The 69960-nt window shown below is 35.4% G+C and overlaps 7 protein-coding genes across 16 annotated transcripts in view; 4 read left to right on the top strand and 3 right to left on the bottom strand.

Annotated features, from left to right (window-relative positions):
- The first annotated feature begins 2283 nt into the window (after positions 1-2283).
- LOC145577605 (farnesyl pyrophosphate synthase 1-like) lies at positions 2284-7498 on the top strand. The gene is made up of 12 exons (XM_081635097.1): positions 2284-2957; positions 3044-3068; positions 3176-3291; positions 3642-3728; positions 3826-3942; positions 4227-4315; positions 4746-4797; positions 5965-6060; positions 6416-6460; positions 6536-6625; positions 6734-6805; positions 6898-7498. The coding sequence occupies exons 1-12, from the start codon at positions 2838-2840 to the stop codon at positions 7024-7026; spliced, it is 1038 nt and encodes a 345-aa protein (XP_081491223.1). The 5' UTR covers positions 2284-2837; the 3' UTR covers positions 7027-7498.
- A 3028-nt stretch (positions 7499-10526) lies between these two features.
- LOC145577606 (C2 and GRAM domain-containing protein At1g03370-like) lies at positions 10527-16662 on the top strand. The gene is made up of 9 exons (XM_081635098.1): positions 10527-11432; positions 11795-12940; positions 13322-13504; positions 13606-13889; positions 13986-14102; positions 14324-14586; positions 15314-15482; positions 15578-15847; positions 15976-16662. Exons 1-9 carry the CDS (start codon positions 11084-11086, stop codon positions 16159-16161), a joined length of 2967 nt encoding a protein of 988 aa, XP_081491224.1. The 5' UTR covers positions 10527-11083; the 3' UTR covers positions 16162-16662.
- A 4059-nt stretch (positions 16663-20721) lies between these two features.
- LOC145579645 (myb family transcription factor PHL7-like) lies at positions 20722-27130 on the bottom strand. 5 transcript variants are annotated; one of them, XM_081636882.1, is made up of 8 exons: positions 26982-27130; positions 26398-26553; positions 24198-24274; positions 24030-24072; positions 23767-23812; positions 23450-23519; positions 21144-21639; positions 20722-20996 (listed from the first exon to the last, which is right to left on the bottom strand). In XM_081636882.1, the coding sequence occupies exons 2-7, from the start codon at positions 26522-26524 to the stop codon at positions 21160-21162; spliced, it is 843 nt and encodes a 280-aa protein (XP_081493008.1). In that variant the 5' UTR covers positions 26525-26553; positions 26982-27130; the 3' UTR covers positions 20722-20996; positions 21144-21159. The 5 variants fall into 5 exon arrangements, with proteins under 5 accessions (XP_081493008.1, XP_081493007.1, XP_081493006.1 ...); XM_081636881.1 differs by having other exon boundaries at positions 23767-23815; XM_081636880.1 differs by having other exon boundaries at positions 20722-20991; positions 23767-23824.
- Positions 27131-28692: 1562 nt separating this feature from the next.
- LOC145577607 (putative galacturonosyltransferase 4) lies at positions 28693-32513 on the bottom strand. The gene is made up of 9 exons (XM_081635099.1): positions 32147-32513; positions 32004-32044; positions 31847-31888; positions 31684-31747; positions 31330-31577; positions 30713-30993; positions 30237-30594; positions 29393-29968; positions 28693-29281 (listed from the first exon to the last, which is right to left on the bottom strand). The coding sequence occupies exons 1-9, from the start codon at positions 32256-32258 to the stop codon at positions 29006-29008; spliced, it is 1998 nt and encodes a 665-aa protein (XP_081491225.1). The 5' UTR covers positions 32259-32513; the 3' UTR covers positions 28693-29005.
- A 1517-nt stretch (positions 32514-34030) lies between these two features.
- Positions 34031-37399, top strand: LOC145579646 (glucan endo-1,3-beta-glucosidase 5-like). The gene is made up of 2 exons (XM_081636884.1): positions 34031-34597; positions 36192-37399. The coding sequence occupies exons 1-2, from the start codon at positions 34245-34247 to the stop codon at positions 37297-37299; spliced, it is 1461 nt and encodes a 486-aa protein (XP_081493010.1). The 5' UTR covers positions 34031-34244; the 3' UTR covers positions 37300-37399.
- A 325-nt stretch (positions 37400-37724) lies between these two features.
- LOC145579647 (uncharacterized) lies at positions 37725-52746 on the bottom strand. Of its 5 annotated transcripts, XM_081636886.1 has the most exons (15): positions 52456-52740; positions 51828-51926; positions 50717-50963; positions 49881-49962; positions 49652-49755; positions 49437-49563; positions 49246-49340; positions 48559-48682; positions 44171-44251; positions 41380-41478; positions 41093-41278; positions 40458-40598; positions 40165-40212; positions 39567-39695; positions 37725-38099 (listed from the first exon to the last, which is right to left on the bottom strand). In XM_081636886.1, the coding sequence occupies exons 3-15, from the start codon at positions 50779-50781 to the stop codon at positions 37932-37934; spliced, it is 1449 nt and encodes a 482-aa protein (XP_081493012.1). In that variant the 5' UTR covers positions 50782-50963; positions 51828-51926; positions 52456-52740; the 3' UTR covers positions 37725-37931. The 5 variants fall into 5 exon arrangements, with proteins under 5 accessions (XP_081493012.1, XP_081493014.1, XP_081493013.1 ...); XM_081636888.1 differs by lacking the exon at positions 51828-51926 and having other exon boundaries at positions 49877-49962; positions 52456-52742; XM_081636887.1 differs by lacking the exon at positions 51828-51926 and having other exon boundaries at positions 52472-52740.
- Positions 52747-63215: 10469 nt separating this feature from the next.
- Positions 63216-69960, top strand: part of LOC145577609 (leucine-rich repeat receptor protein kinase HPCA1-like) — a 7433-nt gene continuing 688 nt past the window's right edge. The window contains exons 1-19 of one of the 2 annotated variants that reach the window (XM_081635100.1): positions 63220-64491; positions 64748-64871; positions 64963-65034; positions 65954-66028; positions 66161-66232; positions 66334-66495; positions 66652-66726; positions 66846-66917; positions 67100-67171; positions 67283-67351; positions 67465-67539; positions 67628-67699; positions 67806-67940; positions 68063-68535; positions 68642-68791; positions 68904-69043; positions 69147-69366; positions 69451-69686; positions 69941-69960. The exon at positions 69941-69960 is cut by the window's right edge and continues 688 nt beyond it. In XM_081635100.1, coding sequence (XP_081491226.1) covers positions 64404-64491; positions 64748-64871; positions 64963-65034; positions 65954-66028; positions 66161-66232; positions 66334-66495; positions 66652-66726; positions 66846-66917; positions 67100-67171; positions 67283-67351; positions 67465-67539; positions 67628-67699; positions 67806-67940; positions 68063-68535; positions 68642-68791; positions 68904-69043; positions 69147-69366; positions 69451-69686; positions 69941-69960 — 2402 coding nt within the window. In that variant the 5' untranslated portion in view covers positions 63220-64403. Of the gene's footprint in view, positions 64492-64747; positions 64872-64962; positions 65035-65953; positions 66029-66160; positions 66233-66333; positions 66496-66651; positions 66727-66845; positions 66918-67099; positions 67172-67282; positions 67352-67464; positions 67540-67627; positions 67700-67805; positions 67941-68062; positions 68536-68641; positions 68792-68903; positions 69044-69146; positions 69367-69450; positions 69687-69940 lie in introns of those variants that run through there. The other variant, XM_081635101.1, reaches the window with a different exon arrangement.

A 69960-nucleotide genomic window follows, 5' to 3' on the forward strand; every position in this document is an offset into this window, starting at 1 on the left:
ACAAACAAACACACACGTCAGCAAAAAAAAGCTGAGTAATCATCACTTATCATAACACAAAGAATAATAGAATAATTAATATAATTAACTCACTTAAACAATGTAGGTCGAAACTACATTACATTACACATTGTACTCTGGAAATAACCTTTGTCAAACACAACCTCGAATAATAATACAAACCTTTACTCAATTAACTCATATATCCCATAAGTGTGCCATGCTCTTTGTTTTATACCTAGCCTTGGACATGGGTAATTTGAATAAATAAATCAACAAGTATAAAAACTAGAATACTCTCAATAACTAGAAAACACCTTGAACCAGACCACATACGGGTCAATTCCCACTGTAGAGGACCATAGAAAAATAAATAATAAAGATTGTACCTCATTCTTAACTCATGATTATTACCCTCTTACCAACAAGCCAAGGACTAAGTTATATAACGCCGAGCCTCAAACCAAGAACAAAATAATAATACTCAACCTTTTGATCTCATACATCGATCAAGTAATCTTTCACAAACTAATAATAATAACTCAATAATGGCGCATGTTCCCAAATAATATAACAAGATCAACTCAATTCATAAGCATCTCAACTCTTAGGAAAATAATAGTAGCACCTAAAAATAATTAACTCACAACCCAAAAATAATAATCTGCATTAATAACCCTAAAACCTCGAGAACAATACTCCCTATAGCAACAACATGAAATCCCTAAAAAATAATAACACAATTAATCATATAATAATACAACACACTAATTACACGTATATAAATCTTGATCATACAAATAAGAAATCATAAATTTACACACAATAATACAATATACAATCAATAAAAACAATAATCTATATCAAACAACTCTAAAGATTAAGACTCGTGTGATTACCTTTCGACGAAATACTATCAAATTAAACTACGATATTCAAAGCAAGGAATAGATTGAGTGACGTCGCAATTCCTCGCCTTCATTGTACAAACATCTCGTGGGGTTTCTTTAATTACAATTTAATAAATAAGCTAATGGAGATTGGTGAATGGAACAAAATTTTTAACAACAATGAATCCCACGCACAAAAATAGGAACCGGCGGCTCCCCTCTATTTATTATTATTATTATTTTTTTTAATAGAGATAAAAAGATTTAAATACAAAGATATCTCAACTAGATAAAAAAAAAAAAAGAATTTATAGTTTTATAAATAATTATCAAATAATAAAATTGATTATAAAATACAACTACAACTTTTATCAAATCGTAAAATAAAAATACGGGTATTACAATCTACCCTCCTTAAAACAAGTTTCATCCTCGAAACTTAAGTAGAAAAATTTAGGGTATTACAGTTGAAAATCAAGGATTGAATACAGGTCTGTTCTGATTAACTGAAATAAATATTTTATGAGAGAAGGAAATTAAGAACTGAATTGAACTCAACTGAGGGACCGTTTGGTTCGCACGGGGTAAATGGAATGGAATGAACAAAGGGATTCAAAGAGAATGGAATGAAAAACCATTCCATATAGCATGTTATTTGTTTTACAAAAAACAAAGGGAATCACCACCAGTCCACCATAGCACCAACACCAACACCACCACACAACCCCCTTTTCCTTCACTTTTCCACTTCTCCAGCTACCCCACTGCCCAGCCACCACCTTGTCAGAATTCCCCGGAGCCCGTCGCACCTCCCCCACCCCTCCCAACACATCTAGGATGGAATAACATTAACCTTCGTATAATAAAATCCAAATCTTCTTCCCATTTTCCTTCAACCCAAAGTGAAATTTACAATATTTAAAAATGAAATTAAAAAAAATAAAGTTTTACTTCGATAAAATACTTTACTGTACAAATAAATAACAATCAAAGAAAGACCCAGTAAAGAAGAAGAAAGAGAAATCTGCCATCATCACTATCTTTGTCTCTGCATTTTCGTCGATGATTCACTTTGCAATTCTGGGCTGCTGTTGTTGCTGTTCGTAGCCCAGATTGATTGTTTTAGATCTGCCTTGGTGGGTGTTTCAATGAAGTAACATTTTTTTCAGATGTTTGTGGGTAACTTGGGGTGTTTATGGAGAAATATAGGGTTTTTGGGTGGTTTTGTGGTGGATCTGGAGGTTTTCAAGATATGGGTGGTGGTTGTGTTGAATTGGGTGAGGTGGTTCACACAGGTGGGTTTTTTGGGTGGGTTTAGGTCGATTTGGTGCAATTGTTTTTGGGGTAGTTTCGGTGAGGTGGTTCACACAGGTGGATTTAGGGTGGTTTCGGTGGGGTGGTTTTCAAGGAGGGTGGGTTTTTTCTGGTGGGTTTAGGGCAATTTGAAAGGCTGGTTATGCCAGTGAAGTTGGGTCGGTTGATGGTGGTGCTTATTGGCGGTCGGCGAGTGGCGGGGGAGGGGCGCCAAGGTGGCTAGTGGTGGCTATGTGGTGGGGGTAGGGTAGAAGGGTGGTGGCTGATGTTGGTGTAATGGTGGCTAGGGAATGGGAATGGAAAAGTTTAGGGGGGTGGGGAGTCAATGTAGAGGGATTTTGGGTGAACTCAAAAATAAAAATGGGTAAAGGGAATGATTGAATGTGATAAATAAACAGCAACAAAGAAAATGGGGCCTGTTTATTTCCTTTTCCTTTAATTATTAACCCCAACCCAACAGTCCTTGAACTTATTAGAGTAGCCTGAATTGAAGAGAAGTGACCCTAGCTTATTAACATTTGAAACTTTAGTACCTTGTTTTTGTATTTACACTATTCTTCTGACTTTCGTAGTCATATTTCACCTCTCTGATCTGCTAATTCAATCTTCAACCTTTGTGCAATCAAATCTAAAATGGAGGGAGAAAAAGATGAGAGAGAAAGATTTAAGCAAGTATATCAACTACTCAAGACGGAATTGCTAAAAGATCCTGCTTTTGAGTATGATCATGTCTCCCGTCAATGGCTTCATCAGGTCATTCTTTTCTTCTAATTCTATTTATCAATATTTAGTCTTTGTCTTCTTCTTAATTAATTAACGCTTTCTCATTCTTCAAACAGATGCTGGATTATAATGTTCCTGGAGGTAGAATTTTTCCATTTTTCAATGGGATTCTGTGTTTTTGTTTTCAGTCGTATTATAATTCCTGATCTCTAATTTTATTTTTTTTTTCTAATGAATTTTTGATTCAGGAAAATTGAATCGGGGGTTGTCCCTGATTAAAAGCTATGAATTATTAAATGACGGGAACCAAATCCCAGAAGATGGCCTTTTCCGTGCTTCTGTTCTTGGCTGGTGCATTCAATGGGTATGCCATTCTTTTTTATTCATCCATTTCTATACGAGTCCGTTCGGTATCACTGTAGAATTGAAAATTAGTCAAACTTATGGAATAGGCATTTGACAGTACTTCAGAGTTCAGAAAACTGAAAACAAAAAAATGACAACGAAACAAGGCACTTAATTGTCACATTTCTGATTTCTTTATTTCAGAGTACCTCTGCTACAAACAATTCGACTTATTTTAAGCTTTAACATCACTAAGCACTTTTTTTCTTCATTATTGTAAAACTTTTGCATTAATATGCTTTGCTTATATGACTTTTGAGTATGTTAAATGTGAATGACATAGTCCTTTTCATGTTTGTATTATTGCAGCTGGTGGGCTGTGTTCTTGTTCTTGATGATATTTTGGATAATTCCCACACCAGGTGTGGCCGTCCTTGTTGGTTTAGATTACCTAAGGTTTTTTTTTGCTGTAATTCAATAGCATTGCTTTTTTTTTTTTTTTTTTAATTTCCTTTTGTTAAGGTAAGTGTTTATGTTTAAAGTTTGTTGGCAGGTTGGCATGATCGCTGTGAACGATGGCATTCTTCTTTGGAATCATATTAACAGGATTCTTAGGACATACTTTAGGGACCAACCTTACTATGCAGATCTCCTTGATTTATTCAGTGAGGTCAATGTCTATTATTGTCTTCATTTTATAAAAATTGTTATATACACCCTGGTGCACTGTGCCCCAACTAATTCCACGGCTAGTTTTTGCTCTTCATTTGATAATTAAATGAATAACAATCATCAAAATGAGAACAACTTTGAAAATACTCATGGGTGCACCGTACACCCAGGTGTATATAACAATCTCTCAAAGATTATGTGTGCAGTGACATAAATTCATGATTAGCGTATATGGACTATGACTAGTCTTTTTCCTTCTTTTTACTGCATCTTCTTTCATAGGTAGAGTTCCAGACAACTTGTGGAGAAATGATTGATCTGCTAAGTACACTCGAGGAGGAGAAAGATTTGTCAAAATTCACTCCAGCATTGTGAGTAAAAATCACTTCAATCTCAATCTTGATAATCTCAAAGTATTTACTGGTGCAATAGTAATTTTCATTTATCAAAGTTGTCCGTTGTTATCTTTTACTGCCAAAGTGCCAATGAAGATTGTTCTGAATCTAGTGAAGTAACCTTTGTGAGCTAAGGAGAGGCACATTACATTCAAAAGTGATGCCAGTAAAGATCCAACCAAGCAGTACCCCCTTTTATAATTAATATCTGTATATCATTGATAGATTAATCTTACAGTGATAGTTCGTGTGAGTCATGGCACTCATGATGCTTCTGGTTGAATCTAATTTTTTTTTTTTTGATGTTATAAATTTTTTCCAGCTTCATGTTCATGTTAATTTTGTTTTCACCATCATGTAAATTTGTTTTAGATTTCCTTGACATGGTAATATCTGCTGCTTGCAGTCAGCGACGTGTCAGCAAGTACAAGACTGCATATGGGACATTTTATCTCCCAGTAAGTATATATATCTGTCCTCACTCTATATATTGTAGATTTATTCCTTGGCATTTGGGCTACGTTCTCCTCGCCTTATTTTAAGGATAATAAGTTGTGGAATAATTAAAGCTACTCTAGTTCAATTTTCATCTAAAATATCCCCTAACAAGTACAAAAGTTTCGGAATAAATATTCAAGTTCAAGAAAAATAAGCTCAAATAAGTAAAAAATCAAGTGAAAAAACATTCTTAGAGTTGGTCATTGTGTTGACTTGGTGTTGCTTGTATTTGCATTCCACTAGCGAATTCTGCAGTGATTTAATGAATAATGAGTTTGATTCATGTGCAATTGTATCATATGAATATCTTTTGCTCTTCATTTCCATTATTACCCTAATTAGGCTTCTGATTGCACGTTGCACTGATTAAGAAGCATGAATTTTTGTTTTGCTTGCCTGATGAGCTGCTTGGAAGCAGTTGAATGCTGCCTAATGTACCTATTGCAAACCTTGATTAAATTTTGGAATCTTTATGTCATTATTGGGAATTATTATAATCCTTCTTGGAAATCCATGTGTACTTGTGCAGCTGAGTCTTCTTGTTTCTTCTTGAATATTTTCTTCAGCAAATGCAGGACCAGAACCACCTGTTGTTTTATTTTTGTATCGATGTTGCTTTAGTGACCTAGATGACCTATAATTTTGTTCAAAATTTCTCACTGCACCCATTCTTACCAACTCTATTCTAGATGATGGAAGAATACATGGATTTTGGTAATAATTACTCATCTCTTTGTTTCTGGTAATATTCTTGGTGTTAATTTTTTTTTTCCATGCTACCATCTTTGGATTCATATTGGGGCACCCTTCTCAATATAATCTTAGTCGTTTGAAATTTATGCATATTGTTGCTCTTATATGACCATGCTACTAATCTTGGTTTTCAACTGCGGATAATATGAATTTGGTAACCTTAGCCGTATGCATGAACTATAATCTGCATTTCCAACAATGGTATCAGCTTGGGAATTTATGAAAAAATCATGCAACGCTTGGTGCTATAAATACTTTAGTAAATATATTCTTAGCTTCTCATCCATAGTATTTCTGGACGCATTTGCACTTTCCTGTTTGTATTATACACACATTGATACTTGACAACATTTTACTTTGTGATTCCTGTGTAGTTTGCATGTGCTTTGCTCATGTTAGGTGAGAAGCTGGATGATTACAATGACGTGAAAGACATCCTTCTTGAGATGGGCATCTACTTCCAAGTTCAGGTATCCATATGTGCGAAGCTAGAAGTTAATAAAGATCTTTATTTAGGAATTTGCTGTTCATCGTGATCCTTCTTTTTTGTTGCTTGGGCTAAATTAACCATTGTCAATAAATAACTCTCCTTCAGGACTTTACCTTAGCTCCCCATTCACAATTTGCTGAAAGTTTATAAAGAAAGGATTCAGGCATATTATATATGATCCATAGGTTTTGAATGGCAAGAGTTGTTTGTATGATGCATTCTTTGCTTGGTACTGACATTGAGCTCCTTAACTAAATGAGTAACTTGGAACATTTGATAGGGACTTAGTTTGCAAAGGGAATGATTTTTTTCTTCTTTCTTCCGTGATTTGGCAGGATGATTATTTAGACTGCTTTGGTGATCCTGAAATGATTGGCAAGGTGAGTTTGTATGTAAAGTGATAATTATTCCGTGGCTACCAGGGAACTTGTATGATTTGATTCTTATTGCATCAGATTGGATCAGACATTGAAGAATTCAAGTGTTCTTGGTTGGTTGTGAAGGCTTTAGAAGTTTGCAATGAGGAGCAGAAGAAATTGTTATATGTAATTACACTGTTTCTTTATAAAGTTCTTACAAATGTTTATGCAAATAGTGCTAAAAATAATGCAAACACATCTTGGCTTGATAATGATCAAGGTCTCGTTTTACAGGAGAACTATGGGAAAGCAGACCCAGTGAATGTCAATGCTGTGAAGTCCCTCTATAAAGATATCAATCTTCAGGTATTGAATGATAATATAGGATAGCATGCACGGTCATTGTTTAATCTTTTCCTATCATCTAACTATGTGTGGTATGAATTGTATTATGGTAGGGCATCTTTGCTGAATACGAGATTGATATATATGAGAAGCTAACGGCCAGCATTGAAGCTCTACCAAGCAAAAGCGTGCAAGCAGTGCTGAAGTCTTACTTGGGTAAAATTTTCAAGAGGCAGAAATAGGCAGATGCTGAATTTTGAATATTCAGTCATCTTGGCTCTTTTAAGTCTCCAGTCCTGCTTTCAGTTGCAGTTCTGTTAGTGACAGGGAGGAGATGGTAGTCTTGATTGACCGGTCATGCCCTTGCATACCCCTGCCAGAAGCTGCATGATGTGATCAATCACGCTGCAAAACTGGAATTAATCTTCATAAGGGGTACATGTTTTGACTATTGTGATAATTGACTTGATCAACTAAGACAACAAATGAAAACGAACAAACATGAGTAAATTAAGGAAGGCGATTAGTCTGATTAAAATTTACTCAAATGGTTCAGTCATGTGAGCCACTTCCATAGGCAAGGGAATTCAGTCTTTCCCTTGGCATTTCTAATGAAGAGGGTGATAAAGAAGAGCGTAACTGTATCTTATAGAACTCTCCTTATCTGAATCTTTTTGAATTCACTCAATACACTTCTATCTTTTTGTTTTTTTATATTTAAGAAGGAAAGGAAACATCCATGAGTCTTGTGAAAAAATCCAACACCATAATAGTCTTGTGAAAAAACCCAACACCATAATCAGAGTCATTTGTGAAAAGACCTTACACTTATTTTATACGAAGTGTATGTTTAAAATTAGGAGTGAGGAAGGATATGAAGTGCATGGATTTACGTGAGGATGAAGTTTTGGATCGTAAGGGATGGAGGAGAAAGATTTATGTTGATGACTACACGGAATAATCAAATTTGGTTCATGTTAGCCGACCCCACTTTTGGGATTAAGGCTTTGATTGATTGATTGATTGATTGATTGTATGTTTAAAATTAGTTGACATATTTTGACTCACGACACTACACACAGATTCTACTTTGACTAGTTTTGTGATTTGTTGATTAGAAAAAACATAATCATACGCAATCTTATTTAAATTTTCTTTATGTGTATTTTCAATATATTGAATTTTTTTTCCATAACTTTCACCTATTGATAATTAGAGTCATTTATATTGAATGCTTAAATCTGTACATTAACAAATGTAATAGAGTTAAGGTATCAACTATTTTGGAATGGATAAAGTATGAAACTATCTCCTAAATTTTGGCATTTTAAGAAAGCAATAAGAAGCCAAACATTTTTGGTATTCTTTCTTGACAAATTGCTATGGTGTGGGCATAATTGGTTATCCTCTTAGATAAACTTTTTAATATATGTTAAATGGATGAGTGGATGGTTACCGGGTAAAGTAGAGCATCATCCACATCTAATCAATCCGCTTCAGCTGCTTTTCATCAATTTAATTCGGATTTTCGTTCATTTATTTAAAATGGGTGCATTGGGTTAGCGGATATCCATTTAATATTGTCATTCTTATTCCCAACTTAGCCCCCAAGCACAAGTGCACAACCAAATGCTTGTGATAGTGATACATTTGTTTTATTGGAAATAAAAGAAATACACCCTCTGTTTCATTTTATTTAATTTATTACGTTTTGAAATTTATGATCTCTAATGCACATTTTTTACCATGCATTTATTCAATAAAATATGAGTAAATTCCTAAAAAATTGATACTATATCTAAAGTTGAATCTTACAAAATATAGTTTTGATTAAGGTTGAGCAAACTTTATGAGTACATTTGGGAACCAAAATTGCTTAGGTATGCGTGTTCCAGAATTGGAATTTTTGGAATTTGAATCTCTTTGGTACCTAGTTACCTGACATATCATTAAATATAAATTAACAAAGTAATCTCCAATAACACTGACCGATGAACCCCTATAATAATGATAGAGTAATACTTATAGCGTTGATAAAGTTATTTAGGGTAAAAATACCCTAGACACGTGGCTCCCAGCTAGGGACACTCACCTGACACGTGTTAGCCTCAGATATCAGCTAGAATTGCGGCCTTCAAGGCCCAATTCCCGATAAAGCCGCAAAACGGTGCAGCCCATTAGGTCAGAATGACCTAATGAACACGTATTCCCATGACCCTATAAATAGGGAGATTTCCCTTATTTTGAGGACACATTCATTTTTTACATTACCCTACATTCTCTCACATTAGAGAAAATCCCTGATCTCGGAATCCGAGAAGATCTCACCTTTACTTTTTAGCACTATTTATATTCTCCGAACACGTTCTAACTTGATCGTCGGAGGCGGAGCTCCAACAACCCGGAGTCTTCGTTGTTTTGCAGATACAGGCTGCACCGGACCAGTCTTTGAGCTGTTACTCTCCCGAGGGACTAAAAAAACCCAAAACAAAAGTAACATCTGTAATTTGACCATATAACCCTTATAAAACTATCGAAGTAACCTGTATAATTGATGGCCACATATTAGAATTTGTGAAAGCTTAATGCGTTTAAGTATTTAAAAAAAACTTTAAATAAAAAAATTGTATCATTTTTCAACAATTATATACAAGTACAAATTTGGATATCCAAATTGGAACTAGTACTATGCAGTTCCAAAATTTTAGTAATCGATTATACTGGTTCCAATTTTGGTTTTGAATTATAGGTTTCTATTAGGGGTGTCTATTCGATTTTCGCTTTGAATTTAAGTCAAATCCAATTTAATTTGAAATAAAATTTAGTTTTTAATTTTTGAATCCAATCCGATCCAAATTTGTAATCTAATCCAATTCAATCCAATACGATCCAAATTTCTAATCCAATCACGTGTGCCCTTGAAATGAATATGGACTATGGGCTTGTTCTATCCAACTTATTTTCAGTTCGGTTCTTAATTTCCTTCTCTCATAAAATATTCAGTTCAATTCAGTTAAGCTCTAATCAGTTTAGTTCAGTTCAGTAAATCAGTATGGTTATAAACTCTAAATAAAGTTAATATGGTTATGAACTTAAAATGATGAGGAAAATTTGACAATTACCACATACAATTGTTGCTGTTTTAGCAATTACCATCTACAATTTTTTTAATTTTTTTTAATTTTTTTGAATTTTACCACCAACTATTTTTCAAAATATCAAAACTTCCCACCTACTTGGCTCTCAACTCAAATGTGATGTCATGTGGGGCTCACTTACTACCTTTTTCCTCCCTTTCTTTCTTTCTCACTCGATTTCTCATTTCCATGTATTGTGTTCCTCCAAAATTGGGGAAACACTTCAATTTCGTGAAATAATTAACATGAATATATAATTTAATTTAAAGTTTTTCCTCGATTTTGAGAGGAGTACAATATAGGGGAATGAGAAACCGAGTGAGAAAGGGAAAAAGTGAGGGAAAAAGGGTGGGAAGGTAGTTAGTGGACCCCACATAACATCACATTTGAGTTGAGAGCTTAATAGGTGGGAAGTTTTGACATTTTAAAATATAGTTGGTGGTAAAATTCAAAAAAATAAACTGTACGTGGTAATTGTAAAAAAATCCAAATGAGATGTGAAAAAAGGAGAAAAAAAAAAGCGTTAAAAGGAAAAGAGGAAAGAAAAGAATGATTGAATGAAGTCAAGAAAAGGGTTGTCGTTGTCCTGTCTGCGCGGGGCTTAAAGGTTGAACAAAAAAGAAAATGAAGACGATGCTTGTTTTTTATTCATGAAAAGTCTGCGCCCTTTCCTTTTTCTCTCATGTCCTTCTTCTTCTTTCTACTTCTACGTAACTTCCCTTTCTCTCTCTGACTTCTTCCTCCATTCCCATTTTCATTTTCAATCTTTAATTTAGGGTTCTTTTTCATCTTTTTGCCTTTCAATTGATCCCCATTTTCATCCTTCATTCTTGTTATTGTTGTTGTTGTTTTGATTTGTAAATTGTATATCAATCAATTGTTATTCCTCCATTTTCTTACCTTCAAAGTTGGATTTTTTTTTTAATTTTTTATTTTTATCATGTCCAACTGTTTCTCGTTTATTCAGTTTCTGGAAAAATCATAATCAATCTTGTGCATATTTTATTATTATTAATTATCGGGGTTTCTTTTTTGTACCCATAAATATAGTATATTCTTCTTCCTTCTCATTCTAACATTCTATATATATATTTTTTTTGGAAAAGAAATCTTTTGGATATAGCTTCAGATAAATTAATCAAAAAAGAAAAGAAAAAAAAAAATGAAGTTGGTAGTGAAAGTGATAGAAGCAAGAAATATACCAGCAATGGATCTGAATGGTTACAGTGATCCATATGTTAGAATAAATTTGGGAAAGCAAAGGTTCAGAACAAAGGTTGTAAAGAAATGCTTGAATCCTTACTGGGGTGATGAATTCAGCTTTCGTGTTGATGACTTGAGTGATGAATTGGTCATTTCTGTTTTAGATGAAGATAAATATTTCAATGATGATTTCGTTGGTTTTGTTAAATTTCCTGTTTCTAAGGTTTTTGATTCTCCTGATAAATCTCTTCCTACTGCTTGGTACCCTTTACTTCCTAAGAGTAAGAAGTCTAAACCCAAGGACTGTGGTACTCTCTCTATCTCTCCCTTGCTTTCTTTTTCGCTTTCCTTTTCGTTTTCGTTTCTATATCCGATAGCTGTTATTGCTGTTGCTAGTGTACATGTTGTATTAGTTATGATCATTTGTTAGAGTATTTTCCTGCCTTCTTAGGAGTACAAGTGTACAACTGTAAGGAGTTATGAATGGATGAATGAACTTGATTGGTCTGTTTATGTTCGCGAATTATATGCCTTTAAGGAATGAATGAAATAAGTCTAACAACTTTATACTATAAACGGAATGATAATAATTTAGATATGCTTGCATTTGCTATCCTTAAATGATTGCGATATGCTCATCATTTACTTGGGGTATTATTTTTGTGTTTAGGTGAAATCTGTCTGCACATATGTCTGTCTCAAAACTCTTCTTATGTGGACTTATCCAACATCACTGCTGCCCCGTCCCAAAGAAATGACAATGTTGATTCTGAATCTTTCAGTACTGCCTCACGTTCATCTTCTCCTTCAAGATTGGAAGCTGCTTCTTCTGCTAACAAAAATGATGAATGTCTGACTAATAAGTTTGAGCCATCTGAAATTTCTAAGCCTCACGTCAGTGACGGCAGGTCTGATGACCTTGTTTCTCCGGCCTCTTTTGATGATCTAATGAAAACTATGGAGGGGAAGGACCAGGGAATTGAACTTCCGACCAACTTACCAGGAGGGGTACTTTTAGATCAGCTCTATTTAGCCACCTCTTCTGACCTCAAGGCTCTACTTTTTTCACCAGATTCAAAGTTTCCTGTTGCTCTTGCAGAATTCCAAGGGAAGACAGAAATACATTTTGGGCCGTGGGAATTTGAAAATGAAAATTTGGTAAGACTCAACACCTACCTCACGGCGCCATCAAAAATTTCTAAGTCTCTTAAGGCTTTTGAGACTCAAACTTATAAACTAGCCAATGGCAAGTCTTTTGCAATTTTGGTCAGCGTTAGCACTCCTGATGTCATATACGGGAGTACCTTTAGAGTAGAGATGCTCTATTGCATCACACCTGGGCCTGAGCTGCCATCTGGAGAACAATCCTCACGGTTACTCGCCTCATGGGGAATGAATTTTGTTCAGAGCACTATGATGAAGGGAATGATTGAAAATGGAGCCCGGCCAGCAGTGAAGGAGAGTTTCGAACAGTTTTCAACTCTTTTGTCTCAACATGTCAACCTTGTTGATCTCAAGGGTACTGGCTCCCAGAAGGATCAGGTTCTGGCGTCATTGCAAGCAGAACCACAGTCAGATTGGAAGTTGGCAGTTCAATACTTTGCTAATTTTACCGTGGTGTCTACCATTATCATTGGAACTTATGTTCTTTTTCACATTTGCCTAACAGCACCAAGCACCATTCAGGGTCTTGAATTTGTTGGACTGGACTTGCCTGATTCTATTGGTGAAGTTATTGTATGTGGTGTCCTGGTCCTTCAAGTTAAGCGAATGTTTGAGCTGGTAGCGCGCTTCATACAGGCCAGATCACAAAAGGGTAATGCTGTTGAGCATATTTTTTTTTTTTTTTTTTTTAATTGGGAATGATCTGACAATTACATTACCTGTAATGTTTTGAGAATTGAATGTGAAGTTCTAAACATACTTATTTTCACATTGCCTCATTTAAGCCTTTTCTGTTCTCATCTAATCTTTAAAGCAAACATACGTTACTGAGCTAGCTTGTTAACCTTCTCTCTTCATGTATTACCATGAACATGGGGAGAACCTAAGAAGTTGATAGCAATGGTTTGCTTTTGTAGGTTTTTTTTTTTTGGGTGCTTCTAAGGTTGACCCAAGCTTGTTCCATTTTAATGTATGCATCTTTAAATACAGGCCTTTTTCTATTTACCATCTGCATTTTTCTTTCTTGTTGTAGGTAGCGACCATGGAATTAAAGCACAAGGAGATGGATGGCTACTTACTGTTGCACTAATCGAGGGGAGCAACCTAGCAGCTGTTGATTCGAGTGGTTTCTCTGACCCATATGTAGTTTTTACTTGCAATGGGAGAATTAGAACAAGCTCAATCAAATTCCAGAAGCTAGATCCTCAATGGAATGGTTAAGTTGTTTCCTTATCAGTTTCTTATGCCTGCATGTGTGAATATCTGGTCATGGATCTGATTGGATAGGTTTCCTTGATGTCTTGTGCTAAATTGCAGAAATATTTGAATTTGACGCAATGGATGAGCCACCATCAGTTTTAGAAGTTGAGGTTTTTGATTTTGATGGACCTTTCGATGAAGCAACTTCTTTAGGACATGCTGAAATAAACTTTCTTAAGGCTAATGTATCAGAGCTAGCAGATATATGGGTTCCTCTTCAAGGAAAGTTAGCACAGGCATGGCAGTCTAAACTGCGATTGAGAATATTTGTGGATGACACAAGAGGTGGTAATGCTATCAGAGAATACCTTGAAAAAATGGAAAAGGAGGTTGGGAAGAAGGTAATAATTCGTATTAGATTTATGGTATTTGAACTTATTGTAGTTTCATTATCATTGCTAATATGCTTTTCAACTACTTTTTGCTTAAATTTGCAGATAAGTCGGCGATCACCTCAGACAAATTCAGCATTCCAGAAGCTGTTCTGCCTTCCACCAGAGGAATTTCTTATTAATGACTTTACTTGCCATCTGAAGCGCAAGATGCCACTGCAGGTGACATTTCATAAATAGAAGATGCAGTAACTTTTAGAGTGCACAACTCTTAGGTTGAACATTTTAGTTATTACCTGTTGTGCTTTTTCCTCCTCCTACCCTCCTTTTCTATGTCATCTATCTAAGTTCTTTCAATTGAACAAAAATAATATGCAGTAAAAGTTGTCAGCCAAGCTCTTGTTGTTAAGTACTACCTCATTAACTTGCACTTGCTCTTTCAGGGACGTCTTTTTCTATCACCGCGAATAATAGGATTCAATGCTAGCTTATTTGGACATAAAACGAATTTCTTCTTTCTCTGGGAGGACGTAGAGGACATACAAGTTGCTTCTCCTAATCTCTCTTCAATGGGGAGTCCAATCGTTGTTATAACTCTTCGTAAGGGAAGAGGCTTAGATGCAAAGCATGGAGCAAAGACACAGGATGCGGAAGGGAGGCTGAAATATTATTTCCATTCATTTGTGTCTTTCACCATGGCACACAGGTAAATGTTGTTCTGTTTTTTCTGTTGCTGAAAGCTGTTCATTGCTATTTTACTATTGGAGAAGAAACTGATAATAATCGCAGTTTCCCTCGTCATATTTTTATCTGTATTATATGAGTGAAGCATTTTCCGGTTAGTTCTTGGGTTACTTTCTCTATCCCAATTGAGCTGTCAAATTATGGAAATATAAAGAAACATTAGTGAGTCAGAAGTCTTCATGCTAATAGTGTATACTTTTGAAAACTAGTGTATCTCCGGTGGGACAAGCATCATGATATGTTTGACAACTGTAGTGAGATGTACTACCTTCATTTTTTTTGTTGACACGTTTTGACTTTTGGCTTTATTCATAAACTACTTTGACTAGCTTTTGTGATTTATAAATACGATAAAACATAGTAATGTGGGATATTGTTAGAATTGCCTCATTTCAGTCATTTTCATAATTTCAACTTTCTGTAATTTTTATTTGTTAAAAGTAGAAATATAAGTTCTTGAGCTTGTGCGTTGGGAAATTTGATAAAAAAAAACGTGTCAACTTAAAAATAACGGTGGAAGTATGAAGTATCTTAATTACCTTTTCTCCGCAAGGAGCTCTTACTTTCTATGCCTGTCCTTAGCTGTCCGCTAAGTTTGCATCATGTAATTTTGATGAGTAGCTATAAAGTTGGTTGGAAAATTAATACTTGAAGCTCAGCATGCAATTTGTTGGCAATATAATGTGCAGAACAATTATGGCCCTTTGGAAGGCAAGATCATTGAGTCCTGAACAGAAGGTGAAGATTGTTGAGGAAGACACTGAAACTACCAGTCTCCAGACAGAAGAGAGTGGAACCTTTGTAGGTGATGAGGATATTAGCATGACCGAGGTTTATTCTTCTGCTCTCTCTGTTCCGGTGAGCTCTCTCTCTCGCTCGTCTTTTAGATAAATTTTTGTTGGTAGTATGAAATACGTAATTCACCATTGTATTGACTTACAATTACTGTGTAGATGAACTTCTTGATGGAGTTATTTAGTGGTGGCGATGTTGACAAAAGAGTCATGGAAAGAACTGGATGCCTTAATTATTCTTGTTCTCCTTGGGAACTAGATAAGGATGTGTATGAACGGCAAGTGTGCTACAACTTTGACAAGCGCATATCCAGCTACAAAGGAGAAGTGACCAGCATGCAACAAAAATCCCCTCTTCCTGATAAAAATGGCTGGCTTGTTGAAGAAATTTTGACACTTCATGGGATTCCGCTTGGTGACTGTTTTAATGTATGTGATTTGATTTGGTAGCCATTATTTTGTATTGGCTGAGTGCTGTCTCTGAGCACATCCTATATTTTCTTTTGAATGCGGGTTAATTATACCTTCTATGTATACTTGCATTTGTTTGTTTGCAGCTCCACCTCAGATACCAGATTGAGGATAGAGCAAAAGGCTGTTATGTGAAAGTATCATTTGGAATTGCTTGGCTGAAAAGAAATAAACACCAAAAAAGGATCTCTAAGAACATTCTTTCAAATCTGGTAGATCGCCTGAAAGTGATGTTTGCTACTGTCGAGAAAGAATATGTGAATGGAAGATAGAAGCTCCAATATTGGAGTATTGCTTTTCTTACCCATGGAAGTCTCTTTTTTGAGTACAGAGTAAAAAAACTAACAGAAGCAACCGTGTCTAGATAGAAACAAGGTTACACTGAATGCATGTTGCCTGAAATCAGACTAATTACATCAGCATACAGCCATCATGATGCAGAGATTCTTGTAAAATTGCAGCTTTGACGATTTTTTTGGTGCTCCCCAGTTTTTTTTTATTTGTTTCTTTGACACTAAATTGTAAAGGGTAAATTAAATCATTTTTTTTCCCACTCCCGAATTTTAGAGAAAAATGTCCAAAAATAAAGATCAAATGTTCAAAATCTTGGACTTGGTGTTTTTTTGATGATTTTTCAAATCAGTTCTGCCAGTGTCGAACTCACTTCTGTTCCTTCAATGTCAAGGCATTAGTCCTTTTAAAAGTAGGTTTAGATTGGACTCTGGTATTCAATAGTGAAGGGCACGTCTGGAAATTTAATGGCCTTGGCTGAATTTTTTGTGTGGTGATATTTTACTCTTTCATGCTACTGTATCTCAATTTTTTGTTTGTTTTTGTTTTTTGGTCGTTTATTTATACTCCATCACAGCTGCCCAGTTATGTTTCAGGCCTTCAAAGGGATTTAAAAAAAAAAAAAAAGAGAGAGAGAGAGACTAACAGTTGACTAAAATTGACCCCACAGTGCCATAAAAGTATTGCTACTGTGGATTTGTCAGGCTGCTGATGAGATGGAATTGCATGCTTTGCAAGAATGGTATGGTTGAGGACTCAGGTGTTTGTGTGTGTGTGTGTTGGGGGGGGGGGGGGGGGGGAGGTGTTGCATTCTGTAGGTTTTTTATCCTGTGGTTGTCTGTTTTGAGTGCTGTAATGGTCTGAACTCTGATGTGCTGTTGATATATGGTTCTCTGTTCGGCTGCTTGAGAGTTGGGATGCAAAACTTGTGAACCTCAGAATGCCTTGGAATATGTTGATCAGCTTGCTTCAGAGATTACCGGGGAAGGGGAGTGGTGCAAGTCAGGCTGTTGGGGCTGCTGTGCTTAAGGTCATCATGGATATGGGCTGTTTTGAGGGGCTGAGAACAGCTCTCTGACCGTAGGTAGGGGAAGATGCTAGATGCAAAAGTACACTTTGCGTATCGTAAGGTTGCTTGTTGAAAGTAATTGGCATTTGCTTGATCACTGCAATTTCATTGCAAGAAAAGGGTTGTAGTAGCTTCTTCTACTGCGTTGGGTGGTACTTATTAGAAAATTTTTAAAATTACCATCTAAAAATGTATCCATTTTCAAAATAACAACCCATTATTTATTTATTTTTTTTAAATTACCACCCTTAAATTAAATAATTACTCAGATTACCACCTTTTTCAAAATTTCGGTAGGTTTTCCGTCTGTAGGCCCCACTTAACGGCTACTAACCGCTATTTTGACCCTTTTGACTGATTTCCCCCCTGATTTTTCTCTTTAAAATAGCTCTCCCAACTTCAATGCGTATTTCCTTCACCAAATTTCATTATAATTGTGAGGTAAATAGGTAGAATTGGGGGTTTTATGAAATTAGGGTTCATGCTTCAATTGAATTGGGGGTTTTCTTAAATTACTATTTTAATTGAATTGAGGGTTTTCTGAAATTAGGGTTCCTACTTTAATTAAATTAGGGTTGTTATGAAATTAGGGTTCCTTCCTCTTTCCCCTTTGCTTGAAGTGTTTCCGTTGAGTGCAGCTCCTTTCTCTGCCTCCCATGATAGTTTCAGGTAAGGAGGAGGAGAGAGAAAGTGACTCCTTTGCAATTAATTACCCAACAGTTACTCCTTTGCAAAACAAACAAAAAATTAGGGTTTTAGTTTACTAATTTAAAGAGTTGTTGAGAATTTATGAAGAAAGAGGTAGAAGATAGTGGATTGTTCATAAAATTAATCCATCGGAAATAAGGTAGGTGGGGTCCACAGTAGAGAAATCCATCGGAATTTTGAAATGGGTGGTAATATGAGTGATTATTTAATTTACGGGATAATAATTTTTAAAAAAAATAATTAAACGAGTGATTATTTTGAAAATGGATACATTTTTAGGTGGTAATTTTAAAATTTTCGTACTAATTACTGCCATTTAGCATTTGCTGATAATTGTTTAATGGAGTTACATCTATAGAGATGATAATAGTGTAGCTCATGAGCTGGCTCATCTCTTGCTATTGGAGCTAAGAGGGGTTGGTTAATTTACTTATATATGTTAGTTTTTGTCCATTTAATGGAAGTTTATCAATATGGATTAAATCCGAAAATCTACCCAATATAACAATAACTTAAAGTGCTACTCTCTTCGTCCTTTATGGCCAAATTTAAAGTATCTAACATGATAATCCCATTTGCTTTTTTCAAGTACCATTAATATGAATTTTACATTAAAATTTTGTCCAATTTACAATAATATTTGTGTAAATTAAACTTTTTCATGTAAATTTTGTTTTTTCATGTACTTTTTATTTTTTTCTCTCTCTACTTTTTTGCATACTCAATGTATATTTACCTTTCCAATGTACTTTACTACTTATTTATGTTTATTAATTCCTGTGAAAATTATCCATAAGGGACAGAGAAAGTACACATTAGTTTTGGTTCGAAACTCAACTTACTAGTATAAAACCTATATTATCCCCCCCCCCTCCCCCCAAAAAAGATAAGATAAAAAAAAAAAAAAAAAAAAAAAAAAAAAAAAAAAAAACCACACATAAACTAGAGAGAATGGGGTAAGTCTTGTATGTGGATAGCCACACGGTGTGGCCATATTAGTTTATAAGAGTAATCTTCATTTATAAAAGTAACCCAAATTCATTATACGAGTGAATTCAAAGTAATTCAGAAATAAGTAACTACATTTGTTCATTCGAGTAACCCTATTATTTTGTTTTAGAAAATGAAAGAATAATTTCACTTATTTAAGAGAGTAACCCCTATTTCTCATTTAAGTAACCTATATACGCGTTAAGGTAACTCCATTGCTCATCACCGGAACCCCCTATTACTTAATTAATTGTTTTGTATGTGATTATGTGAAGTGGCCACACCATGTGACTAGTAAAATATAAGACTTTGTGTTTTAGCAGAGAAAATAGAAATAGGATTTTTTGAGGGTAAGACAAGGATTCTTAACATAATTAACGTTGGAATGAAGAGAATAAAATCTAAAATAGACATGACTAAACAAAGACCATCTAATCTCTTCCTTGGGTGACGCCCACCACCCTAAATTGAACTTGAAAGCTTTGAGAGTCTTCAAGATGTACTTCAAGGAAAACATCAGACTTTAGGATTCATCCATAATACTGGGCGTCTTTCGGTGATTGCTTACCCAAAGTCTAAATGATTGACATACAAAAACAATTTTGGATAAATGAAGGGCAAGGAAAAGAAGGGGAAGGAGGGGAAGAGGAGAGAAGGGGAAGCATAATGAGTTTTTCTTCCAAATCTCTCAATTGTTGGAGAGATAAATTTCTTACAATTTAAAATCTCCATTTCTCTCCCCTCTAATTCCCTCCATTCATTTGTTATCCAAATAAAAGAAATTCAATCCCCCTATTTCCCTTCCCTTAATCTAAACACACTTTTAAGGCATGCTTGGTTTAGATATATTAAGGGGGTAATAAAAGTCAAACTTGAAAAAACAAAAGTAATTAGTAGTGTTTACTGTAGGAGACATGGTGTTTACAAATGAAATAAAGTAGTTGATCCATGAGGAAAAGAGAGAGATGGACGAATAATTACTCTCCTAATGAGGGTAATAGTTACCCACCCTCCCCTTAGTGTAAACTATTACCTCCAAAATGAGAGTATTGATTCCTCTTTTTTCACCTCATACCACACCATCACTATATAATTTCCTTACAATCACACCATCACTATCTCCTCCTTCCCTATTTTCACATTCATTTTGTTTAGCCTGACTTTTAGTACACTATAATACATTTCCCCTAATCCAAGCATGTCATTAAGGAAATTGGGAAAAGTAATTTTTTTAGGAAATGTTTCCTATCAAAACAAATAAAGCCTAACTTAGATATACCTTCTTAGCACCATCCCCTAATTCCAATGGTATAATAAGGCCTTTTTGACCCTAGGAGGTTTCCCCCAACACCGGATTCAGTTATGACAATGGGCTCTAAAATTTTCATCGAGGTATGAATATGATAAAATCAGTGGGGAGCTGCAAGTTAGAAGATAAAACACAAATAAGTTGTACTCCGTATACGTTCCTAGTTAGATTAAGTCAGAACATTAAATATATTATCTTCCTGAAGAAAAGCTGTTCATGGGGTGCGATCGAGCAAGGCCATACAAAAATCACTCACAAACATATACAACTTTGTACCAGATGCTCATTTAGTATCAGTGAAATTCAATAGCTTTCGTAGATCCATTTCCAAGGTTTGTTACATATCCTACACTAATTTTTATCGGAAAGAAGAAAAGACCTCCTGTGTGGCCAAATACATTGTATGAGCAAGAAACATGTACTTTTGATACAAAAAAAAAAAAAAAAAAAAAAAAAAAAAAAAAAAAAAAAAATTCTAAATGTTTATGAGCAAGAAACATGGTCAACATGATACGCAGTATAAATGCATGGAATATGCTCAAAATTTCCAAAGGTTTGGGCAAAAATTGGTTTGGATGTGGGCATGCGCTGCTTTTTGGCATCAACCAGAGTAACCAAGCTCAGAATGAAGCATCCCCAGGGTTAAAGTGGTGAATCTTTCAAACTTCTACTGCATCAATATTGCAAAGGGTTCACAGAGTTCAAGTTTTCAGAGGCAAGACTGGCAAGTGGCAACTACACTTTTTTTAAAAAAAATGATCGAATTAGCAATAGAAGCCCCAATAGTTACAGATGTAACAGAAGATTTGTTCACTTGGAAACTAAGTATCTAGAATTACTTTGAAGTTAAAGCCTGACAGCAAAAGAAATAGACATGAGATACTTACTTCATAGTTCTTCTGATCAGTCCTCTTTGCCAATTGATAAAGAAGAAGGTTCACATGGTTCTCCAGCATAAATGAGGTTCCTTTGTTGAAGAGATGGAGTCATACTCGACTCCAGTATCTGCTGGGTGAAGAACATCTCTTGATTTGAAAATGCTTCATCATTATTGGTCAAACATGGCTGCTTTACTGATCTTTCTTCATTAAGATTTTCACATATGGTAGCATCATGGCAAATAGAGTCTGGAGTCAATGGTTCCTGTTGAGATGAGAAAGACTCATCTAAAGATGTGGTCTTAGCAACTTCACAATCTTTGCTGTATTTGCCCAAGGGTGATTCTGATGTAGGAGCAGGAGTTGTAGGGTCACTCTTTATAGATTCTGAATCTTCAGAGCCGGGCACTTCAGCAAGAGTTCCACTTAGGCGCTGCTGCTCCTCTATTATCTTCTTCAAGTATTTACCCTGAGCTTCTATTCGTAACTGTAGCTGTCTTTGCACCTATTGCACATCAAATACATCAACTGATCCTGAAACTATGATTTGTTCTAGTTTGAGAAAAACAAGAGGGGGGGGGGGGGGTGTCTAGGGAGCTATGCAGAACAAGACCTGTAACAATAACTCAAGAGGAACAGAAATCTGCCACAGATATTTGTTTCACCACCTTTAAGATGTTTAATGGCCCTTTAAACTGGGTGGCACAAATTATATCCGACCCTTAAAAATTACCTCATCCCAGATTTTCTCATACAATCAATTAACAACTAATAGCCAAAGGGATAATATCTCAAAAACCTGGGTGTTTGAACATTTCTTCCCTCCATGGCTAAATTTAATCTTAAATACTTTGTATTTGCAATCTTAAGTTAAAGGAAAAATACACTTTAATAATCCCAACTATTACTGATTTATTTTAAATAATCTCAACTAAGGTTTATTTTTTGATAATCCTAACTATTGGATTAGTTTGCCTCCAATAGTCCCAAAAACCGATTACCTGTTGAAAGGGTAAATTATTTATTTATTTTTTTATTTATTTTTTATTTATTTTGGTTCTTTATTTGCCACGTGTCAACACTTGAATGGTTCAAAATTAAGAATTAAAAAAATATATATAAAACATAGAAAAAATTAAAAAAAAATAAAAATTCAGCCACCCTTTCCCCACCCCCTAACTTCGCCGGAGCCCTAATTCCACCCCCTAATCTAGCCGCAAACCGGCAGGCCAACCCCCAGAACCACCGAAAAACGGGTGACGTCCTATCCTTAACTGATTCTCTCTCCTCCTTAACACACTATCTTGTTTCCCACCTAATTAATTGATTGATTCTATCTCTTCTTCAAACTCTCTCTCTAACCAAATCGCCAAACCCAAGTCACCGGCGACATCGACGAAGGAACGGCGGTGGACGAAGGATCAGTGGCAGCTACCCACTGAAACAGATTGCTGTCCAAAATAAATCCGGCTACAAATCCTTCATGGCGGCGGCGACGAATGGAGGATAGCTGGCGCAAGTTTCCGCCGAGAGAGGAGTCCTAGCCGGCAAAGTTAGGGGGGTCGGTTGCATTGTTGCAAATAACGGCGACGAAGGCTGTCCAATCATTATTTTGGGGTCGGGGTGGGTTACGTTGGTGGTTTTTGTGGTCGGGATGGGTTGGGTTGGTGGTTTCGGAGGTCGGGGGTGGGTTAAATGGGTGGTAGAGGGCCGGCCGGCCGGTTTTGGTGGTTAGAAGGGATGGCCTGCCGGTTTTGGTGGAGGGAAGGGTTTGGCACCGGTGGTGGTAAGGTGGTTGACTGGCTGCTAGGATTTTGGGGTTTTTTCCTTTTTTTTTTTTTCTGAATTCGGACTATCATGGTCACCTGTTATAACAGGTCATTGATCCGTTGTTGACCGGTTGGGACCTTTGGAGGCAAATTGACCTAATAGTTGGATTATTAAAAAATAAACCTTAGTTGGGATTATTAGAGGTAATTCGACAATATTTAGGATTATTAAAGTGTATTTTTCCTAAGTTAAAATAGTGCAAGAAGATGATGCCAGAATTTTGGCTTTTATAATTCTTTCTTTGTGGACCATAACAGCATAATATCTCCCTCAAGCCACTCCCCCCCCCCCCCCCCCCCACAGGGTGTGAGTAGAAATTGGGGGCAGGAAGAAGACATGACATCAGTGTGGCTTCCACAGTCCAACTCCAAAACAATTATCACCTAGCACACGATTTAAAGAGGGCAACCAACAATTGGAATCAGTTTGTTCAAAGAGAAAAAGGATCTAACAGTTTCTTAGAGACTGCACAAAGAAACACATGCCTCCAATTGCTCATGCAATCGCTTCTGCACCTCCATTTGCAGCTTTAGTGCCTCGGTGATTTGCATACCACTGCAAAAGAATTAAACTCCTATCAGCATAACTTTCCACCTTCATAAGCCTTCTAATATGAATACTCTGAATAGAAGACCAACAGGCTAATCTGACAAGCATCCCCACAGCGCCCCAAAATATTCCCTAACACAACAGTTGAGACTCATAGAATCATAGTATACCTCATATTCATCAATACAATATCTGCTTCCTCAACTGAATTTTATAAGACAAATAACATAAAGCAAATAAATTATGAACTTACGATGGACTTTCCAAACCATAAAGCATATCCGCAGATTCCTTCTTGTCTGCTTTTTTCCCTAGCATTACCAATGCCAAAATTGAAAGAAAAGAAGGAAATAGTAACATAATAAATCAACTTAAAAGAGAAATGAAAGCAAATCTATCAAAACCAGAACTAAAAAACCGGCTTTATGCTCCACAATTTAATAAACAGGTCATAGTTAACCAGCCAACAATGGACATCAAAAGATAACCTACACCAAATCATGAAAGAACACTAACCCTCAGATAAGGAATCAGGGAGGTACTTAGCAAGACGATATTTCTGAAAAAAAGAACGTGAACAATAAAAACAAAGAAGCCATAGTAAAACTAAAAGCTTTGACAAAATATAAGAGGGAAAAAAAGAGAGCAAAGTTCTATGAGTACAAAAAAAAAAAAAAAAATTACCTGTAAATGGCTTTTGACATGATATATTGTCAAGCCTTGTACTCCCATGACCCTAAGGACACCTTTGGGAGTAGCACCTAAAAAGCAGAAAACTAGGCTCAATCTCAAAAAAAAAGTGTTATATAGGGATCCACACAAGATGTAATTCACTTTAACCATAACAAAATTATAAATTTTATGATAAAATGTTCTTGCATGATACATTTTTCTTTTAAAAGGGTTTCAATAAGAGGTAAATTTACATTCCAAAGTTACTAGAGCATATGACAATAGCATGTACAAATTGCTCCCTTGAAAGTGATATACTTCCTCTATTTTTTATTAGATGCATCACTTTTGAAATTGCAGACTCCTAGGCAATTTTGGAGTAGATAGAGATAAGAGAAAAAAAATAAAGAGGGTCCATGTGATATGAGAGAGATAGAGAGAATTTATAAATTAAAAGGGGAGTGATGCATCTAAATTGAAACTTTCATATATAGAAAGTGATGCATCTAATAAAAAACGGAGGAAGTATAAAAATGGCAAATAAATATTGCTAGCATCAAAACAAAGAATAAAGAGGAGAAAAATACACAAAACATTACAAGGAGAAAGGATGAAAAAAGAAACTAAGTAGCCTAGTGATTAGCCCAATGCTTAAGAGCTTAACCCTTACAACTTAAAATCTATTTGAAGACCTAAAACACCTAATTTAGTCCAATAAAAAAGTTCACTCGTAGAACCCATACTTTACAAAAGTGATTGTGAATAAATGAAAATCAAAGTTACCTACCCCGTGTTATCTTGCTTTACAAGTGTTGTGTTCTTAGGCCATTATAATCTTGCATGTTTCATTTTCATTTTAAAGGGTTTCATGATAATTTAATGAAATTCCAATAGTGGATACAAGGAGAGGGAGATATACATATCAAAGTTAATAGAGCATACGATAATAGCCTGTAAAAATCATTCACGTTAAAGAGATATATAATTAAGGCAAAGAAAGTTGATAACATCAAAAGAAAAGATGAAGAATAGGAAAACAGACAAGACACTATAGGGTGAAAAGAATAAAAAAAAAGGAAAAGTAATAGCCAAGTAAGATAAAATGCAATACCAATTAAAATAAATTACTGAATAAATCAATACTTAACCCCTACAACTTAAAACTACTTAACACACAAATCCAATAAAAAAAGCTCATTTATAAAACCCATACTTTGATGATGATAAATAATTGTGAATCAAGCTTCCTACCTTATGTTATCTTGCTTTAATACCAGTGTTGCATTGTTAGGCCATTATAGATATTGCACCACTACTTTTAAAGCACCCGAAAATCACATATCAGGAACTGTTAGGGGTGATGAGGAAAATTGAGGAAATATAAGTGTAATAATTTTCTATCAAGAATTATACATGTTTTGTGTACTCTGTATCACATAGGTTTTACGATAAATAACTATTCACTACCAACATTAACAATTGCGGGTGTAACACAATTATAAACAACCAACATCAACAAAGGTATGATAACCCAATGAAGGAATTTTGACAACTTAATAAGACCCTCAGAGATCTATTTGGTGATCGATATATTACAGCTCTTGACTACCATACAATATTTCCATGTTGATCAGCCTATTATGGTTCCAAACCAGCTTTTAAAGCCTCGGGAGACACTCCCCAACATCTACTTTCCCATGTGTGTATGGAGTAATAGTCCCAGGTTGAAAGTGGTAGAAGGGTGACTAGCTTATAACTTATAAGATTTGTGGAATACTTCTAATTCCATATGGTTTTAAAAAGGAACCACTCTTGACTTATGAGTGGTAGATCATGTCTCCTCCTTGTCTAGGGCCTAACAGTACTTCGACGTGCATTTGTGGTAGATCATGAACAGGTAATTCCCCTTCTAAATACTACTTTTTCCATCTTTAAACAGAGGGAATACTCAAAGATAGGCATCATGTATTGATAAAAACTTCAACTTTGCCAAGAAATGCTAGTTCTAGTTGTTTTTCAGTCAAGGCATATGATCATCATAAACCCAATATGCAGAATCACAATAAGAAAAGTGAGGGTCAAATTGTCAAGCAAGCATGAATACTAAAACCCCTCATATTAAGGGTTCCAGGCGATGCATTAACAAGCATGTTCATTCTCAACCAAGGCAATCATAATTTCAGAAAGCATCATCAGACTTAAAGGAACATACGATCTGGCCCACCCAGTTGCGCTACAGCATCAACAAAACGCTCATGAAGTTCATTGGTCCATCGGAGTCGTTGCTTTGAAGACATACTAGTATTGTTACTGAGGCTATTGTTGTTGACTGGATCCATTGTTGCCAGCACCAAAGTGCAAATGTCAACTAGATGAAAGATTTTCAAAATGTAAGTTTGACAAAATTGACAATCAAGTTTACAACGGAAAAGAAAACAAAATTCACAAAAGCATCAGACATTACAACCTAAAAAAAATACAGATTTCAGTGAAAAAATTCCCCAAATTCAACAAAAGGGTAAAGAACAACAAATCAAAATTGGAAAACAAAACAAATACCACATTAAGTTAAGCCACATTTGCTAAAATGAGATAATGAATTGGAAGAAGTTGGTTTAAATGTATTGAAAATCGTTCAGTAAGATGAGAACAAGAGACAATTAAGCCCCAAAAAAAGGGGGAGAAGATAGCATAGATTTTCGAAAAGACAAATCTTGTCTGTTCCTGTTTCTTAGTTGTTTGTTAGATTGAAGGAGACAAAGCGTGAATGAAAAGGGGGTAGGAGACGAGACTTACCAGAACGCCGCAAGAGAACAGCTTGCTTGCCGACCGGAGCTTTCAGGAGAGGGACTGCCGGACTGGAGAATGAAGAAAGTAGGAGTAGGAGGGATGAAATTCAAGTTTCACTACGTTTTTTAAAGTTTTCAAATTATTATTTTTTTTTTTTCAAGGAATGTGTTTTTTAAATTTTGATAAAGTTTTTACTTTGATCGCCACCTAAATTTAGGTAAATTAATTAATTTTAATATTTCTTATAAAAATACAAAGTATATTAATATTTAATCAGAAAGTAAATATTAAAAAATTACTAAATCTATTTAACTATTACTAAAACAAAATCTGCTGACATTATTAAGGGACACTTGTCAACTTTTAATAAAAAAATTTCCCGTCAAAAGTATTTTTGACATCATCATTTTATTTCTATTAAGACTAAACAAATACGACATTTCTTTCAAAATTAATTAATGAGATATGATTACGCTTTTCAAATAAAGAATATCGAAATTATTTTAAGCAAAATCTATTTAATCTGTGCAACGCACGAGATTAAACTAGTATGGAGTATAAAATAAGATAATGGGGTAAAAAACGTTTTGAATATTTAAAAATAGTCAAAATAAGGTATACACTTTAACAAAAAATAGAGCGAGTACTCTTGATTTAATTTTGATGGTAGTACTCTTTAATAAAAATCAATACATTATGTAAATTAATAAAAAGTGTTAGTTTCATACATACATACATACATACATACATACATACATACATACATACATACATATATATATATATATATATATATATATTCTTTTTTTTTTTGTGCGGCAAAATTTTAAAATATATATATATGTATATGTGATGTAAAAAGAAGTGATCCCATTTTTAAAATTTTGCTGCACAAAAATATAATGGGGCAAAATAAATAGGGACAAAGGGAATACAAATAATTTATTGAATTCTTTTTTTTTTTTTGAAAGAATTTATTAAATTCCTAAAAATACTTGACTCTTTTTTTTTATGATAAAAAACTTTACTCTCTAAATTTCCCTTTAAAATGATTTCATATGGTTAAAAAAAAATAACACGATACTATTATATTTCATATTCTATTTACTTCCTCTATTTTTTTAGTTGCATCACTTTATAAATTGAGGATTCCTAGACAATTTTTGAAGAGGGAGATATAAAATAAAAAAAATGGACCCATGTGATAGGATAGAGATACATAGAGTTTATTACGGTAACTAAAAAAGAAAGTGAAGCAACTCATTTGAAACTTCCGTTTTAGGAAAGTGATGCAATTAAAAAGAAACAGAAAAGGTATTAGGCTGCCAAAGTATTATAAGTATTTTTGTTCTTATTCAAATGTTGATGCTCAGCTCAATTCACTTTCAAAGAAGCTCAAATTACCAATGATTGAAACGAGCGCTTCCTAAGGCCTCACAGTTAGACACAAGCAATTGCATAACAATGACAATTTTGTAAATAATGACATTTTAAGAGTACTACTGAGAGGCAATATAGTAATACTGAACATTCTCAATAGTACTATATATAATTTCAGTAGTATAAAAAACACTATAAATAGTACTAAAAATACATCTCAGTAGTACTAATAGGACTTTCAGTGGTACAAAAGATTGTTATACAAACTTTTATTTGTGTCTCACGGTGATGTATTAAGACTTTCCCTGATTGAAACACAACCGTAGTTGCACCAATGTAGAAATGTAAACTACACTCATAAATTAATTCCAAGCAAAATCGTTCTTACATTGTACAATAACACCAAGAGAATTGCCAAAAAGAAAAGAACTTCGATCATTTACAAATACATGGGCAGTCCCGGTCACAAAAAAATACAAAAGAATGTATTTACCATAGGGGTTGTGCATTTGAGATATATTATGTAGTACTTCTACACTGACACACGTATCGTGTAAGGACATAATATTCCAAAACGAATTCTGACGACTAGCAGCAAAACAGTAGCTTAGGAACTAAAGATGTGTAATTGCAAGACAGGCAAGAGCCAGTTAGGGATTGATGTTGCACTCCCGCATATATACTTGGTCATAATCAATGTATTTTGACCAATAACCTCGGTACTTAGGCATCCCTATCTCAAGCCACGGTTTCATGTTGCCATTGTAATGAACAACTGCGGCCTTCTCAATGTCCCTTGGGTTGACACTAGGATTATATCCTAAACCAAGCACATGCCATGATCGATCTAGAGGGTAGGTACGTTTCCAAAATGTAATGAGGCCCGGAGGCAAAGTTCCTAGCTTCCACAACTGTCTATCATGATTCTGCAAAGACAGTAGAAAATATCAAAATAGTTAGGAAGCTCAGGAACATGCACTGTAAAAGCAACCAAACCATAGAGGCTGAGCAAATGAGCATGCATCTTGAAGTCTTACCAGCTTTTGCCAATTGTGGTACACCTCAGTGATGTTTTGTTTCTTCCACTCTTCCAAATCAAAAATGTTCATTCCATATGCCCATCCACAAGCATGGGGGTCAAAATTCTTTGAGATAAGAGGGTTAGAGAAATTAAGATATCGGTCAAAACGATGAAAAGTTTCACCGCAGGTCTCAACAGCACCATTCACATTGCCCCTCATATCAATGGACCAAAGCCTGGTAAGGTCCTTCTGGACAACTATATCATCATCCAAGAAAAGAACTTTATTCAGCTTTGGGAATATCTCTGGCAGATAAAATCGAAGATGGTTGAGAATAGACAGATATTTTGGGTTCCGGAATTTCAAATTTGAATCTGAAGCAGCACGGTGTGTCTTAAAGTAGTAGTCTATCATAGATGGAGATCCCAACTGCTTGAGTACCGGGCTGTAACTTGAATTCAACCATGTAAATTCTTCAACATTCTGAACATGAATGGCAGCATCACTCGGAGGATTAACTAAGAACCACATCCTCATCGCTGCATAATTGAGTCTATCGGTAACAATGTGGAAAACATGCCTTGATGGGTCCTGCCAGATGCAAAAATTAAAGGCAGAAGCTCTTAAATATTTTGATCAACAAGCCAGGCAAACACAAAATATATTTGCTAAGAGATTAACCGACATCTAGAAAATAGTTTAGCAATTACAAAATGGATCAAATACCAGTAGGTACAAAAGCAGTAATGTCCACAAATAGTCAAAAGTTCAGTGTATCACCATGGTTTGTCTTCCATTAAACTTCCTAATAGCAATAAGGTGCAAAATTAAACAGAGAAAGCTCCTTGGCATATCTTACCTTAGCATGTGATACAGTAGAATTTACAACCACTGCAGCCGCCAATACATTGTCCGAAAATAATGCATAATGATACAACTGAGGGTCATCCAATTTCTCTTGGTAAGGGAACTGCTGTTGAGAATAATTCAGGGCATAGAATTCAGTTGAGAGGCGCAAAGGAAGACAGTGAAGACCCTTGGGGAGTGTTTTTGCTGTTAACTGAGTCAAGAACATGGTCTGCTTTCTGTGAACACGCAGCTGCTCTTCTGTTGAGTGAAGGATAGCACGGAGCTTCTTCACCATAGCTGCACAATCATCTTGAATTTGTTTTCCCTTGGCCAATGTCTGATCCATCGCTCTCAGTTTCTCATGGGCACTGCAGTTGAACCAAGTAATCAAATTATGACAGACACAAGATTCGAAGAGTATTTTGACTATTTTCACCACAGTGAGTCTTAGTAATAACTAACAAGGGAGTTAACATCAATACATACTTCCTTGGAAGATCTGAATCCTTTGTTGCATCACCAAGTGCCCTTTGAACTTCCTTTATCCTTTGTCGAAGTTCCCTGATGAAATGAGCATTGCTTCTTGTTGCTGTGAGTGAAAGATATACCTTTGCCCTGATCAGTTGATCTTTCAGATACCGAACCTGAGTATTAGACACGCTGTCCACTTGGTTACTATTCTTCTCATTTTTATGACCTCGACTGACGGTTTCTCTTGTGCCAACATTGCCACCTTTTTCGACAGATTGCATCTTAGGTGTTGTCTCCTGAAGGATTGAGAAAAGGAATATAAGCTGACAGGAAAGGCATGTTGCAGACATATATATACCTTCCACAGCCAGAAGAAGGGCAAGCGTGGAGACGGAAGGAAAGCAAAGATAAGAAATTCCATGACAAATCTGCACTATTTCCCGACATCCCATGGGGGCCTATGCTACTCATACTCTTCACTTTACCAGCTCAATTATATATGTCAAATGATCTCGACACTCCAACATGGGTATGGACATATACCCAATGGATTCACAAAAAGTTTTAAAGCAATCAAACCTTAAAGCTTAAGAAAAAAATTGACAAGAGAGCCAAGCTTAAAATATGAATACCATGTTGTTGGAAGCAAGGTGCGAGGGATCGTGGTCCTTGGCATTGGCATTGACATTGGCATCCTTAGCAGCATTGTTTTCCACCATCTGCAAACCATGAACTCCTTTCACCTCACTCCCATCTGTCACTAGTTTGATGGGGTTTTCTAATTCAGTACTATTACTCCCACTGCTAGTTGTAGTAGTAGTAGATAATACGCGGTTTTTGTGCTCCACCTCCACAGACTGCACTTCCAGCACCTTGCCATCTAATCAAGTAGAATACTGTTTAGATTAACCATTTTAACTACTGAAATGAACCACAATTCACAAAAACTTGACAATTTAGTTGGATTAATTAGTAAGACAGCTAACCTTGCATGGAGGGTTTTAGTTTGGAAACTATTCCAACAGGTTCTTTAACAAACATTTCATTTTCCTAAAAAATAATTAAACAGCAAATATTAACAAAATTAAAATTAAACACAAGCATTGCCATATTAATTTAAACCCACACTAAAAAACAAATTCAATTTACCTGAGGAAGCACATTAAGTTGTCCAGTGCGACCAGTGAAAGCCTGGCACACAAAATTGAAATAAAGTTCCAATATCATCAATCAATTTTCAATTTCTTTTTTTTTTTTTTTCATTTTTGAAAATAAAAGGATTGAATTAAAATTTAAAAACACTCACAAAGGTGGAAATTTCTTCACTTCCATCAAGCTCATCACTAGCTGCACAGGCAAAAACACAAATTCAAAACAAAAATCACCCAAAAAAAAAAAAATGGATGAATTTTGAGAAGTAAAATAAAAAAAGGGGAAAAGGGTTCTTACAGGAAGAAGGAAAAAGTATGCCAAGCTTGTCGGTGTAAAGAAGAATGGGGGAAACCACTGTGATAAAAAGCAAACATAAAACGGGTTTTCTGAACCCCATCTTCAACTTCATCGGAAATCCAATTAAATTGAATTGTAATTCAATAAAATCTCTACTTCATTTCAAGAAAGATTGGATCTTGAATTTCTTAATAAATTTGGATCTTGAAAGAAAGAAAAGAAATCAGGTGTTGTTCAGTTATAGCTGTTGTAATCTTGAATTTGATGACAACAGTAAATGGACGGGGGAGAAGCGAGTGATATAGAGGTAGAGTGAATGTGTGTAGTTGTGTGTGTCTCTTTCTTTTGAGTTTTGACAGTCTGTCTGGATTATGGAATGTGGATACAACTTGCTATTTCATTTACTGTAAATCTGAGCTCGCTATAATTAGTATTGGTTAGTTAAAGTAATACTCGCATTGTCCCGTGTTCGATTTAGCTACGAGACAGGGTGTTAATCGGACGAGCCGAGCCCAAACTATGGTTAGCTCGGCTTGTGATCGTTTAAATTTGTTCGAACTCGAACCGAGTTCAAACCTTTATCAGTCGAGCTTTGATCGAGCCGAGTTTTGACTAAGCATTGATCGAGTCGAATTCGAACTGTTCACGAACAACCGTGATTTATTCTTATCCATAGTTTACTTGTCTTCTTTGTTGTTCATTATTAAATTTTTTATTTTACAATGAGTTTATTTTTTTAATAATGAAAATACTAACTTGTTATTGTGTAACATCTATATTTGTATACATGATTTTTTTTTTTATATGGAAAAAAAATAATCGAGCTAGTTCACGGACTTTTCGATCCTAACTTGGCATACCTCAGCTTGGCTCATTAAGGTCTTGAGCCGAACTCAAACCCGAGCCGAGCCACCAGGAATTGAGCTTTGACCGAATCGAGCTCGAATAGTTCACAAATAGCTCAGTCTCATTATCACCCCTCAGTACGAGTATTAGAATTGAGGGCGAAATCACATACTCCCTCCGTTTCCTTTCGTTTGCTAATTTGCTAGAAAACTTAACAATCGTTTGCTGATTTAGTTTTGGTTGTGTAAAATTGATGAAAGTAAAAATTTGGTAGGCTAATAATGTTGTTTGTGAAAAGTAAAGGAGTGGTGTCTATGGCTATTTAAACTATAGAGAAAATTTAAAGGAACAATCTAAAAAGAACAAGGAATAGATACCAAAGTAAATAGATTTAGCTATTCAAATTGTCAAATAGTAATTTTTGTGCACTCTCTTTTATAGAAAAATGAAGAACAATAAACAGACTTGCTTGAATTTTCCACAGTCGCCTAATGCTTCGCCAACAGGTTGCCTACTACTCAGGCGGGTGTTAACATTGCAAGTCACCTACTGCTCCGACGGGTGTTAATGTCTGCTCTAAGATCATCCCTCTTTAGGGTTTCAAGTTACTCGTCATCTATGTTTTGTGAATCTCAAATTGCCTAATTTTCACTAAGTGTGAATTGAACACAAACTGCCATTTGTGGCAATCGACAAGTAAACTTTAATTTACAAGAACGTCATTTCAAATGTTTACTAAATTTAACATTATATTGATGAAATTCTTAAAACACTCCTATTTTTAACTACAAAATGACGTAAATACCTTGTGATATTTTAAGGTATTTTATCAAGTTTACCACGAGAAAAACTTGAATTTCTTAAAAAAATTTTTTTTTTTTGCATAATTTCCCTATTTTAATAATTCACATACTTTCCTTAACCTCCAACTTCCACGTTCTAATACTTGTATCATTTCTCTTTACAAGTACATAATATATCCCGATTCCCGAACATTGCTAACACACACCCACCTTAGTACTTGGTATTACTGTACTAGATTATACTCCTCCGTTAAAGGGTAGTATGAATAATGACGAATGATAGATATTTGGGCTCCGGCTGCTGCTCCACTAATAAAAGATGTCTAGTGTGGACTGGTTAGAAAAAGAGGAAAAACACTCAACAAATTGGTGTACACTGTATCACTGTATTATAGTCATTAAATTGAATTGCAACTTGAAACTATAATTGTAAGTTGCAACTCAAAAAGATGAAAATCTGGAAGAAACAAGCTGTGTTAGTAAGGTTGGTAATACTAGTAACAATGATGATATCAAAAGGCGGCGAAGCTGCAATAGGAGTAAACTGGGGAACCCTATCACAGCACAGACTACCAGCAACCAAAGTGGTGGATCTGTTGAAACAGAACAAGATCTCTAAAGTGAAGCTTTTCGATGCTGACCCAGAAGCTGTTAATGCTCTTAGGGGTACCCACATTCAAGTTATGGTTGGCATTCCTAATGATTTTCTGTCTATTCTTAGCTCTTCTTCCGTTGCTGCTGATTCTTGGGTTCGCCGCAACCTTTCCGCTTATGTCTCTTCTAACCCTCCCGCCGACATCAGGTCTATCCTTTCGCTCTCTCCGTTTTTCTATTTTTTTTTTTTTTTTTTAAAGTACAAGGGCGGGAGATGAGAATCAATCCATCTCTTGGAACCGAGAGGGAAACTCTACCCATATGAGCCATCCCTCACTCTCTCTAATTGTATTTACATAAGTATTTGATTTTAGTTTGAGAAACATTTGTGTATTACCGTCTTACCATCATAATACCACTTTTGTCGGCCCTAATGATAATGGCCCTATGAGCCGCATCACCAGATTGAGCCAAACCAACTCACCCAGAATTTGTTTTAGATTTATTATGATTCATTGGAGTATTATAACCTTATGCACTTGTATATTAAAAAGATTCAAGAAAATACCCATCACCGGCAAGCAGACTTCCCACAACCGACCCGTGTTGATTAGGGTTAGGATTATTTTTAGATAATGGGAAGTAATAAGGCTATCTCTCAACCTTTTGGAGCATCTGGCGCAACCAAAAGTTGTTAGGGCATATGTAGCTGATTAGTCTGATAAAGTTTGCTTGATTAGGAATGTTAATTAAATAATATGGTGATATTTATTTACCTGATCTTTTGCATCTTGCTATATTATACTGTTTGATTATTGCCTTTCCCTGGATTGGAATGCATTTTAAATGCACAAATAAAGTATGTTCCATATACCCTTTTCCTTGTGCTCTCTGTCCTTTAACTTCATTCGCAGATTGTTACTATTAAACACCAGTAAAACATGATAGTAACTTGTGCACAATAAGTTGTAGATAATATAGGGTATGGTTGAATTTCTTAGCCGGAGTTATATAGCAAGCATAGTTAGATCACATGAGATATAAGGTCTCGTTTAAGTGGTCCTCTCATTCGAAATTCTTCACATGGTGGCTTGGTGTTAGCATCCACATTTCGATTCCATGGTCCGTGGAAAACTAGAAATCCACCCATGTAGATTCTTATCTTTGCCATCACAATTTCACAAGCAATTTGGTACCTATCAACCAAATTGGAGTCAAAACAAGCAGGTTGTCCTCTCTGATTTCTTTGTTTCGAATTCCAGTTGGGGAACGCTGTTGAATGGCCTCAGCAAAGAGCTGTAGCCTAGCCGTCAAAAGGATGAATCGTGCCCAAGTGATAGGTACAAACTTCATTGAGATTGCCTTATGGTTACATAAGATGGTGCCTGCTTGTAGAGTCAAAGAAGTTGATTTTGGTATATGGTTTTTTATTACTTGCCTTTATTAAACTCTGGCAGAAAACCATCCCCAACTACTTACCTTGATTATGTATAGGCTCTAAAACAAGAACCACTACTTTGCCTTTAGTGCCTGGGTTCTAGGGATTTCTTTGGGGGTGTTTTTTGGTCCCATTTTATGTTTATTCACCATCGACTGCTGTTATATAATATGCAAACTTCCTGTCTACAAAATAAAAACTGTCAAGCATTTACTGTTGTAGGTTGCTGCTCTAATTTCAGTTTTTAACTTCTGACTAGTTTCCTAATTGGCAGTTGGTACATTTATTTGATCCTGAGCTGAGCCTGAGTAACTTTTTGTCATGGAAATGCAAACCTCTAAATAAACATCTTACTCAATTTCAGGTATGTAGCTGTTGGGAATGAGCCCTTTCTCACTAGCTACTCTGGCCAATTTCAGTCTTTTGTCGTGCCAGCTCTACTTAACTTGCAGCAGTCATTGGTCAAAGCAAATCTTGCTGCCTCTGTCAAGCTAGTAGTTCCCTGTAATGCTGATGCCTACGAGTCAACTGTACCATCTCAAGGAGCCTTTCGCCCCGAACTCTCCCAGATTATGACTGAACTCGTTTCCTTCCTCAATTCCAATGGTTCTCCATTTGTTGTCAACATCTATCCCTTTTTAAGTCTCTATGGAAATTCAGATTTCCCCCAAGACTATGCATTTTTTGCAGGGACAAACCATCCTGTAATCGATGGACCAAATGTCTACTACAATGCCTTTGACGGTAACTATGACACGTTAGTTGCAGCACTTAACAGAATTGGGTATGGTCAGATGCCCATAGTGATTGGGGAGGTTGGTTGGCCTACAGATGGAGCCATTGGCGCAAATCTTACTGCAGCCAGGGTCTTTAACCAGGGCCTTATAAATCATGTCCTCAGCAACAAAGGAACTCCTCTCAAGCCCGGGACCCCACCTATGGACGTTTATATCTTCAGCCTTCTTGATGAAGACTCAAAGAGCACTCTCCCTGGGAACTTTGAAAGGCATTGGGGAATTTTCTCCTTTGATGGGCAAGCTAAGTATCAACTGAATCTTGGTCTAGGTGGTGGGTTATTGAAAAATGCTATGGATGTTAGGTATCTCCCAGCTAGATGGTGCATTGCAAATCCATCAAAGGATCTATCTCGTGTGTCAAACCATTTAAAACTTGCTTGTAGTGCTGCTGACTGCACCAGACTTAATTATGGTGGTTCATGCAATGGAATCGGGGTAAATGGGAATGTATCATTCGCATTCAATAGCTACTATCAGCTACAGAAACGAGATGTTCAGAGTTGTGACTTTGACGGTCTTGGTGTGGTCACTTTCTTGGATCCTTCAGTTGGACAATGTCGATTTCTTGTTGGTATCATAAACCCTTCTTCAAGTCATGGATTGCGCGGCAAATGGACAATTATCTGGACATTATTCTTTTCAGGGAGCATTGTAATTCTACTTCAGGTCAAATAAGACAAAAAAGAACAGGGTTATATTTGCTTATCTTTCTCCATGTCAGTACGTCATGATTTGGGTTTGATTGTTTGAACCAAATAATACAAAAAAATTACTCCGTAATAAAAATAAAATTTAAAAAAAATATCTGACGAGGGTAATGAAATACTTGTACAATCTTCCAGTCATAAATGATGAAATTAAAAATCAATTATTTTAGAAACAAAACAAAATTTGTACATCAGATGGAGCTAAAATTAATTTACTTTGTTAGTCATATACTACTAGTATGATTTAATGATGAAATAATAAATAAATCATTTTGAAAACAAAACTTTTTTTTTTTTAAAAATAATACGGAGTACTTGAATTATCTGAAACTAACTTGACATCTGGACCAGGTTCATGACTTCTAGTTCGAATCAATGCACCATTGGATCAGATTAACGAAATTGGAAAGTTTTGCTAATCCTATCCGCAAGAATGATTAGTGAATAATACATAAATAATCTTTTCCAAACATAACGTTTCTAACTATCATGTTAACTTTTTTTTTGGTTAGACTCGTCATAGTACATAAATAATTCTGCAGTTAGAAAGATCATATATAGTACAATAGAACAAATTTCAATTCGTGTGAGCATGTACACTCATGAACAGGAGTTACGATGATTAGCTCTCTTTAGAATGCAAAAGCGCAAAAGTTGACTCAAGGTCCCAAGTTTTTCCGACTTCCCTAGAGGGACCTTTTTCTCATTGTCTTTGGGCGATCTGCCTACGTCTTGCGCTGTGCAGGTACTCGACACATTGGGGCTCATCTGCATAAAGGGAAAGCAATTTAAACAACTTATATAACACCTTAGCCACAAAATTCACTAAGCTTATTACATCAGGACTGTTGGATTATTCATACACTATTTTGGCAATCGTTGGTGATTACCACTTTGGAGGAGGTATTAGGTGGGAATAAAGATTTATTACCACTTGGGAGGAGGTATAAGGTGGGAATAAAGATTCATTTAGCGAAAAGGACAACTTAGGGTAAACTATCATTACCATATGAATAAACCTTTGATTTTCCTGAAAAATTTACATACAAATTCAATACCATCATTTATGGAAACCTACCAAACGGGCAAACGGGACGTAAATAGTTTAAGCTTGCAAAACAACGAAGCCTTAGTCCCAAAATGATTTGAGGTCAACTAACATGAATCATCATAATAAACCATCCGCCAAAAATAGGAACATAGAAAGAAAAGTGATAGATGAAAGTGGATGAAAAACTAGAAAGAATATAGTGAGCAAAAACAGAGAGCAGTGTAAAGAGAAAACCTCAAAATATGATTTACAAATAAAATTAGATGAAAGGGACAAGCGAGTAAAAACACATAATAAGGTCGAGAAAATCTTAACATAGGATAACAATTTAAGTTTGTAAAACACAGCGAGTTTAGGTAAATTTAAAAAGAAAAAAGTATATGAATTTAAAGTTATTCCGCACTATCCAGTTCCTCAATCCCTTAAAGGCTAATATTACTCTTAATCACCCTCTCCAAGAATAATAAAGTCTTCCCCTACCCATCATGATCTTTTCATTTTGCCACTCTTCAAGTTTCCTTACTGGAGCTCACTCAATCTCAACCACCTTAAATGATTCTCCCCCCACATTATGTTCTCAATATACGTATTACTTTCTTCCTAATTATTTCATTCCTCAATCGATCCTTTCTTATATGGCTACAAATCCACCCCAACATATGCATCTCCTCCACATTCATCTTATGAATGTAATTGGTTGATAGCCAACATTTCGTACCATATAATAATGCATGCCTTATTCCCATAGCATAGAGTAGAATTTTCCCTTTAATCTATGGGGTATGCAGGATAACATAAAACCCCCATAGTAGCCTTCCACTTCAATCAACTTACTTTGATTCTATAAGCAAATTCCCTATCTTTTAATAATAGATCGTATACATAACAATTCTCCCATCTAAGGTGATTGCCCTTTAAGGAGCAAACGAGAATGCTATGTAATGTTGGGGAAATGTTATACAATGTACTAACTTGCTCTGTATAATGTCGGGCAAGTATATTATCCAACATCCCAAAATGGAAACTTTATGTTCATTTAACAAGAGTAATTTTTTTTTTTTTTTTTAATTGCTCTAAAACCTAGCACAACTACAAGAATGAAATTATTATACCATGGCCTTCAGGAGGTCTACAGGAGGCATAAGTAAAATAATAATAATTCATGGTAAAAGTAGGACACAAACCTGATGGCTGTTACTTGGATCAACATACTCTATGTAATCATAGCCTTCTAAAGATGAACACCTTCCTAAACTCTCCTTGTTAGAGCTAGCATGCGAGCAGCATTCTTCAAATGATCCACTTATTTTATCCTGAAAATGAGATCAATTCATTATAGGAAAATTTCTGAAGTAGATAAATATCATGTTGTCAAAGAAACATAAACCCAGTGATAGATAGGTCAAGAGGAGACATCTCTGCCAAAAAAATGTAAGGACGGACCAGGAACGTTCCAGAAGAAGTCATTTTTTAACTTTAAACACATTTTGACAAGCAAAAAATTTCACATAACATCAATGAGCTATATTGATGCAAGACGTATGTACTAGTGGACAGAAGCAGTCAAAACAACGGAAAATGTTATCAAGGAGGGCCTTTGGGTCTTTTTATATACAAAGAAACAAACAAGAGGTAACACAGTCAAACCGACTTAAACATGTTTGTAAGCTTAATGGACATAATAATTCTTTCATTACAGGTTCACAGACGAATCAAGTCTCGTTTATGATAGAATGAGCACAATCAAATACTACAAGACACATCACACATAGTACAGTTTACCTGGAAATACCCATCAGCAGCACATATGTCTTCATTAGACATCAAGTCCTGCATTTACCACCAGAAACATGTCAATGGTGAAACCATTTTCCACGAAGAGAAGAGTACTTTCAGATGATACATGTCTCTTCTTGCAGCCTAGGTGTTGATAAAGTCATAGCTCCTAATAAGTTTAGTTCATAGGTACAAGTTGATAAGGACGTATATCATCTACAGACCCATTGTGTGCTACGGTAAGCCCGAAAGCCAATTAATGAACAACATCCAAATAAAGGTTCAAGAATTTTACATACACTTGTGCCCAAGACTGGTACGATTTCAGAAAGAAAATCTCCGACAGACTTAGCAGTTGAAAAGCTCGGCAGAGCAGAAGATGAGCTTGCAGCATCAGTACCCGCAATATGAAGATTAGATATTATCTCATACAGCAGCTTCTAAACAAATGATAAAATACACATATATTAGTCCTAAATTAAGAAAAATATGACCATGTTCTTTTCAGAATGCACTTGAAAAGATACACCTGTTGTGTAATTACTATACAGATATGATTACAGTATACGAAAGAGGTGTCAGCTATAGAAGGAAATTTTCTATTGAAAGTAGACCACAATTGAGTCACAGCCATGACATCTACAAACTCAACATAAGGCACAAGATAGTTCACAAAATTTGTGTATGTTCTTTATCTTGCCAAAGTGCGAATAAAACCGTTTGTTCACCAGTAGTAGTCTTTTACCTCCACATTGGGGGGATTTTCAAATTCCAAAATTGTGTGCCTCATAATATTTCTTTAAATCTTTGATTAAATATTAAAAGATACCAAAACAAAGCGGTTGATTTCATGACCTGACTATGGATTAAAAAAATAAGGAAAAAAAAAAAAGAAAAACAGACAATTTTGTATATAATGTCCAAAACAAATTACCTCATCCATACCAGCATCAACTCTCAGATCCTTCAGACTATGATATTCCTGAATCTTATTGGACCAAACAGATGAAACTTGTGGAGGATGTAGGGCATCATAGAAGAATATGGAAACTGAGTCATAGTAGAACTGTGGCCTAGAAGAGTTATGATCACCATCAAATTTTATGATGTTTTTATCACCCTACATTGACACAATGACACCAGTAGCAAAAGGCAGTCATGAAGCAGCCAGTAACAGTATAACGTATAGAAACTTCAACACAAATGCATATGTATATATACCGCATACAATTTAAAGATGACATCAGAGTGGTGTGGTTGAATAAATTTATCCCCATTAGCATGTCCAAATAAGACAGGGATGAATGTTTGGCTTGCAACCTGCAGGAATCATGATCATAATAATTATTGTAGAAGAGCAAACTCAAAGAGTTACTCTTATAAATATTATTATATATACGAAGCTTTAATAACAAAATCAAGAAACATTGCTCATAAGAAAAGCCTTGAAAATGAATTGAAACGTTGACTAGGGGAAACACTACCCACAAAATTCTATTGATTTTTTTCTTTCCAAGTGCAACCACAAATTGCAAAAGGAACCATCTTCCACAATCAAATAAATTTAAAATTACAATCGCAAAATTTAAGCTATGAGGGGCCTGTCAAGTACTTTATATTGTAGCAAATTTGTAAGCAAAAAATACATAAGTGAATTTGTAAAGAGCTATATATGTATATTACAAACCTAGCCTGCCTAGTAGGAAAAATTTTCAACAAATAAATTTAGGGAGGGGAGGGAGGAAGTCCAAGGGTCCCATTTGCACTATGTTCATGTACCCCATCTATACCTATAACTAATTTCCAGAATTTCAAATTGTGCTTACAAACCTTAATATTTTTGAGGGTGTTCTGAAGTTTTAAGAATTGATACTCTTTAAATGTAGCTAAGTGGGGATTGGCCAGAAACCCTACTGCTTTAGTGGGATGGCAAGTAGAAAATTGGGCCTCTAAGTTAACTCGGAAATTTGTAGGGAAGTGATACTATTAAGCATTTCACGAAGGTTACATAGATGGAAGAAAATGTCCTTGGTGTGAGGATTACACCAATCTGACCTTGCTTGTAAAGTATACCACTATATTATCACTCTTTGTTCAATATTCCGGACCTTCCGGTGGCTATAGCAAAAAAATGTCCTTGGCGAGAAACTAATGAGGGTTTTTTTGTTAATAAACTGGAGCAGGAGAAGGAAGGATCACCTTGTTAGATGAGATTTAGTATGTCACCAAAGGCGATGGAGGTTTAGTTTTCAGATGGGTGATTTTAAAAAGCATTTCTTAGGTGGATAAAATGGGGCGTCCTCATGAACCTCATTCTTTCTAGTATAGTGTCACTAAGAGCAAGTTTTGATTACTTACTTCCCTTTTCAACCCCACTATGAGATACATATTAAGGGATGGAAATTTGTTCCATTTTTGAAAGGGCATTTGGGTAGGATTGCAGGAGAACCTCCATTCTTTGTTTATTTCCACATCTAGTCTGCCTATCTTCTCCACTAGATGCTCCGACTTTAAATTTAGATTTAGCCTTTTCTTGTAGTGATGCGTGGGATTTGTACTTCCGAAGGCCAACCGATAAATTTAGAGGAGCTCCCCTCTATGTGTGATCACAATGGAGAAAATTAGGGTATGGATTTATGGAAGGGAGATTCTTTTGGGTTTTCTACATGAAAATCCTAGTTTTGCTGCTTGAGTAAGCTCCCTGAATATCAAGCCTTAAGCAAATTTCTGTAGGACAGACAAGGTTCCTCTTGTGGATACAACCTTTAGGAGTTATGGGAAGGACAAATACGAATGCTACGCTCCAAAAACGGACTAGGGATGGCTTTGCTTTGTTGAGTTAATTATGAACCTTGCTCACATGTTTTTCTTCATTGCAAGCCGCATGTTGTCTTTTTAAGTCGGATGAGTGGGATGGTCTAGTAGAAGGTTGTGGGGTTAATTAATTATTTGATTACGTTAGTTGTTTGGGTAAGTAAAATTTGAGGAAGTGCAAAGAGATAAATGTTATACATTTGTAAATGCATAACATGGTTTTAGTTTGATTATTTTGAAAGTTAATATAGGTACCATTGAGTTGTGCAATTGTACCGTTGACAATGAAACTATAAATGGTTATATAATGGTACTAAAGAAATACTTTTAAAGCTGCATCAGTAACATTAATTGGTGAAATTGTACCATTGATATACTATGAATGGTTATGACGGTGCTAAATGGTACGCTAAATTTTGAAAAGGAAATTTTGTCAGAAACCTCCTTTTAAAAGCATTTTTTTTGTGAAAAACCTCCTTATAAAAATATTTTTGTGAGATCATACCTTAATCAAATTTTTTTTTACAAAATCATACTTTTTGACAGAAAACAGGGTCCCGTTTGCGGTTGACTACCCACGTGTATATCACGTGTTCAACGGAATACCACCCAATCTTATATTTCCCCAAATTTTCCCTCGAATTACTCTGTTCCTCTATATCGAAAAACTTTGGAGATCCTATTCGAAAAACTTTAACAATGAGAGAGGTAAATATAATACGTAGATGTATAAACTATTTCTCACATTAGTTCTACGTTTGAGATGAATAATTAGTCGTTTTCTTGATTTCATCCATGCTATGAAAGTTTTAAATTGATAAATTAACCGATTCTTGCAATTCCAAAAAGATAAGTTATCTTTAATTTTTTTAAAAAAAATGAGCCTAAAATATCTTATCAATCTTATCTTCATTGTACATATCTTATCAAGTCCTTATCAATCTTCCTATTTTAAATCAAGTTTATTTTAAATGGTAACATGCAAGTGCACTCATGGACAAACACAAGCATGCACGCATGCGCAGTTACACAAACAAGCATGCGAAACACTCTCTCTCTCACACACACGCGCACACATACACACATGCACCCACCATGAGGAGAGATCCGATGAGGAGGAGGTTAATAAATGCAAAAGTGAGAAGGGACTAATTCAATATCTGTAAGTATGTGTACGGTAAATTGATTTTTGTTAAACCTGCAAAGAATTGAGGTCTTTGATATCAAACTTTACCCTCCTTTTGATCACCCGCCGCATGTACTGCACAGCCATCTTCACCTATTCAGAAATCGCAGTCAGAACTTTGCCATTAAGTAAATCATATTCTCTACTCTTACCAGTTCATTATCACTTGCATATTCTGCTAAACACAAAAGTCAACCTTCATATTACAATACAGCAATTTTGGAGCACATTCATTGATGCATTTATTTCACAAGATTAAAATGTTTGAGTAAACAAGGAGGGTACTATACAGTGTTTGAGTTTGATGGTGTTCTTTCACATTACTTCATTTTCATTCATACACCTCGGACTCTCAAAGCCCCTTTGCCATAAGAGCTTCATTCACAGCTCGGATGGGCCTAATGCCAAGACCTCCAACATGCTTCTGGTGATTCTTCCCACTTAACCCAATAAAAACCCTAATCACAATCGTTGTTACCCAGAGAAAGTCTCATTCAATTTTTGTCTCATTCAAATTTTGTCTAGCTTTAAAGCCACACTAGCCAGGAGAGTGAAAATAGAAAGCCTACATCAGTGACTCCTTGATTATAAGAATCAATGAAGAGAAAAGTCCGAAATCAGCCTGATAAGAATCATGACAATCATCCATTGACTAACACTGAAACTTGGTCATGGAAATATGAAATAGAACCCACATTCTCCATTTCAAAAATATATAAAGTACATGAAATATACCACATACCAGGCAACACTACAAGAGCATAGTATCAAATGTAAAATAAGAAAATCCCATAAAATAAGAAAATCCCACTTAATGCCTGTATTAATAGCTGAAATCAGCATCCACTGTCAACAATTCTCTTTCAACTCCTTACTCTCATTCTCATGTCCCAATAAAAAGACGAGGGTTTTCCCTCTCACCCCCATTTTACCTGGCAGCTGAAGTGCAAAAAATGGGTGGAAAACTACAAACTTCAAGCTGTTGTGGTGGGATTGTGTTAGTCTTGTGGTAACGGTAACCCGATACGTACTGGGAGAATAAATCTGAAAGTTTAAAACAGCCCATAACTCCCCTTGGTCAATGTCAGATCGCCAACTTCAAAAACCAATGCACTATAAAAAAAAGTATCAGCTACCTTTTTTGTCTAGCCTCTAATGAGGCCAAAAATCAACAAAAATTCACCTCGTGACCTTTAAAGGACAGCTCCAGAAGAATACAATTAGATGTAAAATCAAGGGGTACTACTTTCCAAGTTCTGTCCTATTATCATTTAGAAATGCAGCTTGGAAGTGATATTTTTAAAATGCCTAAGGGGTGGTAATTCCCCCTCCCTCCACCCCTACCTCTCAAAAATTATACAAGTAGTTAGTAGATACTACAAAAACCAACGAAATGAAATAATGAAGACACAAGAAAATGAAAGGACCCTAACACTTTCATCTTAGAGCCCTATTATTCTCAACAACAAATTCCAAAACCCCTTACCTTTACTATAAGGATTTTCGATCACCTAGACTACCACCAATTTATCCTCTTCACTCAGCACACTTCATAGTCACAATATATAATCACAAATTTTCCAGCAAATCGCTCAAAGGTATTTAACTCCTAAAACAACCTTTCCCAAGGTTTACATGCTTTTGTGACACACTGATACCTAGTTTCAAGAGGTCATAATTGCTTTGCTACCCTCTGACCTCTCTTAGTTTACAAATTTACATATCTACGACTATTGTGGTCAATTGGTCATGATGGGGTCAAATGATAGTATAATTTATGGAGCTTACTAATATGAGATCCCAGTCTTCTCTAGAAAATGCTATGCTAACAGAAATATAATTGGTATAAATCTATCAAATAGCTGATGTTCCTCCAGCCAAAAACACTCTTGTATCCTAGCAAATCATATAATTATATAGCTACAACTAGTAAAATTCTTGCTCATTAAGTTTTTCCAAAATTAATAATGAAGCGCATTATTGAATCTCACCAAAGCCTGTGAAGGAGATAAAGAAAAAACAAAAAAGAAAAGACATCCCCGATGATTGAACTCAAAGGTCAGAAATACAGATGTGACAAAAAAGAAATAGGAGAATTGGGAGGATACCAATAACACTTCAGGTATAATAATGACGTCACCCAACTATATCCCATCTCCAAGATAATAAAAATTCACTGTTATTGACGATGACTTTCCTATGTTAATTCAAGAGATACTTCCCCAGCCTAGGTGTGATTATTACCTTAATTTTCATCACTGTTTTCTTTTGACAAAAAATGTAGACTACAAACCTGAATTTTAAGTAATGAAGGAGTGGTGGGGTGAATGAGATGTTGAGAGTGCGCTGGAGGGAAATTTATATCGTAAAGAAGTAGCAGTTCTTAACAGAAGCTGAAAGTTGTGGAAAAAGAATTTTTCAGAGATGACAAGTGAGAAGTGACTCTCTTTTAGGAAATTGTTAAGTTCATTAGAAACTTTGTGATGAAGAAGAAGAGTAAGCAGTTAGCACACAGACTGTGGATCTTAGGAATGAGGAAGCATAAAGGGAGAGGCAGAGTCAAGTTATAAATGATGAAGATTAAGGTGGCAAGAGAGAAGGAAGCTTCCCCAGAACTTTTCCTTGAAGGTGTGAAATGGGAGGAGGCATCAAAATTTATTGAAGAGATACAGAGTGTTTGGAGAGGTTTTAAGTGATGTTCATGCTATTTGTAAGATGTTCCCATTAGAATGGATTGAAACCATATCCTTCTGTACTAGATAGGCAGAATTGCAGTTAGAGATCGATCAGGCAACATTATGAATGGGTTCAAAACAGCTATTTGCTGTGATCTTTGCCTTATTGTGATGTGGTCAAGGATGATTTTGCTAGGAGCTTTTGTAGAATTTAATCTAACTAGGGTTACTAGGAAGAGTATGAAATCTAACTTCACTTACTAGTTTTAACTAGGGATTGATCATCTAAGACACATTCTCATCTCATCAATTTTCTTACTAGTGCATGCAAGATTGTCACGACTCTCGAATGTGTTGGCAAATCACAAAACAATATCATTGTCACGTTTTTCCGTAGAGGTGAAGGAAAATTTTGGAGGTGGCTTTGGAAGCCAATGAAGTTATGGAGAAGACACATCATGAAGTAGTTTGGAGAATTACTTTATGATAAGTTTTAAGAAGGCTTATGAAGGTAATCTTAGTTTAAGCATGGGGTTCACTCCTAGATTAAAGAATGTAATTATAATTTTTTTGATGATGGTGAATATTGCCCCCACAGAATAAATCTCTTACCCCTGAGAGCACCCTACGACACCTTTTCTTTCACTTTCTTATAGTTTATATAATTGAGAGGATCCTATGAGAGTGTTGGGGGTGTGATTAAGGTGGAAAGAGAGAAGTTATTTATCTCGTTTTTACTAATCTAACCTTATTTGAACATATGTTAACTTAAATACTTAATAGAACTAGATTTAAATTGAACTTGGTAGCCTAATCAGCCTTTATATGAACTTAATTGAACTTATTTTTCCTAAAATAGGTGGAAATAAGGAGAACGAATAGGCTTAGCATCTAAGTTTGAAATTATAAAGTTTGTACCATGGTATCAAGATCCAAATAGGCAATCCAGGTGTGAATAATCACTAGGTTATGATTATTTCCAGAAAACTAGAAGGTGGAAGAAGCTCATGAGAGTCTAGTTAATACAAGACTCCATTGTCTCCCCCTATTCTAAATTCCGGAAATTATTGCAAGTAAAAGTAACATATTAATGATTTTTTTTTTTTTTTTTTTTTTTTTTTTTTGGTGTGTGTGTGTGAAGAAGGATCAGCTTTGAGATTAAGTGTGTAGTCCATAGGCAGAAAGAAATTTGGGATTCGGGAGGTTGGCATCTACAAATATTGCTCTAGCATTTTTCTGGCACGCTGGTATCAAAAGCAAATATGGGTTTTGTTGAAATGGGAGGAATGCTCAGAGTTGTGCTAGAATGATACAAAGTACTCCCTCTGTTCCTTAAAGTTTGCTCCACTTTCCTTTTTGGGCTGTCCCCTTAAGTTTGCTCCATTCCATAAATGGCTATTGGGAGCATTACTCTACTCTCACAAACAGTTTTTTTAGTCCCACCAATTATCCCTCTCATAACTACAATCAACCAAAACTTAATAAAGTGAACATAAGTCCTTGGGGCAAAAATAAAGGGACGGAGGGAGTACATTATTGTTTGTGGTGACTTTATCATCCCAACGGTAGGGTTGGCAACAGCTTGCAAAGAAAAAGCTTGGGTGAGCAAAGACAGAATAATGCCTAACAAGAAAACTTTGAAAATAGCGCATGATATCAAGTAGTAAAATTTGGTGATCTTACAAGTCTACTACTACACCATACTTGCAAGGAAATAATACATACAGTGAATTTTGGGAGCCGAATCTTGTAAACATCAACAAGTTCCATCATAAGATCAAATAAATTAGAGAAAGCACTATCTAAAACCATCCCAGAGATTGAAGGGTCCTCTGATCCATAAAGAAGGCTGCATAAGAAACAGAACAGCAACAATAAGTTATTCAACAGCAGTAAAATCTCAAAATCGTCCTCTAATTCAAACTATTTCGTCCACAAAGTCATAATCACGTATTCATAATACTTGAAATGCTCACAGCTCACACAAGTTTCAAGTTTGTAATTTGATCTAACGGAACTCACTAAGTCACTAACAGAATATCAAGCCCCAAGTTTATTTAAATAATATATACACCATGACAAAATCCATGTAACTAATCTCTGACTAAAGAACAAACTAATCATTCAAAGGGTAAGAAATTTAAAATGAAATTGATTGTTTCATCACCACCTCCAACAATGCTTGAAAGAACATTGATAATAATGGCTCTACCAATTTTGACAAGCCTACTGGATATAATGAAAGTCGTATAAGCATATATAGGATGAAAACTTTTAAGAAAAATCTCAAAATATGAACATAATAAATAGGCAAACAATTTGTATAAAATTATACTGCAACAGAGAAAGATACAATTTATTGGATGATTGATAATTGGAGAAGAAAAGAAAAGGACGCCAGGTGCTTTGTACCTTGTAATGGCACCCATAGATCGTCCCCAAAGACCAATTTGCGACACGCGCTTGTTACTTCTTAAATAAGAGACGACAACTCTGAGGTCATCTTTCTGTCACAAATAAAAAGAGAGCGAATGAAATTGATGGTCATGCAACCATGCTTTTATAGTTACTGATTATGACAGTTATCTAGAACATAAACAAACCTCATGCCATCCCAGGCTAACATAATTACCATCAGATAAGCCTGATCCAGAGAAGTCCAGGGTAAAGACAGTAATATTTGCTGGAAGAAGTATTACAGCAGCCTCATTTGCATCTGCCCGACATCCGCTGTAGTAGTAACAAAATGGGTTTTTGGAAATTTTATGTGTAATATTAATGTATCAAAAAAACATATAAATCAAAATTCTTGACAGACCTGTTTCCGTGACAGTATACAACACACGGAAGAGCAAAATCTTCTGGGAGAAGAGATGGGACATAATGACTACACTTCAAGGTCTGGCCTCTTCCATTTTGAAGCTGCAAATTCTCATGGGGAAGCATTTTACCAAGTTTAAATGACAAAATGATGCAGCATTAACACATATGACTTCTACTAGAGAAAAAAATAAATTGAATATCAATGAGACGATTCCCATACTTGCCTCCAAATCCTCTCTTTTGTATGCTCTGCCAGCAAGTGTAAAATCCTTCTCCCATAAGTACTGATCTGGATCATACACGGCCCTATGTAATACAGAACATGTAAGAGAGCCATAGTAGTAACAGCAATAACACAACAACACTATATGATGATGACCAAAATAAAAACAACATTACTAATTCTAAAGTAAAAATTCATATTTTCAAAAATGGGAAGAAAAAAAAAAGAAAAAAAAACAAAGCAATGATATATCTTTACATAAGAGAAAGACGGGGATGAAGAATTCGCATATCAGGGGGGTGTGGGCGTGTGGCTACAGAGGAAAATTAGAGGGGGCAGAAGCCATAGAACAGTATTGTCCCTCTTACTCAAGTACATGCTCAAAGGTATGAGATTGAGGTCAAGACGGTGAGTTCGATGATGTGTGGAGTGAGCATAAAGAAGACCAGATAATTATTAGATGAGCTGCAACAGATGGGGGATGTACCCCTTCCTTTCTGTGAGGAACCCGTGAACCTATTAAACATTGGTTCTCATAATTTGGGTTTACCTCTTTGGGGCAGAAATCCTTTTGGAAACCGGTTATCAAGAGGATTTCCAAGAGAAGAGAGGGTCTACTTCTCTCAGGGTGGGATGACAATGCTGATTTAATCATGTCTGTCTAGAAATTTTCTCTATTATCTTTCACTTTTCAAAACTTTGGTAGTAAATTCAAGTAATATTAAGAGGATGCTGAGGATACAAATTGGTGTTTTACAAAGCAACAACAAAAATGTTTGTCAATGATGGCATGCTGACAAGAACATAAGCTTGATACAGGAGAAATGAACTTGGTACCTGGGAGGTCGAATTACAAAATTGATGAATTGTTCAATCATATTTGTGACAATGATGGGACACATATACTATGGGTGAGAACCATGATAAATTCTCTTAAGTGCTTCTGTAAAATCAACTGGCATGTAAAACAATGCAGACCCCAGAATGAGCCAGCTGATCAGAGCTCCCGGCAATACGATAGAACTTGGGCAGAGGAAATAGCTAACTCTTATATCATCAGCTTCAAGTTGATAAGAAAATATCCCTGAATTTGACATTGACAAATGTATCCATTAACAAAAGAAGCTTTATATCCAACTGAAAAGCTATAGAAACACGCACTGATTGAAGGAACATTATACACAAATTCCAGGTCCACAATCCCCAAATTCTCAATTTCTTATCGTGTTTTTTTTTAGGAAATAAATTCGATAATTTGAATCCTTCCACTTGGAGGGAACAACAAAGATAATACTCCCTCCGTTTCATAATATTAGTCTCATATACTATTTTAGGCGTTTCAAAAATATCTACTCATATTGAATATATTCCGTTTTTAACTTAGTCTTTATTTCCTATTTTATACATATTAAATTCTGATTGGTTAAATTAATTGATTGTTGATTAATGGTATGACTCTAAGTAAGGAATTTTCTCCCATAAATTATGCAATTATGATTAATGCTTTCCAATAAAAAAAAATCAAAAAATTTAAATAAGGCAAACTTATTTTTATGAATTGTTTTTGTACTTTAATGTTGAATTCCAAATATTCTTCTTTTCTTATTTTATATGATTGATTCCATATGGGACTATTATATAGAAATGGAGAGAGCTTAGCATAGGTGCTAAGACACCTATGTGTGAGGTTATTTCTTTTTTTTTTTTTCTTTTTTTTTTTTTTTACAAAATTAACAGCTATAATTTGAACACAAAAAGACACAAATACACCACAAAGTTTCCATAATAGCATTGTGCGACAACTTCATACCAACTCCTGCAAAACTAATTTTTAACCAACCCACCACCAACAAGGGGCAAACCCATGCCTCTTAATACATAGCAAACATTCTCTACAAAAGGTAACCTTGTCATTCATAATGCAGGAAGACATGTGGACGAGACTTACTAGCCCCTAGGCCCAACATAGAAGTTTAAGTAAAAGAACTAGTACTAATCCCACCCAATGCTAACGCCCAAACAAAAGCTTCCAAATCAAACTTGCCACCTGAAAACTAGAAATTGAAGGTGTTAGATCAAGCAATTTGGTAAAACCGGCGAGCCACTACTCACAAGTCCAACCCCATAAAACCAATAGTTGCAACAAACAATTCACAACTTCTACTATACAGAAAACTAACATAATAACATGTCAAATTGCAATAAAAAGATACAAAATCAAACAATTGAGTCCTTATTTAGTTTGATAGCTTAATAATCCAGCTATGAAACAAAATTAAATGGTGCTCACAATAATTTACAAAGCAATTTACTAATGAACTTAACAATCCACTACCTAATCCCAACAAGTAGTAACTACTTGTAAGAAACAAATCACTGGAAAACTCAACCTGGATTTCCAAACAAGATCAAAGTTTAATCTTCCAACAAATCAACCCAAATGAAGTAATCATCTAACTAATTTACCAAACCCTTAATCCGATCACAAAACTCAATTATCAAAACAAAAAATTAGAAGCTCAGAAGTAACTCAAACAAATTAGAAAATTGCAAGAAAGAGAAAAGTGAAGACTAACGCTGAAAATGGCGCACCAGAACTTAGTTGAATGCAGCTTAAATCTGGCAAAAGAGAGTGGTTTGCGGTTGTGAAAATTTCAGGGCGAGGAGGAGAGAGTCTGAGTAGTGAAATCCTATAATGCAAGTGACTAAACCCCACTCTCACACCCTTCGAGGTTAGTTAGCTCTTTGCCTCTCTCCTGTTATATCCTTCTTTCTTTAATGGAAAATTTGTCAATTATTACCGCTTATTAATGTCATTTTGAAATTACTATTACGAATTAAAAATTTGTAAATATTACCGTAAAAAAAATTTTAAAATTTATTTTACTACCAGACTTCACTTTAGATTATTTATGACGTCATTTATTCCCTTAACCCACGTTTAACCCTTAATTAAGTATTTAAATGACCCTAAAAAAAAGAAAAATAAATCCCCAACCCATGGTCACCCTAGCAAACTAACCTAACTAACCCCCCTTTCCTTTCTTTCTCTCTCATTGATCTTCCTCCTTCACCATTGCTAATGTTCCTTCAAGCTTCGTGCTCCAAAATTGACACTAATTATTCCTCTCATCTATTCTCCAATTGCTCCAGACAAATGTGTAATTCGCCTCAAACAAATTCGTTTTCAAATTTTAGGGTTTTTGCAATTTAGGGTTTATGGATTATGATTTTGGTTGATTAACATAGGGCTTTTGTATTTTTTCTTTGAATTAAGCTATCAATTAAGCATAATATGTGATTTGACAAGTTCGATAGGATAGAAATTCAAGTGTGAAGGCTTTAATTATGAAGTCTTGGACCAAAGAGAATTTAGGAAGAAGAATAAAAGGGTCAAAGTGCATAGTGTTCTTTAATGGAGGTTGAATGTAAAGGTTCAAAGTGAAGCTATGAGAGAGAAAAGATGGTTGGGTAAATTGGGTAATCTTAGGTTAGCAGGGATTTTTTTTTTATTATCGTTTTATTGCTTAACTAGGGTTAAACGTTGGTTAAGGGGGGGAAGGTGACGTCATAATTGGCCTAAAGTGAAGTCTAGTAGTAGCAGCAAATTTTTAAATTTTTTTGCGGTAGTAATTTGCAAGTTTTTTATTTCGCGGTAGTAATTGCCAAATAGGTATTAATACGCGGTAGTAATTGGCAAATTTTCCTTTTTTAAATTCTCTCTTTGGAAAATATTTAAGTTATAAATCTCCCTCTCGTAATAATCGCAATTGGCTTATACAAAGTTAGTGTATAGTGGGTATTATAAAGCTTTATAGGCTTAGATGAAGATAAAGAGAGATGATTGGATCGAAAGAAGAAAGGGATAGATATGGGGAAAAGATGAAGATGGAGAAGTTGATGTATCGGGATAAAGAGGAGATGTATGTATTAGATTGGGTTGGATTGGATGAATTAATTAAGTTAGATAATTCACTTAATAAAATCGTATTTGGGTATGCAATTGTTTTTGGCAAAAGTTGCAAATAACACTTAAAAGAAGGTTGTTTATGCCAAAAATCACCTAAAGAGACAACCTTTGGTTGAGATGCCGATAATTAGATAAAAAGAAATTGTGAAATGTAAATGATAAAAATAAAAATAAAGATAGACATGATGATATGGTGACGCGGAAAACCCCGATGAATGTGGGTAAATACCGTGAGTGGCTACTTGTCTACCAATTCACTATGATACGAGCGTTATAGCCATTATTGATACAAATACAATGATTATTCAAGCGTCTAAGGCCATATATAGTAAAGAAATACATAAGATCAAGAAATTAAGTATACATTAAAGCTATTGAGAAGATATGATCATTGCAACTTGTAAAACAATCGAAAGAGACATGTCGTCGTATGGATCGTCGAACGGAGTCTCGTGATGTATCTTTTGATGATGTATTTTGTATTGTAATCTTTGTGGGTGTTTATACTTAAAATATGGTGTGTATGATCTCCTCTTATGGCTGGTCGTTGCCTTCCTTTTATAAACCTTTAACTGGTAAAAATCAGTTAAGGAAGTTAAGGGTGACTTCCTTGATTTTTAGGAACCACAAGTAACAATCTTGACTCGTTTCGCAGCTTTCGGGCGTCGCACTATGAGAGTAGGGCGTTAGCGTCATGTGTCATCTTCTGACGTTGTCTAACAATGTCGTGTTGGAGGTCACTGGAGGTCAACGAAGGTCACTGGATGTAATACCCCTCGTGATTACTTTAAAAAGGATTTGATATACTACTCATATCAACAAGATGCATCTTCCTTTTAGGGAGCTCATGTGCTAAGATACTCCATAGTTAAGCGTGCTTGGTTGGGAGTAGTCTTGGGATGGGTGACACCTTGGGAAGTTTTTCCGGGATGCGCCGAAAGGACTCGTGTTGGTCTGTGAGAACAGTTGTTGGCCCTTGATGCGCATTTACATTGGAGGTCGACGGAGGTCACCGGAGGCCGTCAACCGTCACTGTAGTTGTTATGTAATCCCCCGTATTTTCATCCTAATTAAATTATATTTATTTATTATTTATACAGATTTTTTTTTATTTTAATTTTATAATATGAATTATTTTGATGTAAAAACAATAAGATTTTCAAGCTAAAACTATTAAGTGTTTAATTTAAATCATAATCCCTTTTAAGTTTACTAGCACACTACTTAAATCTTACTCCCAAACCAATCCTACTCCTACTTGGATTAGGAAAGTGAAGCCCACAAAAATATAAAACCCCAAAAACCCTTATTTCCCCCTCACTTCTCTTCCTCCTCTTCACGTAAAAAAAAAAAAAAAAAAAAAAAAAAAAAAACCTTGAAGCTTGAACTGCTGTCGCTGCCCAGCCCGACGCACCACCACTCTGGCCACCTTCTGCTCGCCGTCGACCACCGCCCAGCCACCATTCGCCCTTCTCCTTCCCTCCTTTGTTCTTTCTTTTTCCTTAAATTATTTCAAGTTTTAATTTATATTGGTTCTTGGTTTTGATTATTATTTTTTTATGAGTTAATAGAGTTTAATTGATATTATGTTTAAATTTATGAGTAAAATTTCAGATTAGTATAATTGAGAAAATAAGGGTTAAAGTATTGATTTTTCATGTTTTAGGGCTTGAAAACGTGTTAACCGAGTTATCTAATCATATTAAGTTTAAATTACATTAAAGTATAATTATTTTGATTATGAATAAAGTTTCAAATTATTAAAGTTTCAATTTTTATGAACAAGTTGTGTTAGTTTCATATTTTTATGCTTCTAATCCTATAAAATAATTATTGTGGGTATTTTATAATTAAAAAGCTTTGAACTTTAAATTATAACCTCAAGAATAAATTTTCAGATTTTATACTTTTTACTTTGAAGCCTCTAATTGCATTGAATTGATATATTTTTGGATTTTTAACACACTAACTTACTAAATAATGATTATTTCAAGTAATTATGTTTATGGGGTTATTTTATATATTTAAACCAAATTTTCAGATTATTCACTTACTTTAAAGTTGCTGTAATTTTGTATTAAATGCTATATTTTCATGATTTTAGCATATAAACGTACAGTTGGAATGTTATATTATTAATTTTGACTAATGGAAACAATTTAAAAGCTTTATTTTGATGGTTTAAGAGGTTTTAAAGTAGTTTGGTATTGCTGTAAATTTGATTGTTTGAGTATTGATTGAAATTTTATTGTTTGGTTTAGGAGAGGAGTTTATAGAAGGTGATTTCTAGTAAGTAAAGTGGCATACGAATTCGTTTACTCAAGGTACGTACGAGTTACGAAACCTTGCTTTTAGATGCATGTTTAGGGACGGATCGAGAACTTAGTATCATGTATAGAGAAGACTGGGCTAAATTGTTTGGTTATACATTGTGATTTCCGTATGTTGTGCACTATTCTATATTGCAAGTATTGTTTATACTCTAATTATGTAAGATGCGCTTAGAGGCAAAGGTATGTGATTTGGTGAAATAATTCATTTATTACTCGTTCATGATCATGGAGATAGAATGAGTAAAGGAGGAAATTTAAGTCTTACATGACAAGGTTAAGATTGTGGGGTGCTTTATGCACTCAAGGTGTTTATACACCGAGGTAGTTAAAGGAATAAATAATAAATGTTGCTTGTCACTAATAAATCAAGAATTGAAATTGGAAGTTTGCTTTACTTGATTGAATTGATATTGGATTGATTGTATTGTTTTGCAAATGAGTCATCACCAAGTCTAAACTTGTAAATCACGTAAAGTGCAAGATGGATGAGTAACAAAACTTTGGATTTGTGCATATCTGGAGTAATGACAATCAGGGATGGGGTACACGGGGTATTAGCCGTGCACTTTTCTTGAGGCCGTCTGATCTACGAGTCTCTTATTTCAAATACTTTTCAAAAACTAGGAGTTAGATGAGATCTCAAACTAGTTACGGTCACGGAGTCGCGCCCGTGGTCGTTGGATGTTTTATTGATGTTTCCGAAAGGAGGCATGGGGTTTTTCTTTTATTGATGTTCCAAATGGAGCATGGGTTGGATAACCTTGTCTATTGTTTAATCCAATGAATAAAAATGATGAGTTAACTACTTTAAAATAGTGAAGTCTTAGTAAACTGATAGTTGATTCGTATGTTGAGTCTATAGTTTGGTAATGTGTGATGATTGATTATTAGTAGCATGCTAGGGATTTCTTATTATGTTTGCAGCTTGTATGTACTCAGCCTTGCTGATTGCGTACTTTGTGTGTCTTTCTTTGGTCATGGCCTTCGCTTTTCAATGATCCTGTGACGATCCAAATTTTACACTTGTAATATTGGGGAGCAGATTAACCACAGGTTCTTACATATGCAGCATTCGTATCTAGGTGGTAGGATCTTGAGTGGAGTGTTGGTTGCTTTTCTCATTTTAATTGCTATTTACTTTTGAAGTTACTTAAACTCGTTTTCATTTTTATACTACTTCTATTGGTTTGAGTTTTGAATAAGGGCCTTAATGGTTCCAAGTTGTAAGACTTAATTTGGTTTTGTTTGTTGGTTTTGAAACTTATTTATAACTGATTTAGTTTTTCCGCTGTTAATTTCTGATATAGCCTTAACGTTTGAACACGTGGCGGTAGCACGCCAGTAATTCTCTTGAATATTGTTCAGGGTACTCACAGGTTTGAAGAGAGAATTATTGGGGTGTTACATGTTAGGCGTCGAGTATTGACTTCCATCACTAAGATGCGTCATTGACGTCATTCGTTGCTAGGACATAGACATTAGTCTCTTTGGCCTTTTTCGCCTTTCGACCTTGAACACCAACACCCGCCTATCATGTCATCGTCTTGGTAATAAGACAATCCTTCGGACGTCACTTTGTGTTGTGGAAATTACGCCCATAACAAAGGTTAGTAGGATAGAGAAATAATAAAAGTAATTTAATCATTAAAGTTAACCATGGTTTGCATTTGAATGAAATTTTAACCTAATAAGGCTATAAGATGGAATTTAATTTTATTTAGGGCCATTTTGTGAAATAAATTAAAAGATGGATTACCAAATATAGGTAGTAAAAATTAAGGGTTACCATTAGAATTTCCCTAAAATATATACTCCCTCCGCCCACAGTTATCTGCACCAAACCCACTTTTTGCGGACTCCTAGGCAAAACTTCTTAAACAAGATTATTGAAAATTAGGAGGAGAGAGAAGGGATAATTAATCCAAATTAAAAAAAAAAACACACAATTAAGTAGGAGAGAACTACCACCACTCACGGCGGCGCTGAACCACCACACCACCCCACGAACCACCAACACTCACGCAACCCCCACTCACCGAACTCAGACCACCAAACTCAGATCACCAAAACCACCACGCAACCCCCACTCACCGACGCAGAACCATCGTAACCACCACGCAACCCCCACTCACGCAACAGCCCCACCGAATTCAGACCATCGAAACCACCACACAACCCCTACTCACGCAACAGCCCCACGAACTCAGACCACCGACACCCACCATGAAACCCACGGCCCCAGATCTAGAATCGAAACCCACCACGAACTCAGGCCACGCAACCGCCCCACGAACTCAGGCCACGCAACCGCCCCATGAACTCAGGCCATGCAACCGCCCCACGAACTCAGGCTACTCAACCACCACGCAACCGCCCCACGAGACTCAAACCACCGAGATGCACGAATTTAGATTAGTGGTTGTGGTGGATTATTGACAACGGAAAGGGGTAGGGGGTTTGGTCGCGGCGATATGGGGAATGGGGCGGCGATTTGGGGGTTTGGTCGCGGTGGGGCTGGTGATATGGGCTCGTCTGGGCTGGTGGTAGAGGCGGCAAAGTGGCTAGGCTAAGGTGGTAATTAGTTGGTAAGTAAGTGTAATTATTAGAAGTTAAACAAAGTTTAAAAAAATAAAGTAAGGGTAAGGTGGTCAATTTACTCTTTAAAATTTACTAAAAAAAGGAAAGAAAATTTTTTGTTGTAGATAATAGAAAGCACCCATTTACGGCAGATGTTGCAGATAATCGTGGGCAGAGGGAGTATATGCAAGTGGGGTTAATGCGAGAGAGAAATCAATCAATCAATCATCAATAATCAATCATCAATCTATACTGTATACTAAAGTAATCACTGGAGGGACACTTGACATGATTTTATGAAAATTTTTCCCTCCAAAATGCTCTTTTTAAAAAAAATAAAATTCTATTAAAAAAAATTTAAAGGATAGACATATTAAAATCCAAAATTAAAAAAAAAAAAAAAAAGAGTTACATAAGTTATTTAATTTCAATTAACTCTATTTCAATTGACTATTATTATATCATACTTTATAAATCTGTGCATTTGCACAGAGACAAATCTATAACATAATACTAAAACAGACACCAGGAATGACACGTGTCAATTCCTAGTGTAGTTTTTTCCCTAAAAAAAACCCTTTCTTTTTTTGCTAAAATCTTGTTTGAGAAGTTTGGTATAATATAACTATCACAATATTATTTCAAATATTTTACATGTATCTTTTATAGTAAATATATTCCTTTTAGTTCCTATCAATATATATATATATATATATATATATATATATATATATATATATATATATATATATATATATATATTCCTTTTAGTTATTACTCTCTGTTTTCCATAATTATTACTCTGTATGAATCTATTAAATAATAGATTTATTATTATTATTAAATGGGAATTTTGTTTTTTTTAGTACTTTAATTGGTTTATCGACTAATTCTAATACGAATAGCCTAATAAAAATATGAAGGGAGTTTAATTATGTAAGATAATTTGATCAAAATTTTTGTGTTTGTATCTCCAATTCTTTCATATAATATCATAATTTAGGGAAAAAATTGACTAAATATCAAAATGGGGCTATCATTCCTGCCCATTAAGGGCCTGTTCACATTTACTGAATTGAGCTGAAGTGAACTGAACCGAAATGAGCTGAAATGAATATTTTATGAGAGAAGGAAATTAGGAGCTGAACTGATTGGAGCTGAACTGAACTGAAATTAAGCTGAAGTGAACAGGCCCTAAGTGTAATACACAATTTTAAATACTTATTTTGATTAATAAAAAATAAAATTCTATACTAATTTATCATTGAATTTTCAAAACACTCATATGGTCTAACATGTAGATGTAGTTTTAATATACTCATTTGTCTAACTGACCCTTTCGTTTTATTTCATGTTTCATTTCTTTATATACGCAAAATAAGAAGATAATAAATATGTTATAGATGTATGTATGTTATTTATGCTATTTTTTAATACAATTTTTTTTTTCTTCTTTTATTGATTAAATTAAGTGAAATAACCGTGCATGGCACGGGACCTAATCTAGTAACTATATACTAAAAGACATACCAGCATTCACACGTGTCATCTCCTGGTGTGTTCTTAGATTTTTTTTTTTTTTGGCTAAATGAAATTTTATTAAAGAAACAACTCTTATATACAAAAATAATTCCCTAACCTTATATAATATAATATAATTGCTTAAAATAAAAATGATTTGACATATCTTTAACACAAATATTTATGTAGCTATAAAAAAATTTCTTAACATAATTTTGATATTTTCTACATCATTTTATATCTAACATATCTTTCGTAATCCTTTATTTTGATCAAAATTTGTCAATTATATTTTTTTTTAATTATAATGATATTCTAATAATAGTTATTGAAAATTACCGTGCATGGCATGGAAAATAACCAAGTAATATATATATATATATATATATATATATATATATATATATATATATATATATATATATATATATATATATATATAAAGAGCTGCCAAATTAATGGTGTTGCAATTATTATTTAAAAGTCAAAGTATGGTTATATACCTATCCTCAATAAACATCAATTGTGGATGCTCAACATCACAAGAAACACCATCCGCAACACTACCAAGTACCAACACCACAACAAACCCCAATCTTGCACCGAATTTAATGAAAAACCCTAAGAAATATATAGAATTTAATGGCATGATTAACCTCAAACGTAAGATATTTGTCGTTTGCTTGTGAGTTTTCCTTCTTATTATATTGAATTCCTCGATCTCCATTGTTGTAAAATTCTTGAAATTCCATTGTAGGGTCTAGGGAATTTATTCTAGTTTAATGTTGTAAAGTTACCATCACCATTAAAGTCATGAAATGATCAAATTAGCCCCATCTTCTTCCAACATAGGGACCACCATAACCCCGTGAGAAACAACTATCAATGTTTTCTCATGTTGAGAAGCTTGTATTTTCTCAATTACTTGTAAAAATAAGTTATGTTTAATAATAATAATTTTTATACATCATAAATAAATTCAATGTAGGCCCTGTTTATTCATTGAGTTTAAATTGATTTTACTAAATTAAAATAATTTTTACCAATTCTATATTATATTATTTTTAAAATTACTGATTTATATTTACTTAAATGAAATTATTTTTACTAAATACTTCGTATATTTTTTTTTACACAGAAAGACCCTTAATTTAAATAATTTTATTTTAGTGAAAATAAAGGTAAATCTAAAAATTTCCTTCGACGGAGCCCCAATTAATATATGAGATTAACATTCCAAATTAATCTCCACTCACAACTTTATGCATTTGTTTTACCCCTATAACACTGACGAAGTAACCCCTATAATATTAATTGAGTAATCCCTTTTACACTGACCAATTAACCCTTATTACACTAACGAAGTAACCTTATAATGCCAGTCATATATAAAACTTTGTGTGAAAAACAATATAGGGTTTTTATAAGTTATGCCCCCAAACTTTTTCGGTTTGTAAGATGTGGCCATGCCTTTTCAAACGTCTAAGTTGTGCCCTCAACCTCATTAATTTTTATTAACAATAACCTTTGACGTTAATAGTAACTTTTTTTCATTATTTTATTTTTTGATTTTTTAAATTTTTTTAAAGTGTTAAACCAATTAAAACGGAACACGAGTTAAATTAATAACGCCACGACATCATTGTTAATAAAATAACTTAACTTTTATTTCCAGAAAAAAAAAAAAAAAAAAAAACTTAACTTTCCCATTTATTTCCATGTTTATCTCAAACTTGAATTTTCCCATTTCCTCTGCCTCCCGCAAAAGTGTTAGGGTAAGAAATTTGGGATTAAAAATCCCAATGCCAGTGCATAAAAGGGGCAGCCAGCGACGGTGACAGTGGCTTGGGCAGAGTTAATAGAGCGAGGGAGTCAAACTGTCGAACTTGATTCCAAGGCAACCGCATTTTACAAGTCTTTACATTGACGTGGTTGCGGCCAACAGTAGTGATGATGATTTATCCAAGGGGCTGGGAATCGGAGAGGTAATCCGGCTGATTTTTGTGGAGGCATCTCCATTCATGACTCATTTATATGCACACCTTCTACTACTACTCCGTAGTCCGTAGTTTTGAAGGCTTGAGGCCTTAATTACTAAAATAAGGCTATGTTATCTTCACTTTTACGGAACATGATATCAAAATTATTACGGACAAATCGATAATCCACTTAAATTTTGTCAATATTTGAAATATAATCACATTTTGATGATTCATGTGTGCTATTTTGTTAGATTATATTTATCTTTCAATCATCTAATTTAGTAGAACTCTGTAATAAGATTTTTTATTTCTTTTTTTTTTTGGAGTTAGATTAATTGTAGCGGAAAATTTGCCATGAATAATACCACCTTTCACCGGTCTTCCAATAATAGAACCACCTTTGGATTATCTCAAAATAACACGACCTTTGACACACATCTTCCATAAATGGAACAAAAAACCGGTAACCTTTTTTACAAGTTACATTTGCCACGTGTTGCGTCATCATTTGTTAATATTTTATATTTTTTAACATTTGTTAAATATTAATGGTTTAATTAAAAAGAAAACCTTAAAACTAAAATAAAAAAAAAATAAAAAATCCCTTTACCCAGCCCCCTCCCCCTTTCACCGGAATACACCTGCTCCCTCCACCAACCTTCTCCCCGGAAACCCCATTCCCCTTTCCTTCCCACTTTTTGGTTCCCCCTCCCCTTCTCGCCATTGTTTCCGACCCCCCCATCCCCTTCCCATTTCCGTTTCCGACCACCCCTCCCTTTCCCGTCCTTGATTGTAACACCCCATTCCCACCATGTCCGCGATTTCGGCCCCCCTCCCTTTCTTGTCCTCAACCGCGGCCCAACTTCTACCTCATCCTCAATTTGCGCAGCCTCTATCCTTTCCCAAGAGGTTAGGGTTTCGGGGAAATGGGTTTCGATAATGTGGTTGTGCGGCCATAGGAGCGGAAGAAGGAAAATGGTTTTGAGGTCATTTCTGGGAAGGGTTGCGGGGTTGTTTTCGGTAAGGAGAGAGGTCCGAAATTGCGGAGGGGAAGGGGTGGTGCCGGGATTAATGGGGACGGGAAAGGGAAGGGGTTTGGAATAGGGTTGTGGGCTGGTGGAAACCGATGAAAGAGAAGGGGAAGGGGGTCGGAATCGGGGACGGGAAAGGGAGGGGGTCTGGAATCAAGGACGGGGTAGGGAGGGGGTCTGGAATCGAGGACGAGGAGGGGGGTCGGAAACGGGGACGGGAAAGGGAGGGGGGCCGGAAACAGGGACGGGTAAGGGAGGGGGGCCAAAAACAGGGATGGTAAAGGGAGGGGCATCGGAAACGGGGATGGGGGACTAGGAAGGGGGTGGTTTCCGGGGGTAGTCTGGTAGGGTAGGGGGTTGTTTAGGGGTTTTTTTTTTTTTTTTAAGTTTTAAGTTTTTTTTTTATTATTATTTTTATTTTATTTTTAGTTTTAAGGTTGTTATTTTTTTTTAAAAAAACTGACCAATAACATTGTAACACGTGTCATAGGTAACCTATTAAACAGGTTACCAACAGGTCACGTTCCATTTTTGGCGGATGCGTATCAAAGGTCGTTCCATTTTGAAATAATTCAAAGGTTGTTCCATTAATGGAAGACCGGTAAAAGGTGGTATTATTATTGGCAAATTTTCCAATTGTAGCTGAGTTTAATTTTGGTGAAGAATTCATTTTCTGATTGAAAGAGAATTTAGTTGAATCAAGTACTACGTAAGAAATTCAACCAAAGTTGCACTGCACGGGATAATTAATCAGTAGATTGAAGTCACTGAAATAGTGACAGTAGAATAGGTGACTTAGTGAATACTTTAAAATCAATTAGCTTAACAAAAGGGCATAAGTAATTATGAAGACGCTTTTTCAAAAGTCGGGGTTGGCAAATTTGCACCGTGCCATGTTTATAGTAACACTAGCAAAAGTGATGGTTAGAGTAACTTTCAAGATAAGTAAAGATGAGTGGAAGTTGAAGAAGAGGGCCAACTGTAATCACTAGTGTGTCTGATGACATCAAGCTGCAAGTGCAAGGCAATGGCCAATATTATAACGCTACGACTTGTTGCTCTTTTCTGGCTAAATTTCCCAAAATTAAACTTAATCTGCTGCAAGCAGTCATGGTGGCAACAATCAGACTGTTGCTGCTTTGTCTGGTGGGTTTTGCTGAAATTTACTTAATCTCGTCTCTTACTGATCCCGGAGATGGTACAGCCTGCAACCTCCTTCCTCCCCCTTCCTCTTTTCTTTAGTATTTGAATATTTCTGTTTTGCATTGTCAGGCATTTAGTACTTAACAAATTAATATATCCGATCTTGATCAATATGGGAGCTGTGTACTGTTGTTTATTTACTTTGTTGCCTAAAAGACACTGAATGGTGCAGCTGTGTCTTTGTTGCTTAAAAGACACTGAATGTTGTTCATTTACTTTGCTGTTCTACTTTGTTGCTTAAAATGGTGCAGCTGCAGCCCTCCAATCACTAAAAGATCAATGGAAAAACACACCACCTAGCTGGAGCAAGTCTGATGATCCTTGTGCTACTCCATGGGAAGGGGTAATATGCGACAGTTCAAGGATCACTGCACTGTGAGCATATTATCCTCAATTAACGCTTTTTTCTACATCATTTCATCCTCATCTTTGAGCTTAATTTAATCAGTATTACTCATTTTTCCAGGGGTTTATCCACTTTGGGACTTGGAGGTAAACTTAGTGGTGACATCGGTGGGCTAACAGAGTTGAGATCCTTGTGAGTATTCTTTTCAGACTATCCTCTATTCTGGAGGTCAACTTAGGTTACACGTGGCTGCGTATAATTAATTATCTAGGGTTTGGGTTGGGGGATCCTTAAGTGTTATCAATAGAAAACTTACATCACTATGTTTATTTGATCCTTAATTGAATACTGAATCTTTGTTGGACTTGTGAAGAACCTGTGATATGGTGAAATCAGGCTCTTTTTTCAAGTTACATGTACCAATTTAAAAAAAGTCCTAATGAGAGTATGAGACGTTCTTCTGCACACATACACATTATCTACATATAATATATTTGCTTTTATTTACTAGTTTAAAAGCTTGACTAGACCCGGCAATTATGTAAGTCCCCTGCCTAAAAATGATAGTCAATCTTGGAGTTTGCTAAGTGTCCCAAGGGACTAATACTCTGAGCTGGTTAATTTAAGTTGGGAATTTTGTTGGAAACAAACTTATAAGCCTTTAAAAGAGAAAGTGTCTTATAAAGTAATCTTGGAGGCAAAAACGCATTACTTGCCTGATTTCATAATCTTGTTGTATTGGATATCATATTCTCAACTTAAAAACTTGAAAAGAATTACAAACCAAATGATAGGCTTCATGAATATGTGAAGATTATAAATTCTCTTAAGTAGTTCAGTCATCCCTTGCTAAGATTAAATTTTTCTATGGTTACTGCTTTGCAAGGTTTGAAATGTATGCTGCATATTGAATTGGACCAACATTTATGGATCATGGTTCTGAATTTCCAAGAAGGCAGAAGGCCTTACAGAAAAATAGCAGAAAGCATAGTATTTTCATAGGCTCTAAACAATAACTTAAAGGCATCACATAGCTCATTAGTTATGTTGGAGTTTTCTGGTATACCGGCTCAGAAGACTTAAGTTACCTTTCCAAATATATTTGTGGCAGGGATCTCTCTTTCAATCGGGGTCTCACTGGTTCTTTAACTCCAAGACTAGGAGATCTGCTCAAACTAAATATTCTGTAAGATTTCTCAAACTCCAAATTTATTAAGATTGCTTTAGTGTAAGCATTTGATCACTATATAAAAGTATACATACTTCTTGCAGAAGTTTCAACCTGGGATTAGGATTAATATTTTAATGTTCAATGCAGGATTTTGGCGGGCTGTGGTTTCAGTGGTAAAATTCCTCCAGAGCTAGGCAACCTTGCAGAGCTGTCCTTCCTGTAATGATTTGTTCAATGTCATCATCCATATTTTGATAGTTTCAACTCATTTCTATTGTCATGGAAGTTTCAAGTTCCTGTAACCATATTATCTTATACAGGGCTCTGAACTCCAACAACTTTACTGGTGAAATACCCCGCTCTCTAGGCAATCTTTCCAAACTTTACTGGCTGGATCTGGCAGACAACCACTTGACAGGATCTATTCCTGTCTCAACACCTAACACACCAGGCCTGGATCTCTTGCTGAAGGCAAAACATTTGTGAGTATTTTGTTGATGTCCTTTCATTCACTCTCCTACAATAGGTGATTAGCAGTTCCAAATATGGAGCAAATGATGTCCTGACATCCAATTCATAGATAGGTTATATAATTATTCATGCAAGAATGGTAGAACTCACTGTATCCAATTTTGCAGTCACTTCAATAAAAATCAGCTTTCTGGTTCAATTCCATCTAAGCTATTCCGTTCAGAGATGATTTTAATCCATGTGTAAGTCTCTTGAGTACTCCGTAGGTCCTTAAATTTCTTCTTTTTCTCTGTTTGTGAGAAATGAGTACACCATCATTACAACATCTTAAGTTATATTGTCTATGGTTCCGTTTGAACAGACTTTTTGACGGAAATCAACTAACTGGGCCGATTCCATCCACATTGGGACTTGTTCAGACTCTTGAAGTTCTGTGAGTTGATGATAATCTCATGAGCTGGTCTCAACATCTTATACACATATATATACCCCCTCCTTCCCCTCCTCTTTTGTCCGACTCACTTATTGTAGGTGCTAAACCGAAAAAAATCGAGGGAGATATTTATTTCATTATTGATTGTTATATTTTTGAACTTGTATTTTTGTTTTCTGCAGACGGGTTGATCGGAATTCTTTGACAGGGGAGGTGCCATCTAATCTCAACAATCTCACCAATGTTGTTGAATTGTCGGTAGATTTGTGAATTAGATGAAATAAGCATTTTTCCTTGAACTGTAACAAGTCATAATTGATAATTGAGCCTTTGCTTCCATTTCTCTTTCTTTTGCATACTTTCAGGAATTTAGGGCACAATAAACTGACTGGTTCATTGCCAGATTTAACAGGGATGGATTCTCTTAGCTACGTGTAAGGAGGAATTTTTGGAATTTATTGCAGAAATATTATTCTAAATTTATACATACAGTGTATTTTCTAAATTTATATAGCCTTTTTCATGATGGTTCTTTTCATCATCATAGGGACCTGAGCAACAACTCCTTTGACGACTCAGAAGCACCAGAATGGTTCTCAACTTTACTGTCTCTCACTACACTGTATGTTTCTAAGCTAGATTCTCAGCCACAAAAATGTTCACTTATCGAATCTGTAACTTTTTGGATGTGGCATTTACATAATTTTCAGAATCATTGAGTATGGTTCACTTCAAGGGCCTGTTCCTCAAAAGCTGTTCAGTGCTCCACAGATGCAGCTTGTGTAAGTAATTTGGTTGGAGCATTAGAGCAAATAGGCATTAGGACAACATACATTTTGTTTTTATTTCCTTCTTTTCTAAAAGAATTCTTTGTAAAAAATATGACAGGAAAATGAGAAACAATTCATTCAATGGAACATTGGATATGGGTGATAGCATTGGCCAACAGCTCCAGCTTGTTGATTTTGAGAACAACAAGATTTCCTCAGTGACTCTTAGCTCTAGATACACAAATACGTTGATGTGAGAATAAGTTCTTGTGCATTTTCAATCTTTTTTTTTTTTGTTTTGACGACTACTTTTCTGGCTGGAGGAGCAATATGCCATGATTGCCAACATTCACAATTCGCTTTATCTAATAACAGATTGATCGGAAACCCAGTCTGCATCACTCCACTTTCAAGTACTGACTACTGTCAGATTCAGCAGCAAACAAAAAAACCCTATTCAACCAGTGTAGCTAATTGTGGAAGTAAGCAATGTTCAGCAGACCAGAAGCTAAGTCCCCAGAGTTGTGATTGTGCATATCCATATGAAGGGACTATGTACTTTCGAGGACCTTCATTCAGGGAAGTGACTAATGCAAACTCCTTTCACAAATTGGAAATGAGCTTATGGGTGAAACTGGGCCTAATTCCTGGCTCTGTTTCTCTTCAGAACCCTTTTTTCAACATAGATGACTACCTTCAAGTTCATATAGAAATATTTCCATCTGGCAAAAAATACTTTAATCGATCAGAAATTCTGAGGATTGGCTTTGATCTTAGTAATCAAACTTTCAAGCCACCCCCAGAGTTTGGACCATATTATTTTATTGCATCACCTTATCTCTTCCCAGGTATTCCATCAGCATCAACATCTTCAATCAGTTATGTCTTATGTCCAATGTTTTTTTTTTACAATCATAGACTGATTATTATATGGATGTTGAATATGTTTGCCAGCCACAAACGGAAGAACTGTTAGTTTGGGCTTAATAGCAGGAATTGCTACAGCTTGTACCTTTCTTGTAGTAATGGTTTTGGGAGTAGGCATTTATGCTGTACAGCAGAAAACACGTGCTGAGAGAGCAATTGGTTTGAGTAGACCATTTGGTAAGCTATTGGGACCGTGCAATTTTCACATAGTAACCTCTTGAATTCTGGTTTGGTTGTAGTTTTAATAATTCTTATTAACTCATTTTCTGTTGTGCTATTTTTGATGCAGTGTCTTGGGGTTCAAGTGGAAAAGACAGTGGTAGTGTTCCACAGTTAAAGGGAGCTAGATGGTTTCCATATGATGAACTAAAGAAGTGCACCAATACTTTTTCACAGCGTAATGAAATAGGCTCCGGGGGCTATGGCAAGGTTTGAGTCATCATCACCTACCAGCTCATGCTTCCTACTGTTCCCAGTTGAAAACATTGTATATGCGGCTTCTTATCCATTATTTTCTCGCAATGATGTTCAGGTGTACAAAGGAGTGCTACCTGATGGTCAAAATGTGGCAATCAAGCGAGCTCAGCAAGGATCTATGCAGGGTGGGCATGAATTCAAGACTGAAATTGAATTGCTTTCAAGAGTTCACCATAAGAATTTAGTTGGCTTGTTGGGTTTCTGTTTTGAACAAGGGGAACAGATGCTGGTGTATGAATATATGCCCAATGGATCGCTCAGAGATAGTTTGTCCGGTAATTTTTTATCCATTATTAAAATGTTGATGATTGTGAACATTGTAGAGATATCAACCTTATAATACTTAACCTATTGTGCAGGCAGATCTGGCATTCATCTTGATTGGAAGAGAAGACTGCGCATTGCTTTAGGCTCTGCTAGAGGATTGGCATATCTTCATGAGCTTGCAAATCCTCCCATAATTCACAGGGATGTCAAGTCTACCAATATACTTTTAGATGAAAATTTAACAGCCAAGGTTGCTGATTTTGGCTTATGTAAGCTAGTTTCTGATAGCACGAAGGGTCATGTTTCTACACAAGTCAAAGGAACGCTGGTAGGATTATTGTATTTAGAACTTGTTTCCTTGTGAAATGTTCTCATATCCTCTCTATTTGGATTTGAAGCCATGGAAAACTTCATTGCTTTTTTCTTAACCTTTTCAATTAGCATATGTTTGAATCTCACCATTACTTCCACAATCGGCAATAGTATAACATAATTATAAAATCCCCTGGACTGCATGGCCTGAAGAAATTTGTGGTTTTTGTTCCATTTTTTTATCATTAATTTGTTTTGGGTGTGTTGCAGGGCTATCTTGATCCCGAATA

This window comes from Chenopodium album, chromosome 14 (genome assembly GCF_948465745.1).
Source record: "Chenopodium album chromosome 14, dcCheAlbu1.1, whole genome shotgun sequence".
NCBI classification, from domain to species: Eukaryota; Viridiplantae; Streptophyta; class Magnoliopsida; order Caryophyllales; family Amaranthaceae; genus Chenopodium; species Chenopodium album.

Excerpts from the sequence above, each read along its gene's own strand:
- LOC145579646 (XM_081636884.1), top strand. The coding sequence starts at position 34,245 with ATGAAAATCTGGAAGAAACAAGCTGTGTTAGTAAGGTTGGTAATACTA. Across the intron at positions 34,598-36,191 it reads AACCCTCCCGCCGACATCAG|GTATGTAGCTGTTGGGAATG; the intron begins GTCTATCCTTTC and ends ACTCAATTTCAG.
- LOC145577606 (XM_081635098.1), top strand. The coding sequence starts at position 11,084 with ATGAAGTTGGTAGTGAAAGTGATAGAAGCAAGAAATATACCAGCAATG. Across the intron at positions 11,433-11,794 it reads GTCTAAACCCAAGGACTGTG|GTGAAATCTGTCTGCACATA; the intron begins GTACTCTCTCTA and ends TTTTGTGTTTAG. Across the intron at positions 14,103-14,323 it reads AGCGCAAGATGCCACTGCAG|GGACGTCTTTTTCTATCACC; the intron begins GTGACATTTCAT and ends TTGCTCTTTCAG.
- LOC145579647 (XM_081636887.1), bottom strand. The coding sequence starts at position 50,781 with ATGTGTCCCATCATTGTCACAAATATGATTGAACAATTCATCAATTTT. Across the intron at positions 49,963-50,716 it reads TTTGTAATTCGACCTCCCAG|GGCCGTGTATGATCCAGATC; the intron begins GTACCAAGTTCA and ends TGTATTACATAG. Across the intron at positions 40,213-40,457 it reads TACCAGTCTTGGGCACAAGT|GACTTGATGTCTAATGAAGA; the intron begins GTATGTAAAATT and ends TGGTAAATGCAG.
- LOC145577605 (XM_081635097.1), top strand. The coding sequence starts at position 2,838 with ATGGAGGGAGAAAAAGATGAGAGAGAAAGATTTAAGCAAGTATATCAA. Across the intron at positions 2,958-3,043 it reads CCCGTCAATGGCTTCATCAG|ATGCTGGATTATAATGTTCC; the intron begins GTCATTCTTTTC and ends TTCTTCAAACAG. Across the intron at positions 4,798-5,964 it reads ATGGGACATTTTATCTCCCA|TTTGCATGTGCTTTGCTCAT; the intron begins GTAAGTATATAT and ends ATTCCTGTGTAG.
- LOC145579645 (XM_081636880.1), bottom strand. The coding sequence starts at position 26,524 with ATGGATCCAGTCAACAACAATAGCCTCAGTAACAATACTAGTATGTCT. Across the intron at positions 24,073-24,197 it reads ATGTCAAAAGCCATTTACAG|AAATATCGTCTTGCTAAGTA; the intron begins GTAATTTTTTTT and ends TCTTTTTTTCAG. Across the intron at positions 23,825-24,029 it reads CCCTGATTCCTTATCTGAGG|GGAAAAAAGCAGACAAGAAG; the intron begins GTTAGTGTTCTT and ends TGGTAATGCTAG.
- LOC145577607 (XM_081635099.1), bottom strand. The coding sequence starts at position 32,258 with ATGAAGTTGAAGATGGGGTTCAGAAAACCCGTTTTATGTTTGCTTTTT. Across the intron at positions 30,595-30,712 it reads GATTCAGATCTTCCAAGGAA|TGCCCATGAGAAACTGAGAG; the intron begins GTATGTATTGAT and ends GTTCAACTGCAG. Across the intron at positions 29,969-30,236 it reads CTACTGTATCACATGCTAAG|GACCCATCAAGGCATGTTTT; the intron begins GTAAGATATGCC and ends TGCATCTGGCAG.